The 72,089-nt window shown below is 46.4% G+C and overlaps 1 protein-coding gene across 2 annotated transcripts; it reads right to left on the minus strand.

Annotated features, from left to right (window-relative positions):
- Positions 1-23,905: 23,905 nt before the first annotated feature.
- On the minus strand, positions 23,906-33,481 carry PDP1 (pyruvate dehydrogenase phosphatase catalytic subunit 1). 2 transcript variants are annotated; one of them, XM_066578341.1, is made up of 2 exons: positions 33,344-33,481; positions 23,906-25,990 (listed from the first exon to the last, which is right to left on the minus strand). In XM_066578341.1, the coding sequence occupies exon 2, from the start codon at positions 25,944-25,946 to the stop codon at positions 24,345-24,347; it is 1,602 nt and encodes a 533-aa protein (XP_066434438.1). In that variant the 5' UTR covers positions 25,947-25,990; positions 33,344-33,481; the 3' UTR covers positions 23,906-24,344. The 2 variants fall into 2 exon arrangements, with proteins under 2 accessions (XP_066434438.1, XP_066434437.1); XM_066578340.1 differs by having other exon boundaries at positions 33,166-33,446.
- Positions 33,482-72,089: the final 38,608 nt, after the last annotated feature.

Here is a 72,089-nt window from a genome sequence, read left to right on the forward strand (position 1 = left end):
ACATAATTCAATGTCAAAGACAGCGCTAAGAGCCGACACTTTTGTACTTTAATAGTATTAGGCCTTAACCTGTTATCAATACCCGTCAACTATGATATTAGAGTAAATAGGACCTTTATTGATATCCATCTCATCTAGAGATGAGCGAATATACTCGTTTCGAGTACTTCCGTACTCGGGTGAAAAGATTCGGGGGGCGCCAGGGGGGCGGGGGGAGCCCTCTCTCCCTCTCCCTCCCCCCCCACTGCCCGCTGCAAACCCCCACTCACCCACGGCGCCCCCCGAATCTTTTCACCCGAGTACGGAAGTACTCGAAAATCGCAGCGCTCGGGCGAAAAAGGGGCGTGGCCGAGTAGGTTTGCTCATCTCTAATCTCATCATTAAAATTAAAGTAATTCTAAGTAAATCAAAAGTCTAAGATACATTTTAGAGGTCAATTCCTTTCTATTAGAGAGTAGAGTAGAAATTACTTTATATGATAAACCCTTCTGTTTCAATACCTGCCTTTCAAATTCCAAGCAGTCAGGTGTAGGAGCCTTATTGCCAGGTGAAACAAAAGGACTCTGATGGAGCAGATCTCTCCTCACTGGAAGAGCCCAAGGGTCTGTTTGGTCTTCTTGCCTGAGAATGATGTCCCAAACACTTCTGGCCCAAAATAAGGCTATCACAGAGGTGTAACTTGAAGCTTCTGGGCCCCAATGCAAAATCTGTAACAGGGCCCCCAACTATCATGCTTTATTTATAGTACTAGACTACTTATATGGAGAAGAGAGACCAGGGACAGAGCATCCAACCACACGGGCGATTGCGAGGATTTAGGAAAAAGAACCTGTTGAAGTTGGAATTTCTTCTTGTTGCAAATAAATCTAGAGTGAGGTTTCTCCAAAGACTGGAGATTTGGTTGAAAATATCCACTCCCCTTGCCTGATTCGATGAGATTAATCTGCCTAGATATCTTTTGACCCCTTCAAGTGAACTGCTAAAATGTAAAAGTTGTTGAGCAATACTCATCAAATTCTGAAACCTGATATTCCAGTTTGTTTAAATCCACAACTGCAGTTGCATTGTCTGAAAATATTTTTACATGCCTCCCTGCAAATATTTGTATAGACTGGGTCATTGCCAATAGATTGGCTCTCAATTCCCTTGCATTTTGGGACTCCTTCTGCCATGATGGATCCCACTGATCCTGAATATGATGACCCTCCAGCTGGGCACTCCATCCCGAGGAGCTTACATCTGTAGTTATAAGAGGATCTTTCTTTAGCCAATGCACCCTTTCCCTAGATGTGCAGGCAACGTCCAATGACTGATTTTCTTACTGAACTAGTCCAGAGAAGAAGCTGAACAATCCTAAGGATCCAAAATTTGAAGCTTGAGTTGTCTGGAATGTAATTGCGCCCAGGTCACAGCAGGAATGCAAGAAGTCAGTAGACCCAGAACAGACATGGCCTGTCCACTAATTTTACACATCCCTGCTTTATTAACTGAACTTTCTCCTGAGGTAGAAGGTATACATGTAACCTGGAATCCAGGAGAAATTCCAAAAAACCTGCATCTCCTGTTTGGGACAAGGGAAGACTTTTCTCAGTTTATGTTCCAACCTATGTTGGACATTATTGATAAAACCCTCTGAATCTGAGATTTCAGAATCTCTACTGAAGGACTAACCAGGAATAAAGTCATCCAGGTATGGGATGATGACTATATCCCGTTCTCTTACATGAGCCATCATTTCCGCAAGCAATTTTTCAAAAAGATTTGGGGTCTGAGGTATCCCAAATGGTAAGGCCTTGAATCAAAGATGCAATATCGATTGCATGGTCACTACTGCCATTCTGAAGTATTTCTATGCTGTGCAATGTATTAACCTTTTGCAATCCAATTTTGGATCCAGGGTTTCCTAGGGGAGCTTTCTCTTTCTGTCATTATACAATGGCGCCATCTGCTGGCTAGAGCCAGTACTGCAGTATGTGACATGCCAGAGAGGCCCCCGACAACAGAGCAGCCGGCAATATACAGTAATATACATCAGAGCTTCACAGGCTTCAATCAGAATGTAGGAAGATGTTAGACAGTTACCTCTGGAAATAGAAGTCTTTTCTCTCCTAGACAAAAATGTTTTAAGAGATCCGACAGTTTTGTGGAATCTGACTTTAGATCCAAGAGGTGAAATCTTTCTGGAGAAGCGAGGAAGTCCAGACTGTAGCTTTCTTTTATCCAAGAACTTGCTGAAATCTTTTTCCGGGCCTGAAAATAGAAGGAGACAACCCCCGACCTGGCACCTGGTTTCTGTGTTGGTTTCTATTGGCAGAGTCAGTCTACTTATTGAACATGAAACCCTTGTTTTTATTACTTCCAGATTTTCAGGATTTATTAACTTTTTAAACTCTATTTCCATCCCTCCTCCCCCAAGACAGGGCCTCTGCTGTCTAGGAAAACCAGGTGTTGGGAAACCTTTCTTTTGATCTGAAACTTTTCCCCAAGATATTATCCATTGCTTGTCCTAATAAATACTCACTCTGGTAAGGAAATGCACATAACTTAGCTTTTGAAGTTAAATCCCCGTTCTAGCATATAAGCCATAAATCTCAATGCATCAGCATCTGAAATAAAATTAGTCATCTTGGTCATACGGTATTCCAGGATCTGCTCCCTACGGATTCGATCAGTACTCTGAGACTCTAGCTGACCTAACCGTATTTTAAGCGATTGGACTCCAGCAGTGGCTGTAATACAGGACTTAAAATACGTTGTAGCTGCTCTTCTTTCTAAAGGATCCTTTAAACATCCTCGATCTTCAAATGGAAGGGATAATTTCTTTGAAATTTGTGCTACTGATACCTCAATTTTCGGGGCCTTACCCCACTCTGGCACCTCCTCCTCATCAAAGGGGTACTTCCTTTTTTACAGCCCTAGAAACATAGAATCTTCTATGAGAATGCTTCCACTCTCTACTAATGAAGGATTTTTTTTTTACTTGCCTGAAGTGGAAAAACCTTACAGCGTTTTTGCCTAAGGCTATCAAACATCTGATCCTGAACTAAACGAGACTCACTGGTTTCTTCCAAACTCATTGTAGACCTTGTTGCTTTAGGCCTTATAGCCACAGCCGGGTCGGATTCAGACTGCGAAATATTGCAGCAGAATCAGATCTGGCGCCCCCCAGAGACCCTATACTTACGTGTCTGGATCCGCTGCGAGTTTCTTCGCTGGCGAGCATGCGCAGTGTAGCACATGACGCTCCGGCGCTGGGCTGTGATGTGGATTCCCGCGATACTTCTGCAGTACTCACTGCGGAAGTATCGTGGGACGGACAGCTTCCATTGACTGCAATGGAAGCCGTCCGTACGATTTTCCACACAAGATAGAACATGCTGCAATTCTCCCTCGCAAGAGGAAAATCGCAGTTGATTTCCGCTCGTGGGCAGGGAAGAATCATTTAACATTACATGTCTATGAACGGACACTGCTGCGGAATTCAGCAATAATCCGTCTGTGGGCACTGGGCCTAAAGCAGAAGATCTGTATCCTCAGACTGAAAGAGTGGTTTACCAGCTGATTCATATTCAGAAGCTTCTCCCTCCTTAATAACGTCTGATCCTCTGCAATCAGAAACATGTATATGAGATTTAAGGCAAGGAGATTTAACCCCTGAGGTACTAGGAAGAGACCTTTTATAAACTTGCATGGCGCTATGCACTTCTACTTTTACAATCTCCTTAATATTTTGAATTAACGATTGAGATTCATCAGTGACTTTTATCCAAACAAGGCTTAAGTACAAGCAGGAGTTACACAAAGCACATTCTCTAATTCTAGATTTGCTCAAAGCCTTCTTTGGAATTTCCTTAGTACCCTATAACAAAACCAAAAAATTTCAAAGAACATAGGGAACTTAGGTAAAACGTTTCCTGGGAAACATCCACTTTTACCCCATTGGATTACCATGCTGGTTTCCTTGGCTGGATCCAGGTGTTCAAAGCGCTGTTGACCGTCCCCATTGTTCTGTATGGTGCTGGGTATAGGTCTAAATGTGTGTTCTAATACACCAACATACCAACTGGGACCTTCCTGAGGAAATGTGCTTTTTGTATCCCATGTTTCTCCTTCTTGCCTGCCAGACACCATTGATGCCTCCAGGAAAGGACTGCTGCCCAAATTCATACCCCTGGAAGCAGTGTCAGTATTGGGCCTCCCACCAGCGCTGCTTTCCAGAAGTGAAGTGGGTCACATGACCAGAACCTCCAGTCTGCCACTACACTGGAGCCACAGCCTTAAGAGGCGAGAGAACAGGCAGCTTGCAGAACGGAAGCTTCCGGGCAGTACAATAACATGGTGTCACCCAGTAACAGGACAACCCCCCCCCCCCCCCCCATCCTTGGTGATACTGCGACTCTCTGGAGCCAACAGGTCCTTGGAGGTAAGGAAGGGGGCCAGTATCCACCACTGGGGAGAGCTAGTCTTATCAGCGGATCCTTGTGGGGACTTAAGGTGCATTTAGACACAAAGATGATTGCTCAAAAGATGGCTTTTAGCGATCATTTTGCATAATTTACTAATTGGTACTAATGCCTCTTAGTACCGATTAGTAGCGTATGAGCCGCCGGAAGCTGAATTTTTCAGAGGACCACCTGCTGTTCTCTGAATACATTCCCTTTGTTCTGCCATGGGGCTGACAGCTGAGACAATGTTATCAGTGCTCCCCGGGCAAAACACAGTGTGTGGTCCGTCTTATCAGCTGTTCTGCCGAATGATGGATTTCAAGCCGAACTGAAATCCATCGTTCAACAGAAAAATGAAAGATGGGCACATTTACACGCAACGATTATCGCTCAAAAGATAGCTTTTGAGTGACTTTTGAGCAATAATCGTTGTGTCTAAATGGGCCTTTAGGCTGAACCAGGAACCTTCACCAAAGAAATCTTTTATATGGAGAGGAAGGCCCTGCGGTACCAGTAAGTGATTCGGAAGCTGTTCTATGGGAACAGCCAAGAGAAAACTACCTATCCCGTGGACAGGAAATAGGATCTGAGGATATGGGGGTGTTCCTGCATTTAAAGCGAACTGGGAGGCATCCGTTTCCTGTCTGGGTGGGAGGCGGTCTCTCACAGGTGATGTCATGGACGTAAGGGAAAATCTTTTTCCTTTCAGTGCGGATTTTGATGCTGATCTGCAGTAGATTCCGCCCCTTCACTTGAAGGGCTGAAATCTGCTGTGAATCCCACCAAAATTCCATACTAAATGGTTTGGATTTTGGTGCAGATTTGCTGCGGAAAATCTGCAGCTAATCTGCCACGTGTGAACATACTGTACGGGTGTGCTTGCCCCTTCCTGCGCAGCTTAATGCAGCGAATAAACAAGTTTCCATTTCAACTGGGAAGAGAAGATTGCTATCTGCAGGTACACCATCAGTAAGAAAGCAGCTAAGACTGCAACAAAAAAAATAGACTTGCTTAGACCAAGCAGCACCCCCAGTGGACTACTGAAAAGTGGAGAAAGGTCTTAAGTACTGTTGAATCATAATGTGTCATTTTTGGTACATAGCACTGTTTTTTTGTAAACTGTCAAGCAGGTGAAAAGTTGATTCCTGAGTGTGCGACACCAACTGTCAAACATTGGGGAGGAAGCATGGGTATTAGTGTATCTTGACGCCACCAGAAGCTAGGAGTTTGACAGGGCTTGGATGAGGAACACCCCGTCACACCCCTAGCTTCTGATTGGCTCAAGAGTTGAAAGCCCTGCTACCTTGCTTTTCTATAACAAGCGGCCGCTGCTCAGCTCTAGTGCTCTGACTGTGCTCTGCCCTCCTGCTGAGGTCTGTGGCCGGTGCCTACCAGTGACAATTCCTTGTGGCGTCAAGATACACTAATACCGGAAGCGTGATGGTCTGGGACTCTCTTGCTGCATCCAGAGTTGGCAACTTGCATAGGGTGATAGAAAGGGCTACCACAGCATTCTGATACACCATGCAATACCCTCTGGTGTGCGCCTGGTTGGGCAGGGATTCATACTACAGCAAGACAATGATCCAAAGCATACTTCCAGGCTATGTTAGAACTGGAATGGGGTATAGCAAAGAATAGAATGGCCTGCACAGTCTCCAAACTTAAACCCCATTGAACCGTTTGGGATGAACAGGACAGAAGGGTGAAAGCAAAGCAGCCTAGAAGTGCAGCACATTTGTGGGAACTTGTGCAATGTTGGGAAGAAATTTCTGAACAACATCTGAATGCAATTGTAGAAAGAATGTCTCGATGGTGTAAAGCGGCTATATCAGCTACTTTGCAGAGTCAAAACTCTAAAATTTAATTTGGTGAAACAAAAAGTTAATCCATTATTTTTATTAAATGTAACTTGTTTGTTCTATGTTGTCATTTCAAAGTATATTTGAAACATAAAACTGTGTGAATACCAAGAAAAACTGGAAAAATTGAGGTATTCTAAAACTTTTCACCAGTAGTGTACAGACCATCAACACATTTTTAAAGGAAACCTGTTAGCAGTTTTGCAGCCCTTATACCATTAAAACAACATGGTAATGCACAGATTAATCCGGTGGACAGCCTGGGCAAAATATACCTTTAAAATTTAGGTTGTTAAATTTCCTGCACCGCATGCAAATTCCACCTGCACACCTTCCCAAATACTGCTTTTCTCTGCTACAGTGATGTGGCACCACAGATTGTAGGACTGAAATTGTCAAATTAGTGGCGCATAAGCAGTTAAGTCTGTTGAGTCTGCCTATAACAGGGACAGAAGAAATGTAAGGCTGGGGTCACACGGGACAGAATGTCAGTGGAATTCTCGCGGAATAGCCGCACCGGAAAACTGCGAGAATTCCGCTGGAAAAGCGCAGCTTTAAAAACTGTTTTGGAACGGTTTTGTCATCGGCATTCCACTGCGGCTTTCTCTCCCCATAGAGAGGAGAGAGGCCGCTGCGGAAAAGAGAAAAGAATTGATATACTACGGAATTGAATTCCATGCCGCATGCCAGTTTTCGTGCGACTTGGCCACAACAGATTGGCCGCAGCGTGGGTATGAGATTTTTGCAAAATGTTGTCTACTTTGCTGGCTAATCCAGGAATTAGGAGCCAGGGACAGCATTGCCGTGGGACTTTCTGCACAGAAATTCCACCTGCAATTTTTATCCCGGGATAAAGCAGCACAGTGGACGAGATTTGCAGAAATTTTGTCCACACGCTGTGGGCATGCCGCACTGAAATGGACATGCCGTGCGGAAATCAAAGCTGCAGTTTGTTGATTATATCACCGTTTTCACTGCGGCCATCTCTCCTCTCTATGGGGAAGAGGTGGCCGCAGCGGAATCAGCCCCTTGAATACCCGCGCCAAACTGGTTTTGGCGCAGGACTTCAAGCTGCGGAAATCTTGTCAAATTTCCGTGTGGTCCTGCTGTGGACATTCTGCAGGATTTCTGTCCCGTGTGACCGCAGCCTACATGCACCAGTTCCAGGGCTCATGATGCATCCGTGAGAGTTTGATCACCACAATAATGACATGGAGGCTGTTTCCACGTCACTGTAAGAGAAAGGTATAATAGCTACGACAACCCCCATACCTCAGCAGCCATTGCCCCTGTCCCCCCTTTTTTTGACCCGTAGATAGCATGTAGCCCGAGACACTGCCTGTGCTACTGAAGCATCAATAAAATGAGTTCACTCCACAAATCATTCTTGCTACGTCCTGTCCGTCTCTTATTGGATCTTTTATTATGTAGAGAGCAAAAATGAGCATTATGATTTTGTAAAGGCCATAATGGAGGGCATTATTACTAATTGGAGGCACAAAATGGGCGCAATTACTGCCAGTGAGATTGCTATTACTGTCTAGGACAATATAGGTGCTGTCTGTGTGGCAATACTTTTTTGTGGTAATTACTTATATTATTTTTGAAGCACAGTATTTGCGGCCACCATGCCACATAGAAGGTACAGGAATAGGGTCACATGGGGCAGCAACAGACACAGAACTGGAGGAAGCAGCAGGATGGAGAGTTTATGTAGGTTGGTGGGGTGCTGGAAAAGCAAGGAGCCAATGCTGCCTGTTTCAAACTTTGTAGACAGGTCTTAGCTGGGAGAAGTCATCATGGTGGTCAGTTTCACCTGTGTAGAATTGCTTTCTACCACTATATGGTCACTGTATAGTGAGAATCTTGGTCTTTGTATAGCCATTATGATTAGGATGCAATTATGCGTCTGTAAACACACGTTCCCTATGTTGGGGGCTCACTCGGGATGTTTCGACCTGCTGAACCCCTGGCTTTGCTTCTTTACAAGGGATTCGAATAAGGGAGAAACAGACATGTCTTTCTTATAGAGCGAGCTGACAAAAGGCATCAGATGGTCAAACACCTCAACAGCTGTTTCACACATTCTTGGCTTCAGGCTGGAAAATACTGTTTGCCATTATATGAAGGAAAGATAAGTAAGCTTGCTGCCTTGGTAATCATCGTGAATGTGCAGCATATTACTGATAAACCTATTACCATCAGAGATAAGAACATAAAGCCTCCACCAATATCACATCAAGTGCTTGTTCCTAAAGAGCCTTTATTTCATTAACGAGCTGCATGAACCATGAAATCTCTTCATTTATGCCATCAGGTGGGAGCCGGCCAGGTGGCAACCAGACAGGCATTTCACCTTGGCCAGCGCTTGAGTGTGTGACCCCTGATCTCTCCCTCAGCTCTGTGATGTATAATGGTGTTCCTCTATCCCAAGGAAGAGGCCAGGGGTCACAGACCCAGCAGTGGGTGGCCACTGGCGGACTGACTAGGCCGTGTGCTGGGCAGTGGAGCAGAAGGACTTGTGATGTCACTAGAGGGCGGAGCTCAGCAGTGAACAATGAAGATCCCGTGATGTCACTAGTGGGCGGAGCTCAGCAGTGAAAATGAAGGATCTGCTATGTCACTAGTGGGCGAAGCTCAGCAGTGAACAATGAAGGAACTGCGATGTCACTAGTGGACGGAGCTAAACAGTGAACAATGAAGGACCTGTGATGTCACTAAAGGGCGGAGCTCGGCCGTGAACAAGGACCTGTGATGTCACTAGTGGTCAGAGCTCTGCTGTGAACAATGAAGAACCTGTGATGTCACTAAAGGGCGGAGCTCAGCCGTGAACAATGAAGAACCTGTGATGTCACTAAAGGGCGGAGCTCAGCCGTGAACAATGAAGGACCTGTGATGTCACTAGTGGGCGGAGCTCAGCAAGGAACAATGAAGGTCCTCTAATGATGGTAATGTCCCTGTAATGTCTTCTAATATCACACAGTGACAATAGGGCCATGCTGGGCCCTGTAGTTACCCCCTCATAATCGCCACCTGTTATTTTCTGCAACAACATCAGAGCTACAAAGTCTGTGCCGCAGATGCAAAGGCGGACTGTACAGTTAGAGTACAAGCTACCACGCTCTCCCCGGGCATTGTACCGGGAGTACAGCGCCACCCTCTGCTCTTACTTTGTTGTGCACCAAGCCTTCAGCAAGGAGTTGGCAGGAAGTAAAGAACAATGCTCTAGGGGCAGCTGAGGAAGCACAAGGGACAACTCCTTGAACGTATAAAAGGGCCGCGTTTTTCTGGGGTGTAGAATGGTGCATTGCCGTGTATGGTAACAGGTTTTTTTTTGCCTGCGCATGACAGCGTATCTCACGCACGCTGTCATGCACTTAATTCTGGGTTTCGTCTTTTTTACTTTCCCTCTATTGTCTCCAAGCAACATTGCGTAAAATCGACACACATACACAATGTAATTACCTATTAACAGTGTTTTCGTATGCACCCATAGAGAACAACAGGGCTCTATCGCGCTTAATATGTCGTAAAATAGAACGTGCTGCATTCTTTTATACGCAATGAATATACATAAGTAGGAGTGGAACAGCAAAAACAATGTATTCGAGTTGCCAAGATTTACCGCTTATTATACACGTGTAATACTCAATTCAAATACACTTGTGTGAGCCCGGCCTGAGGGCTTATTCAGACACGCGTATGCGTATATACGTTCACCAGTACGGAACATATATTCGCATGAATGAATTTTTGACAAGCTCAAGTCCCGACCATAAGATGCATTTTTAAGGCCATTCCTCCCGGGTGCTGCAGCGCAAATGTAGAAAAACACGCAGAAGCGATGGCAAGCAATGATCGGAATAAACCTTCAGAATGGCAATAAAATGCCTAATTACGGCGAGCGGTCTTCTTTTCCCAGCGCTGTATACAGGGTAATTCCCTTCCCCTAAATTGTATTAAGCTTCCATAGAAGTCAACGGGAGATAGCCGCGTATCACGTCGCAAGATAGGTCTTGCCCTATTTGGTCACTTTCTGTAAAAAAATAAAATCCGAAAAAATTGAGCAAGTCCTATTTTTTTCTCGCATTTATATTTTGCGCGGAAAAAACACATTCCGCTTAATGACGCTATTGAAATAATGAAAGTGGTCGCAATATACGTGCAACTTTTTAATGCGCGGAAATGCCTGTGCAAATACATTCGTGTGGAATAGCCCTTAGTGTGCGTATACAAGGATCAGCTGCGTGCGACATCGATGCTCCCCGCAGGAATGACATGATACGGCAATACTTCTCACAGCGCAGCGAGCAGCGCCTTCTGTTGCACGGAACCTTTTTCTTCTTTCTAATCTTGGAGTTTATGATGTAATCTGCAAAAAGAAAACTTAACTCTCACTAATGTCCATTATATTGTGCTCATAGTTTGTCCCTGACTTTATAACGCAGAAGTGCTTTTCTTCAGCCTTGGATTCAGATCTTGAATAGATTTGCATTTTGCACAATCATCACTTTAATCCCTGCACAATATTTCGCGCAAAACACAGTTTTAGATGTAAAATTATGCCGGACATTCTTGAGCAATGCTGAAATCAAAGCACTAGGATTTGCCCTGCAATGCTGATCAGTCCCTCAGCGAGTAGAAGTAGGCCGCAGCCAAGAGCCGGAGGAGCACAGGAAGCCAGATCATAGCAAGAAGGGTGGGGCGCAGCTCCGCAGTGGAAAACTACTGTCAGAACTGGCACACGGCGCACAATGCTGCAGCTTAATACAAGTTGCTCTATAAATTAAGCTCAGGGATTTCAAGTGTGTCGATTTACATAATGCTGAGCTGGAAGACGGGGAAGCTATACTGTTAGGAAGTGCTAGGAAGATAGAACAATGCCTCTGCAGCGCCACCAATTGGAAGACAGCATGCCTGCAAGTCAGTGGCAGACTTTTTAACCCCTTAACATCCTGTAGTGAGCTGCTTAAAACAACTTATGTCCTCTGGATGGCGTGGGATCAGAAGCCCTGGCCGTTTTGCAGCGGGAGCCAGCTGTTACTGATAGCTGACCTCCCAAACAGGAAAGATAACCGCAATCCCCGCTGTTAACCCACTGCATGCCACGATCTATGAAGATTGCAGCACAGAGGGCCAATGGGTTGCCATGGCAGCAGGACGCCAGATACTGGTGTCATTGCCTATTATCTCTATTGTAAGCGATACGGCATTGCAGTACAGAAGTCCTGCAATGCATTATCATAGCGTTCATAGCGGTTATGGTTCGAGTCCCCTACAAAAGGACATGGAAAAAAATGTAAATAAAAATAGTGTAAAGTAATAGAAAAAAAAATAAACAAAATAAAAAAACTGGGCACTTTTCCCTATTTGTATAAAAAGAAAAGTAAAAAACAAACAAAAAAAAACCAAAACACAAAACTACATATTTGGTATCCTAGTATCCGTAAGGACCTGTACAATATATTGAACACACTATTTATCTTACACAACAAACAGTATGGCTGCCTGGAGACGAGCGGGTCGGATCCGGCAGCGAGAATTCTCGCCACGGGACCCGACCAGAGAGCCTGCAGAGACGAGCGCGTACTCACCCGCGCTTGGCGGCCCCGGCTCTTTCATGTGCCGGCTGCCGATGCATGCGCAGACCGGAGCCGGCGGCCGGGTGACGTTTCTGTGCGAGGCTCTGCGAGCCCCGCACAAAAATAGGACATGCCGCGGTTTGTTTGCCGCGCGAGACTTCGCGCGGCCAAACCGCGGCCGTCTGCATAGGAGTGCATATTGTAATGCACTCCTATGCAGGCTTTCAGTGGCAGAAATCCTGCCGCGTGATTTCGGCCCGTGTGCAGGCAGCCTATAACCTCTCACATCAAAAAAAAAAAAAAAAAACTACACACCCCCACCTAAAAAATGGAAGCAAAATAGTTATTTTGTTTGTTTTGCCTCCCAAAAAACACCATAAAAGTGATCAAAGAAGCTGTATGTATCGCAAAAAGGTACCATTAAAAATTACAGCTCATCACGCAAAAAACAAGTCCTCACAGAGCTCAGTCCATTGAAAAATAAAAAAGTTATGGGACTTTGATTGCAAAGATGTTCAAAAACAATTTTTAAAGGGGTTTTTTTTTGTGCTAAAGTGAAAAAAAAAAAAAAAAAGTTATGGCTTTTGAAAAGAGGAGATGAAAGTTCCCCAAAAATTGTTGCGTCCTTATGGTCAAAATAGGCCACAGCCTTAAGGGGTTAAACAAGCCTTGTAAGAGAGACGGAGAACATAAGCTAAAGTCAGAAACAGCCGTCTGCGTACAGTTTATTCCCCTAGGGCTTAAACAGATGAACGTGTCTGCGCAGGTACTTGCGCCCGTGAAACTCACACCTGTAAACAGTGACAAAGCAAACCCTTTGCTTTAAATAGCCATTCTATTCCATGTAAGGAAGTATCTCATGCATCAAAATAATGCACTATGCACTGGCACGCATGTATCAGCCTCTTTCTTGCCCTCTTCCAGACTTTGCTCATGCACAAACACGCTTTGTTGTGGCAATTTTTTTTTTCATCTGTGGAGGCCCACACAAATACGAACCCCATTTTTTTGGGTCATACACATGAGTGATGTTTTTCTGCATGGCACTGCAACGCGGTGCCAGAAAGAAATCGCGGCATGTTCCGTCTTTCTAATCGATCTCGCATTGCGGCCCCATTAAAAGCAATGGGAGAAACTCAGCGATCCTCTGCCGTGACAGCCACACTGGGGGATTTCACATGGTAGGGAACGCGATATGGGGGCGGGATTCACACCTCCATATCGCGCTCACCCGTGTAACGTTAGCCTTAGGCATACTAAGGAGGGGCAAATATTCCAAAACAGTCTGTGTATGGTTCATCTTTTCCTTCTGGAGAGATTTCTGGCTTTGGCTTCTGTTCCCAGTCATTGTTACAAAGCTTGTTAAAAAGTCTGACATTCACTTGCAGGAATGCTGACTTCCAACGGGGGGCACTGCAGAGGCATGTTTCCATCTTCATATTTGTATTTCTGTAAGTCAGCGTTTCCCAACTCCAGTCCCCCAGGCACCCCAACAGGTCATGTCCTCAGGATATCCTATAGTAAAGACCCATGGCAATGTCGGACAATAATTACATCTCAATACTGAGGAAACCCTGGAAACATGAGCTGTAGGGGTCCCTGCTGGATGTAGCGCAGGCATCGCCCGATATCAGATCATTGGAAGTAGATGAAAGTGAAGTCATTCAGCAACAAATAGCTATTTTACTAAAAGAACCAAGTGGGATGTTGTAGATCAGGCGTAGGTGAAGAACAAAACTGCAGGACTTGTGAAACGTTCCAGAGCAGCAGCTAAAGTTTTCAGAGGGTGCAACATAAGCCAGGGACTGTATACTTCCATATATACACGATAGACTACACTCAGAATATTCCATCCTGGGTGAAAGGTTCCCAAGGGCCCATTTACATGGGTGTATTTTCTGCCTAAATATAGGACCCAATGTAGTAAAGTAAACTGGCGCAATATGTGATTTCTATGTGGCCCGGTGTTGGGTGTAAACAAGAACAACCCTGCATATTCCATTTTGGGCCTTATTCAAAATTGCCTATGAAAAATCTATGGGAACATAAAAAAAACCGCAGTGAACACGTTCGATATGTGTGCGCTGTACTTGTTACACATGTTGGCAGAAGACCGTGAAGAGAATGACACCAACTGGGCCTTCTTGCGTGCATGAAGAAGGGATGACACGTGGAGGTCTGTCTGTTCCAGAGACCGAACCTGCATACGCCCATGGGAATTAGTCCTAAATACTGGTCACTAGTACCTGGTATGTGGCCAAGTCAGAGCTCGGCCTCAGGACAGGCAGACCCATGCTGGACTTTACAGGGTATGGAGACTTCCAAATCGGAGCACAAAGTTCCTTGCAGGCGTTCGTTAGGCCGCTCTCACACAAGGCTTTTTGCGGCGTTTTGAAACGCTGTAAACCATCGCCCTTGATTTCAATGGGGCTTCTCAGATGAGCGTTCGAATGCGGCGTTTCTAATGCCGTGATTTTTTTATGCATCTACTCTATTTTCATGCATTTCAGCACCTTGACATGCGCACTACAATTTTTTTTTTTTCTCCTACACTCTTACCTTATCCGCGGCCCGTCCGTAATGTAAATTGCGGACAGGCCATGGCTTAGATGGCTCACATTGACTTTAATGGAAGCAGTCTGTGCGGGAATTACAGGAAAATAGAGAATACTGCGATTTTTTTTCCGTGAGCGGAAACCGCAGTTGATTCCTGCTCATTTGCATGAAGAATGTGTTGTGCATTGCATGCTATGGAGGGTTATTGCTGCGAGATCTGGAGGCGGTCGCTCGCTCTGGATTCCGCAGCAAAAATCCACCCTTGTACATTGTGCCCAAGCCTGCTGCTGTGCCATTTGTATTTAGTCTGTATGTTTTTTTACTTCCATATACCATCCATGTTTATTTTTCTTGTGGACATGACGAGGAGGGGGGGGGGGGGGGCGGTGTTATAACACACTGAAACATGCCCACTTCTCCCTATCTCTTGCTAGAGAAACAGACAGCAAATGGACAATGCTTAGATGTCAGTTTGCTTTTTTTGTATCCTCCATTGATTTGAATACAGGAGTCTCATCCGCAAATCGCATCAGAAGATGAAATACTGCAAGTTTTTTCCCCTTAGGCTGGGTTCACACAGGGCGGATTTGCTGCAGTTTTTCCGTTGCGGTTTTGCCGCAGAAGAAATGCTTCTGCGGCAAAACAGTTTCAAAGGTTAATTTTGGCTTGCGGATTTTCTTGGGGAAAAATCCGCAAGCGTTTTTTTGTGCGGATTTTGCTGCATCCATAGAAGTCTATGGACAAAAACCGCTGCAGAAAAGACAGAAGAATGGACATGCTGCATCTTTGAAAACCGCGCCGCAGTTGCATTTTCGCATTGCGGCTGTGCGGAAAAAAAAATGCCCCGTGAGAACAGCTTTTTTGCAAATCTCATTTGTGCTGCATTGCACTGCAAACGCAGCGGTTTTGCTGCAGTGCGGATATGCAACGGCAATCCGCGGCAAAACCGCAGCAAAGCCGCCCTGTGTGAACCCAAGCTTAGGATTCATGTGTCTTCATTAAAAAAATAAATAAAAACACAACACTGATTGGTGTCTTGCTACATTGATTAATATGAGGCAGAGTTTGTTTCTCCCCCCCCGCCTTCCTTCACACATACTGAAAAACGCTGTGCTAGAGGCCTAACCAACCCCTCTAGTCTACATAGGTTATAGAAGAATATCCTTGCCCGTATCCCTCCACCAGAAAAAAAAAAACAGCTGGATAAACTAAGACTAAGCTATTGAAAGAGGATGCGTCCACGGTGCAATAGTGCCGGACTAGGATTATTACATTTTCCATGTAGTGTTTGTCAGAAACAATAGTTTGTCCACTACTATACATACTACATTCATAAATAGAGGGGGGGGGGGGGGGGGAGGTTCACTTAATGAATGTAACAAACAGGGAGGGCCGTGGAAAAGTAGCCCACCTCTGATCCTGCACCACACCTAGGCCGGTTGCACACGGCCATGACAGGCTCCGCCGTGGAATTCCGCGGCAGAGCCCGTCACAGCGCCCCCCCAGAGACCCCATACTTACCTGCGGATCGGGCGTCGCACGAATTGGAATTCCGCATCGTGAGCATTGAGCTATTAGGTTCAATAAAACCTATTAGCTGCGGGCAACGCGGCGGAAATCTGTCCGTGGGAAGGAGCCCTTATAAAAGTGGTCTTGTCTTTGTTGCTCATAGCAGCCAATCACAGCACTGCTTTCATGTTACATCAGCTGTGTATAAGTGAAAGCTGCCCTGTGATTGGTTGCTATAGGCAACCAAGATGATCTTTTAGACAGCTTCCATAAGAGTGTGGTGCTGGCCCATTTTCCATATTCATTAAATTAATCTTTACTGTATTATTTGCTCTTGTATCAATGTACCGTATACAATAAACCAAACTATTGTTTATGGCAAACACTATGTGGAAAGTGTACTACCTTGCATCATTACAGTCCAGCCCTATATCTCACTGCGGACACATACTTTCTCACTGGCTAGGTTTATCTGGCGCAGGGATACGTACGAGCGACGCAGCCTCATTCTATATGCTGTGCAAGTTATAGTTCCCAGTAACACTCCCGAGTGCAGCGCGCCCTACATAACCTATAGCCGTTGGGCCATTCTGAACAAGTCATGACACAGATGATACACAAGCGAAGGAACAAGATGTTTTTGACTAAAATAGCCTCTTGAGCAGTCTGAACACGCATTTCTGGCATTTTAAGGCCTATAGAGAAGCCTGGGAAAAATGCCAGGAATGGGGAAAAAAGCCATAATGCGAGCATGCAGTGCTATGGAGAACAAACACTGACAGCACAAACCAGTACGCTGCATCCGTAGACTTTAAACAGCAACGGGAAGAACTTTTTTTTTTTTTTTTCGGGTGATGCGAGTCAGTAAAAAAAAAGCAGCTTATGAAACCAATGATTTACAACGGTTTCCTTCTCATCGGCGATGTTTTCGCTCATGCGATGTTGAGCGAACAAAAAGATCGTGGCATGTTCTATCTTCCTGCGATTTTTTTATCTCCCACATTTCCCTATGGAGCCTCCCTTTTATCGCGACTCAACAAACTTGCGTTGCGATTTTAACATTAGAAAGTCCAATTGATTGCCCCGTGTGAAACTAGCCTAAAGCCAGCATAAGGGAACAGCCACATAAATGAGTTTCTGCGTTAGGCCAGATTCACACGAGCGTATTCGTATTTTCTCCATACATGTGTAGAGTTTTTGTGGAATGAACTACTGTGTGTGCATCCACCTAGTTTACTGTACTTTTTCAGCGTGCAAGGGCCCACACAGGCATCATAAAATTAGGCACCAATTGAAACGGCTAATTATTCTAATGAGTTCCAGATGTGGTTTTTTTTCGTGTAACGTTTCACCATTTCCTAGCATTTTTTGCGCACATCCCATACGGGGACTTTAGCTGGGCAGGAAAATAGAGCATGCAGCAATTTTTGTGTGTGACACCGAAACACACACACACACACACACACACACACACACACACACACACACACACACACACACACACACAAAAACATTGCGTGCATGCATTAAATACGCCACTGTGAAGCCAGCCTTATATGTGGCTTTATCATAAAACGTACTGAAAAACAATTGACAAGCTGCAGATTCACATCGCCACCGGTCAATTCCCCCGTCTATAGGTGAGATTTGTTTAAACCTCCTTCACATTGACGCGGCTGTAGATGCTGTGGATTTTCTGCATGCAATTTTGGTATGAAAAATCCACTATAATCAGCGCCCACAGCCGAAGGGTTAATCGGCAAAGCTTCATCCCGTTTAACGAATCACCAAATTCAGGAACGGCGCAACACTGAATAACAGTCCGAGAGCCCCAGATATGTCAGCAAGTATTTAATAATACAAGCAGTTATATACCAAACAGCACTCCGCATTATTCTGTCAGCGTATACACGACAGGGGAATTAGAGAAAAGCAACATATTAGGTTAAATAATGTAACAGCTCCGATACTAAATATATAAAAAGTGCTATTCAACCGGCAAAGAGCTCTAAACTAGTGATGTGTATGCAAAATACCCCTTAACACCAGGGAGTTAACGAACCCCGATAAGTACGGCCCCTGTAGTGGTCCAGGCGCCACACAATGGGCATCTATATAGCTGAAGACACGGGGTTTAAGGTTATATTTACAGAACGTGCTCATACTTGGTGCACCAAGACATTCTGCAGTAGACAACCAGCAAGGTCAGACTGTGTAGGAGATAGATGGTAACAGCAACTTGGCATTCCATTTATAGGTTTACAGGAGGAACGACTGAGGAACAGGACAATGCATAGTTTTGAGAGATGTTCGAGAATTTGGCAGCAGTGATAACAATACATACTACTGTGGTTTGTCCGCTGTCAGAGGGGTCACTAGTGCAGGGAATCGTTACTCAAGGGCAGGGGAGCAAGGAGAACCTAGATGGGTGCTGAGCTCTACCTGTCCTAGCAGAGCAGGTTCTGCGTTTAGCAGCCAATGATTGTCCACTACATAAAATAAGCAGTTAGAAACGACTAAAGATATTCAGCCATTTATACTGCTGTATACACTTTTTTTCTCCAATTCTCAGACAACCCCTTTAAACTGGCTGTCTGCAACAGTGGAAGCTTCTGGTCAGGGCCCACAATGAGCCAGAGCCATGCCAAGTACAGCTCTACTCCGGAGGGTCACTGGCATCCACTGATTCCAGAATCACCATCACCTCCCATTGTGAGGAACCTACTGTTGGAAACTCCCTTTAACTTAACTGATACAACACTCAGAAGAAAGTGGCTGAAGGCTGGGGAAGGCACAAAACAACCTAATGGCATCATCACTGGTCAGAGGTTCCTCGGCTCCATTGCAGTCAATTTGGAGCTAGGAAAATGCTGCCGCTGTCACATGCCATTCATTGTGCGCGTAACTGCTTGGCCAATCGCAAGCTTCAGCTGCAACTCTGCCATGAACGGCACATGCCTGTGACTGGGCAATGGATAGCAATATCCTGGTTCAGGGGCAGCAGTGATGGACAAGGGGGTGGGGCACACACCCCATCTGACTGGCTATTATGGCTTAGTCTGTGTTATTGCACCCTCCCATGCTCTCCAACACTCCCTTGAAGTGTCAGAAAACCCCTTTAACTAAAACTTGCTCATGGATTTTTGAGGAAATGTATGCAAATACAGAAAGATTTCCGCTAGTTTTTGTATACTTGAAGTACATTTTCTTTGAACACAACCTTACGTTTAGACATATTCTACACAACAGACTGAACATTGAAAATACATTGTATTATTTACCTTGTGCTGCTAAGATACAGTCAGTCATTACTGGAAACCCTCGATAAGCTTGTAATAGACATCCTTATATAGCAAAATATGACTTTCGCACAGTATACCAGATATACCGTACTGTGCCTGTGGTAAAAAAAAAATTACACATGCACCCGAGAATGCAAGCTCTGTTACTGCAATGAATACAGGGATATTTCAGCTGTGGAGCCTACACACTTAGGCTGGGTTTTCACATGCCGGATTCCCGGCGGAAATCTCGCGGTTTGGCCACAGCGAAAAGCCGCGAGATTTCCGCCAGGAGAAGCGCTGCTTCAAAACCCGCGGGTGTTGAAGCGGCCTGGCCACTCGCTCTTCTGCTGCAGCCGGTGCTCCCATAGAGGAGAGCGCGGCTGCAGCCGAAGAAGAAAAAATATGAACATGCTGCGGCCGGCGAATCTGCGCCGGCTTTGTCGCGGCGGATTCGCCGTCCCGTGTGGACGAGATTTCTGAGAAATCTCATCCACATGGCTGGCTAAGCACAGGATTAGCAGCCGCAGGCGGATTTGCCGCTGCGAAATTCCGGACGGAATTTCTGCGGCAAATCGGCCCCGTGTGAACCCAGCCTAATGCTCCTTCAGCTCAGTATACATGTGCAGCAATGACTTCTCACTGGTGATTCAGTAATCTGCCCTTACTATAATAGAAATAGACTCCATGCACAGACTTCCTCCTGAGCCTGATTGGCTAACAAGTCTATCAGAAGAGTTAGCACTGTAGGGCGAGTAGACAGCAGCAGCCTGAACAAATGACCAGACAGGAGCAGGTCTCAGACTACCTCAGACTACCTCAGACTCCAATAGACTCTCTAAACTAGTCACAGTTCACAGCTCTGGCCTAATGGAGCAGAACTAAAAGCAGCCAAGAGCTAAGGAAAATAACTAGAAGTAGGACCTACTCACATTTTTTCAGCTCTTGATCTGAAAGTCACTTTACATCTTTTCATTACTATTACACAAATGTGCGCGGAGATTAAAATATGTACAACATAAGTATTTAAAACAAACAAAAAAAGAGTGGATTGTCCATCCCAAGAAATACCAAATGGTTAAAGCTAAACCAAGGCTATAGATGGTACCATCATAAAAACACAGAATGACTCCCTTAGGCCTCCTTCCCACGAACGGATTTACGCCGCGTAAATCCGCGGCAAAAATCCGCTGCGTTGCCCCCTGCTATTAGGTTCTATTGAACCTAATAGCACAATGCTCACGATGCGTAATTCCACCGCGGAATTACGCACCGTGAAATCTCCCGTTCTCACCCGCGGCATGCTCTATTTGCTGCGGGTGTACGCGCTGACGGCTTCCATTGCAGTCAATGGAAGCCGTCCGTTCACGCTATCTCTTGCTGCAACCAGCGGAAGATAGCGTGAAAAAACGCTTCCCCGCCTACCGCCGCGCGTCATATGACGCGGCCGGCGCGTCACGTGACATGGGTGGCCGCGTCATGTGACGCGGTGGGCGTGTCACATGACGCGACGGCGTTGGGCGGGGAAGCGTCTTCACGCTATCTTCCGCTGGTAAGTATGGGGTCTCTGGGGGGCGCCGTGACGGGCTTCACTGCGGAATATTACGCGGCGGAGCCCGTCACGCTCGTGGGAAGGAGGCCTAAGACAATCTCGGTTATCAGTGCTGTTTAGCTGCCTTTTGGAAAGTTGTGCAACAACTAATAGGGCTGCCATGACAGTATCCAAAGGCCAAATACATTTAGTAACAGATACAGGGTAGCAAAATCTGTTTTGGGGATAGACTGAATTAATCAGAGCGAACATTTCAAGTATACACATACAAATCTATACAAATACAGCTATTGGAAACGCACCGAGATGAATATGAAGCAGCGCCCTAATTTGGCATATTGGCAGGTGGTGGGGAAAAGCACTGACTAACCAACAACTTTACTGCAGAAGCAATTCCCTTGAGGAAGTACTACGAATACTAATGTGCATAAAAAAAAAACTAAACTTCTAGGAAATGACAGACAGCGAGTTTAGTTAGATTTTGTGAGTCATTACTTTTGATTAAGGGCTCATGTCCACGGGCAAAATGTGATTTAAAATCCGCAGCGGATCTCCCGCGCGCGGATCCGCACCCCATAGGGATGCATTGACCACCCGCGGGTAGATAAATACCCGCGGATCGTCAATAAAAGGCATTTTAAAAAAAATGGAGCATGAAAAAATCTGGACCATGCTCCATTTTCGTGCGGGTCTCCCGCGGGGTCGGCTCCCGCGGGCTTCTATTGAAGCCTATGGAAGCCGTCCGGATCCGCGGGAGACCTAAAATAGGAATTTAAAGCATTTACTCACCGCAGCGGACCGCGAAGCTCTTCTCTTCCTCACGGCCGCATCTCCCTTGCTTCGGCTCGGCGGATGTGCCCGGCGCATGCGCGCGGCACGTCGACGACGTGCCGGCGACGTGCCGCCGGCGTCAGGAATTCATCCGCCGGCCGAAAATGAAGATCCGGCCGTGAGGAAGAGCAGAGCTTCGCCGCCCGCTACGGACAGGTAAATGCTTTTAAATTGCTATTTTCAGCGCTCATGTCCGCGGGGCAGGAGGGACCCGCTGCAGATTCTCCATGGAGAATCTGCAGCGGATCTGATTTTCCCCGTGGACATGAGGCCTAAGGGTCACAGGTTTTCCTCTTTCGTAAGTGAGGGATCTACAATCCAACCCTTCTGGTAAGAGAGTGGTAGATCAGCAACATGTCAATACTGGGAGAGCCGCAATATTGGATAGCACATGCCATAATAATGAAGAGAACATACGGAACCGTTCACACGGGACGGAATATTCTGCAACAGCGTTGCGTAATACGCCCTCCTACAGAATATTCTGCAGCCAAAAATCTGTAATGCCAACGTGCGGATTTTGATGTGGAGTTGAAAATGGCAGAATTCTGCCAACAATTCCGCAATTGGCAGTGCGAAATTCCAGGGCAATGAATTTAGTAAGCAGCCCATACGCTCACAGGCAGCCACTAATCTGAGTGATTTTCTATACTGCGTCATAGCGATACGGTTTTATACTTCCTTTAGAATACGGTTATTTCTGGGAAGTCCCAGCAATGCCAGAGTATATAAAGACCTGATTGACTCACTAAAGGTTTTGAGTTCTGACTAGATTTTGAAGCGGGGGCCACAAAATCCAGCAGCACAGAACCCCACGTGAAGCTTACAGGTGAAGCGGACAATTTGGGGAAAATAGCAATAAACCAGATCATAAAAAAAAAAACTTATGCAGGGAAGAAAGGACATGAACTGGAAGGGTAAATACAAGGACAGATTTGCGCACAGAAACTGCTGTGAAATACAGTAGCAGATAAGTGGTTGTGATTTGAACCAACAACCTATATGCGGCACAGATTTCCACATCGATGTCAATAGGAAAGTCAAAAACCGCAATTAGAGCGAGTCTGTCAGTTCTTATGGGCCCCATTAGCTAGTCTTAAGGGCTCACGAAAGCAGACAGGCTGAATCCAGCGATAAGGGTCTCATACTCACCTTCTCTTAGCTTCGCCTGCTGTCCAAGACTCGCTGAAAACACCCTGTGGACTACTTGTGCGCATGCCTTGTAGCCCTCCCATTCTATGCATGTGCACAAGTAGTTCACAGGGTGCATTCAGAAGGGGCTTTGACCGCATGGGAACAGCCTGCCAGCTCCTATAAACCCGTAAGATTAGTTTATGGGGCTCACAAGAGATGACAGACTCGCTTTAAAGGTTTTGTTGTGGATTTTGCTACAGATAATCTGTGCAGTAAAATCCATAGTCGTCGAGTCCAAACTCAATGGCTTTTTTTCCGCTCTTTGGAAAAAAAGCACCCGAAAATAAATCAGCAAACCTGCAACAAATTTGGTGTCGATTTTGATCTATCTGCATTTACCCTAAGAGTTGGATGGCCGACAACTACTGTGCAGGAACATTTCCTTTCCCATAGGTTGCATGTTCTTATGAAGAAACGTGGCATACATGTAAGCTGTACAAGGGTAACCTGATTTTGTATTAGTGCGCAAGACTTGTCAAAAGGGGTTTACCAAACCGTATCATCCCTTTTCGTACTCATTTATGGTGCCATTAACACTACCAGTAGTGATTGGTCACAATGGTCACGTGACAGTCTGTGGTTTAAAAAAAAAAAACTGTCAGAGGGAGTCTGGACTTGAGGGCTTATTCAGACATGCGTATATCGGCCGGGTTTTTACACCTGGCCAATATACGATGTCCCTCTCTGCAGGGGGAGGATGTGGGACGGGAGCAGTGCACTGAGCTTCCGCCCCTCACCACTATTTGCAACTTAGCTCTGCCCCACCGCTCCCACTGCAAACAGTGGCGAGGGGGCAGGAGCTCAGTGCACTGCTCCCGTCCCGCCTCCTCCCCCTGCAGAGAGGGACAACGTATATCGGCCGGGCGTGAAAACCCAGCCAATATACGCAAGTCTGAATAAGCCCTGAAGCTGGAAACAGCCTACAATTCAAACTGTAAATTTAGTAAGGGGTCGGATTTGAAGAAGGGGGGCAGATTTTACAGTAAACCCATCAGCTAGTCTCCTATCCTTGCTTTATAAAGTGCATATGGATTGCAAAAATGTACCATATCAGCAGTCTCCAGACCAAGGTTGGTAAATAAGAGCAAGTGTGTTATAGGGGGACCATGCTTCTTTATTTAACAAAGTAGCCCCTTAAGATACATACGGTTCTAAAGTAACGGTGCCGATTCACCCTAGAGGAGACAGAAGGAAGAACATTACATAAGTAACCATCTTCATATGGCATTTCCATACGCTTAGTAGATGTATTCTATTGGAAGATGGTGCCTAATGCAATTGTGGAGTGTCACATCCACCTAACAGAAAGTATAATACAGGATTAATATTCCCAAGGTGGATTGTAGGCTATGAAGCTAGACTACTGAAGAGCTTTAAACCATAACCCATGCAGTGTTGTCTCGTACAAAAGTTACACCAAGAAGCTTCATGCCGCTGAATGAAAATAAACTATGCAAAAAAAAAAAAAAAAAAAGTTAGTTCGTAAAACTTCAAAGCCTAGATAACTTTGGTAAATTGGTTTAAATAGTGTTTTACTGCTGTTGATTTTGACAGGCTCCAACAACACGAGAATTAAACTGCACCACTATGATTGTAATATCATCTCTGTACATCCGTGCCAGTTCTTCTGGAAGACTAAGCATCTTTGAAAGTCGCTCGTGGTCAACAGTGCCAAATTCATTGTTGCCAACCGCATGCCTTATAAGATGGGTGGCTGCATTTTGATCTTCAAAAACGGAAGAAATCCTGGCCCTTCTTTCCATAAGAAGACCCTGCATCTGTCCCAATGTAACTTTATAACCTCCTACTGCTATAGGTTGTTGATGATGAACACCAGTCAGATACTCTCCAACAATTCGCACCACATCTTGCCTATGCATAGTCTCCCAAAGCCCATCTGTAGCCAATATGAGGAACTTATCTTTCGGTCTTAATCTGTGATATATCACTTCAGGCTCAGCAGATAAGTAAGGTGGAGTATGGTAATTGGGAGGGATGAATTTAGTGTATTCATTGTCATTCAGTTGATCGGGTCCTGACTCGACCACATGTTTCTGAAGATCGATGCTCCACTTAAATTTAACATCACCGAAAGCTCTGAAGGGCATGAGCAGCCCAAGGAGTCTGTCTTGCTTCACCACGCTCTTCTCTTCCTTTGGATGTTCTGATCTAAGCCTTTGAATCTCAGACTCGTTTTGAGCGTTATGATCATGGGACATGGTGACAGCAGACCAAGATCCATCTTCTTCCTGAACACCAAGCAATGCACGACTATCTCCCGTGTTAGCCACGTGCAAGTCTACACCATCCACGTGAGCCACACATGCTGTGGCTCCTGAAAAGGCTACTCTTAAGACCCAGTAGTTCAGAAAAGAGTTAGGATCTCCAACTTGAGCTTCCAACGAGAGGTCATTGTCAAGTCTCTTAAAAGAATTGATCAGAGCCTCCTTAACATCAGTCGTCTCCCCTGTATTGAGATCGATCAACTCTTGCCAGTAGGTCCGTAAACTGTTAAAGTACAACTTGGATGCTTCTTTACTAAAGTAATCGTTTGGATGCTTGTGCCACTGCAAAATGGGTAACAGAGCTCTGCCACTTTCTACTGCATGTTCAATCTCAAGTAGAGTCTCCTGAGGTAGCAATGAGACTGCAATATAATAGAACAGTCTTTCACTAACCGCTTGAGCACAAGCGCAACCAGCATGGCCGTCAAACACCCCCAAGAGCATGCCTCGGGTCTGTAAACATGTGGCCGCACTTCTTCTGTCTTCGATTGGGGCATTGGCGGGCAGCTGATTGCTGTCAAAACCCAGGATTGAACTGATATTCTTCCCATCAAATTCTGGAACTTTGAAACTATATTCATTGGCTTTCAAGATACTGTTGACCTGCGGAGGGGTTAAGTAAAACCTCTGTGGAGTAGTCACATATTGTCGCAGTTGAAAACAATGGTCCCTGGGTCGTCGAAAGGCTGAAGCAAATGTCCCATCCGCTCCACAGCGAAGGGGCTTCAGAGCCTGGTAACTGGACCGACAGCACAGCGGTTTGTGGTGACAGTAACACACTGAGGTGCATATCCTGCCGAGTTCACAACTCCTTATGAGAGGAAAGAGAAGCTGCGTGGGAACAGACATTGCATCAAGGAGTAAGGATGGAGAACAGCTTCTTCCTGGGAAACCTGCCGAGAGGAAAGGGATATTATTCATAAAAGTTCCGCACATGAAGAAGTAGACAATGAAGAACTACATTTTCAAAAAGACAAATTTTGCAAAAATATTTTTGCTATAAAATCCTCATATTTTGGGTTTAAGGGCTCATGTCCACGGGCAAAAGAAGAATTAAAATCCGCAGCAGATTTTAACTCTTCTCCTGCCCGCGGATCCGCACCCCATAGGGATACATTGACCACCCGCGGGGTAGATAAATACCCGCGGATGGTCAATAAAAGTGATTTTTTTAAAAATGGAGCATGAAAAAATCCGGACCATGCTCCATTTTCGTGCGGGTCTCCCGCGGGGACGGCTCCCGCGGGCTTCTATTGAAGCCTATGGAAGCCGTCCGGATCCGCGGGAGACCTAAAATAGGAATTTAAAAGAATTTACTCATCCGGAGCGGGCCGGGAAGGTCTTCTCTTCCTCACGGCCGGATCTTTCTTGCTTCGGCTCGACGGCTGTGCCCGGCGAGACGAGTTCATCCGCCGGCCGAAAAAGAGGATCCGGCCGTGAGGAAGAGAAGACTTTCCCCGCCCGCTCCGGATGAGTAAATTCTTTTAAATTCCTATTTTCAGCGCTCATGTCCGCGGGGCAGGAGGGACCCGCTGCAGATTCTCCATGGAGAATCCGTAGCGGGCCTGATTTTCCCCGTGGACATGAGGCCTAAGGGATGGTTTCATCTTAGCAGAGATGCCAATATCCTCTGTACACAGCAGCTGGGAGTGCAGAAACAGCCGAATGCCGTTTCTGTAAACATTTCTGCAGCTTCTGAAACAATGTAGCAAAGCAGGCTTGGCGGTTTTTGTGAATCCCGACCACCGCATACAGCAGGGCCAGAGATGGTCAGACTATTCCTGAAAAACATGTGGTTCCCACCTGTGGAACCTAGCAGTTATATGGCACATACCCCTTTAAAATCTCTTCAAATAAAGATTTTCGTAACATGCGAAGATCAGTGTGAGGACCTTAGATTCAGGTCAAAAACTGGATCTGACAATCTAGAAGCATTAAAGGGGTTGTACAGAATTAGAAAACACAATTTTACTTTCTTCCCAAAACACCACACCTGTCTAGAGGTTGAGTGTGGTACTGCAGCTCACCTCCACTGCAGTAAATGCAGCTGAGCAACAATACTACACGACCTGTGGACGGATGCGGAGCAATTTTTGGAATAAATTGGTCATGTATTTCTACCTCCAGACAAACCACAATGCAACAGTATCTTGCAAAAAAGCAAACTCCCTAGAGTTGAAAAATGGCATTTTACGTACCCAATAGCTATGCACTGTGCAAAATTTGTCTTTTTTTAAATTTTAGATCAATATACTTCAAACTGAGAACCTGGTATTCGTAAAAAATCAGAATATCACATAGGCCTTAAACGAATAGTCTGAATAGTACTGAACAGCGATACGGCATAGCTACGAGACTTTAGGCTAGCTTCATGCAGCCGAGAATCTCATGCAAGATTTGTGCGCTGCGTGATGCACAAATATGAACCAATGGGGTTATACACAAGCAATTTTTTTTTCCCCACATCGCAAAAAATAAAATAAATTTTTAAAAAATTGTGGCGTGTCCTTGCATCACCCATCGTTTTCAATGGGGCAGGCATAGCATTGCACTGCGTCCTAGGTGCACAAAAGTGCGACGTGAGGTTTCCTATGGAAACACCCCACGGTCTTCCGCTATGGCGGCTGATCACTTCTTCCCCGAAGTGTTGCAAGACATTTTTGATACGAAAACGCCGCGTGTCCGCTGGGAAATGGCAAATTGGCAGACGCAATAATCGGGCCGAGTTTGACGGTCTGATATCACACTCGTCCGTGTGAATTTAGCCTTACGGCAAGTGTACACTACGACAGAAGTCAATTTGGTTTACCTGAACGGGCTTGGTCTTTTCTGGAAGTCCACAGCAACAAGTCTGCAGAGTGTCAACATGGCCTTACTGTACATCTAACTTCATAAGCCTTGGAGGGGAAGACCATCATGTCAAACTCCAGTCTTAATAGGATACCTGCAGATGCGCCTTATGTATGACGAGGTGCCACAACATCCGTGTCTGCTGAAGCAGATTCCTGGTATAAATGTACCGCAGTTTCTAGAATAACTTTCATCTACTGTTCTTCACACAGGAGTGGTAGTCAATCACTGACTGGAGGCGGAGCACATCGGAGATCCCTGGCCCCGCCTCCATTCAGAGTAAACAGGCAGCCATTCATCTGTGAATGACTGCCTGTTTACGGACATGTTTATAGTCTGCAAATATTGAATAAGCAGCGAACAAATTATCGTTTGTCATTCAGTAATTGGTCGTGTTTACACCGATCAATTAGCATTCAGTTTGCAGAGTCCAACGATTACGTGAACTTTAATTGTTCCATGTAAAAGGGCCAAATAGATTTTAGTTCTGCGTTCATGATTGTTTTTTTTTTTTCTTTGGGGGGGGGGGGGGGGGGGGGGGTCAAAACCAGGGCCCCTTCACACGAGTGTATGGGCAAAAACAATGTAAATTTGTGCGCGTATTGGCACATAATACTGTACTTTTGCGCACGCGGGGCCAGTTTACACGCAGCAACACACCATTTCCATGGATTAAAAGGGATCAAGATATATTGTTTCCCAATGTTTCCAGAAGAACTCATTTCAGTTCCAGTCGGCTTCCATTTTTGTATACGGGTGGGGGGGAGCAGGAGTGACTTGTAGGACTTCTTCCAATGACGAATGAGAAGCGCGCGATTTTCATTCGTGGTTGGCTCCCGTTTAAACTGAACAATTACAGTTCCGCTTCGCTCATCTGAACGACTTTTTGAGCGATAACCGTTCCGTGTAAACGCAGCTTTAGAGATTACAGGAATAACTTTATATGCAAGAGGAAAAGAAAAAACACAGGAAGCAAACAGGCGATGCAGACTTCTATAGAGAAGGCGGACAGAAATGCGTAGAGGACATTTACAGGACGACATAACGTGGCAGAAGCGCACAGATTACATGTCACATGTAAAACCTTGAGAGCCCTCTGAAACACAACACCGACGCCGGATACAAGGCTGAGGGTATTTTTAGAGCCTCTGTAACCAGAGATGCCCGGGCACTACAAGAGGGCTGCAACAAGTAGTCACACGACTAATCAGCAACGCATCCACCAATATATGAGCTGTGGCCTAGTAGCAATCTATAATCCTAGAAATACAGACCCATCCCTGAAGGAGAACACATGGATGTGATGCGGCCACGCAGAAACCGGATGCGCTTCTCCCCTGATGTGTGTGTCACCAAACTAGATTTTCTATCCTGCCCAACAGTAATACTAGTGGCCATTAGGGTCGTAATTCTGGTACAAAACAGGGTTATTACGAATATTTCTTTCGATTTGAAACTCTCATAACTAAAGGCCTTTTTACACGCAACGAATATCGCTCAAAATTCGTTAAAACGATGGCTGTTGAGCGATAGTTGTGTGTACATGCTACCATTGTGCAATTTTAATGTTTTTTAGGCGAGCATAAAATACATCGCTGTGTTCTCCACAAATGAAGCTGATATAGTACTGATGGGACATTAGTGTCTATTAGCACTTTATGCAAATAGATCACTAAACTCTCAATCGTTTAAAACATTAGCTTTGCGTGTAAATGCGCCTTAACAGTTAAGGCCCGTTTACACACAAAAAAATCTTTCAAACGATTGAAAGTTTTAGCGATCTTTTTGCATGAAGTGTTAATGGACACTAATGTCCATTAACACTTTATCATCTTTATTTGCATGTAAAAGGGCCTTCAGGAGCTGTTTGCAGAGCCCAGTGTGTGACTAATGACATGCCCTGCTGTGCAAATAGCTGCATTGTTTTCGGCAGGGTTTCCAGCAGAATACAATGTAATCTCCCAACCTCCGCAGAGGCCACAGCATGCGGTCTGTTGAGAGATACTTTATCTCTGCAGTGAATGGTGGATTTTAAGTTAACCTGAAAAAAAAAAAAAAAGAAAAATCAAAGTTCAGACGAAAGGTTCATGATGGCAGCGTTTACACGCAGGGATTGTTGCCCATTTTCAGTCGTTTGAACGCATTTTGAGCGATAATCGTTTTGTGTAAATGAGCCTTAAATGACACTCAAATCCTAAAATGTTTGATATAGAGGAGAACAGAAACTCAAAACGTTTTGTTGCACAACATCGAAAATGTTTTCCATATAAGAGGTGTCAGCGTGACCCCCTTTGTTACACAACGAGCTGGTAGTCAACTTCCTGCCATACACGTTGTAGTGGATCACAACTGACTGATGCAACCGCTTCTGTGATGTGTCCTCACAGATCATGGTGGATGGTAAGAGGCCATGTAGGCTCAAACACCCCCTGGAGAGGAAAGTCACAAGATGCAAGACGCAGGGAATGTAGAGGCCAAGAAAGAAATTCACCATCTGCACGGCCGATCCATCTGTATGGCAGCCTGTTGAGCTCACTTCTGAGAAATTGTGAAAATGATGGGGAGGGGGTCCGATCCTGTAGGAAGATGCATCCTGGGACTTCCTGTTCCGCTGCGGCAGAAGCCATATCTGTAGCGTCCAGGGCTGAAATCCCTGGGATTATGTCCTCATGGAGAAAGAAGGGGCCGTACACGTTGCTGTAGGTAATAGCGCACAACCCATTGACCTTGGGGGTCTTGTTGCCCGGAAGGCGGCTTCATCACTGAACACTGAAGACTCCATGACAGCATCTCTTTCCATTAGTTTGTATACTCTAACAGATAGAACGTTGTCCGTGTCGTTGTCCGGTTTCAGGGCCGGTAATTATAAATCGGTAGGGATAACATCACAAGCATTTGCGCAGAATCTCCCACGCAGTCGGCTGCGGGACGTCCAATTCTCCGCTCGCTCTGATAGTGGATCTCTGAGGACTTCGTGTGACTTCCCAGGACGCGCTCCACTGTTTCCACTCTTACTGGTGGATTTGCCAGATGATTTTCGCTACAGATGCAACTTTTTTCCCTTAAAATTGGCGCACCACTTACGCCCGCTGGTGGATCTTCACCAAACTTTGTACGAAAATGAGGTTGCACACCAATAACAGACTGGTGGACGTGTAAATCAGCGACACAAAACGCTCTCCTGTCTTCGCTGGCAGCTATTTTGTCTCATAACCCTCATAGCAACGACTACAGCAGAATAAAACATGTTGGGCCTCTTTTAGCCAAACTGTTGTCCATAACAACCAATCACAGCGCAGCTTTCATGTTACCTCAGCAGCTTGAGAAATGAAAGCTGCGCTGTGATTGGTTGCTATGACAAGGACAGACTTATGGTAGGCAGTTTGGCTAAATGAAAGTCTTTGAGTTTCTCTTTCCATTGTATATATCACATTTCTGTATCTGAGGGTCGTTAAATATGAGATACAAGGAGTTCATATCAGTAAGCCCATGTGTAATAACCCTGTAGATACCAGTGCCACACCCGAGCCCGTACGTATGTGGTCAGATGTAAGACTAGATATTCAGAGGACCACAGCACTTCCTTCCCCACACTAGAGGCTTTGTGTTCCGCAGAGACTGTGCTTCCGACATATCAACCGAGACTGAGGTAACGGCAGTAATCTGAACCGAACCAAAAGCAAGTAGGAATGGAGGTCGGCCATACTGTCAGAAGTGTGACTCAAGAGAATGGGGCCGGCTGCAGTTCCCTGTACAGACATGAAGCAGAGGGCGCCACTGTGCAGGGTAAACCTTACGGCCACTTCCACACAGATGACGCGATATCACATCTGTGTTCTATGCGATATCGCTACGTCTTCTCGTGGCAATATTGTGATTTTGTAGCGCTCTTTGGCCAGGATTTTCAGGGGAGGGCGGGGGGGGGGGGGGGGGCTTGAAATATAGGCCCTACCCTGAAAATAAGCCCTGAAGGCATAAACAAAAAACATACAATACTGTACATCACCTAAGAGGCGCTGTCAGCTCCCCGCATGTCTCCCCTGAAGCTCCGGCGTGAATGGTTGTAATTGGTTCATCGAGCACCAGGGCTCAGCCAATCAGAGGCAGCGCTTCCTGGAGGCGGGGATTTGTAAACTCCTGACCAGGAAGCTCTGCCAGAGAACTTCAAACAAATGCCGGGGAGCTTTGGGAGACGCTCCTAGATGATGCAGTTTTTTTTTAATGCAGCTAGGGCTTATTTTAGGGCTTTTACTGTAGGATTTCCCACTGTAAAAGTCCCAGTGCACGAAAACCACATTTGTGTGATGCAACAAGGAAGGCCCTTTAAAAAAAAACAAAAAAAACGCGGCTGCATGCTGCAATTTTGTATTCTTGTAATGTTGCAGGCTACAAAACGTCACTCATGTGGCAGAACCCAGAGGAAAGCATGGCCTCCACACACATGCGATAAGTAGCGCCGTTGCATCGCGAGACAATCACGTGATTTTGTCGCCCATGTTGAAGCAGCCTAAGACACACAGCGATACAGCGGTCCGAGCGCTGCCACACGGGCGTGTTGGCATTGTGCATGGCACACGTGAGGCCGACAGCTCATTGATTTCTACCTGATCACTTTTTCCACGCGTGTATTACTCATGCGTGAAAAAAAATCCCAGCATGCACTATCCCAGCCCACATATACTCTAGGGTAGCGTATGGCGGCACGCCTATCATTGCGTACTTGGCCGGACTCACCTGAACGGGTCAGATTCCACATAACGGATTTCCGCAGTGATCCTTCGCAGGAAGTACTTGCGAATGCGAGTTTTTTCCCCGTGCGGATGTACGCGATGCACAGTATCATCCGCTGGGGAAGAAGGATCGCTCGCCTTCAGCCAGCATTTTCTTTGAAGTTGTGATTGTTGCCGCCGCTCATTCGCAATGCTATTTGCGTGACGGAACACTGGCATCCATTGCGCTGTGCGGAATCCGCGCCAAAAATAGAGCAAACTGCGATTTTTCTTCCACTCGCTGAATGCGCAATTCGTACCGGTGAGTGAGCGAGAAATCGAAGATACAAGCCTTACAACGCGGACGGCGGTCACGGATTCCGTTCGTGTTCCCCTTCCCCCCCCAGTCGCCCATCTGAAGACATATCCGCAGCGTCCTCCGCATTCCGGTTACATAACCCCGGCGCTCACAGCCCGTATCTGCATAGAGGAAGGAGGAGGATACGTACCGGTCCGCCCGCGCCCGGGACATACACACATTCTCCTGTCACAACAAGCTGCGAACATCCACAACCTGCAACCGCCCGGCGGCCAGCACAGAGCAGCGCAGGAGAGAGCCCGTCCCACACAGGACTGCACGACAGACAAGACTAGCAGCAGAGACAGACAGTACGGGGAGAGCTGTACCTGCGGCCCCTAGTCTCCCGCCATCCGCGGCGGCACTACAAGCGGATACACGGAGCTCCGGGACCGGCCGCCCTTCCGCCGAGCAGCGCTAATCTCCTCCCTGACGTCAGGCACAGCGCCCGGCCTCCTGCCGCCCAAGACTCCTCGCCACACCCTCCTCCCAGCCAATAGCGGCGCTTCTTTTTCGCGACCTGTTTGCTGATTGGCTGTTCTGACCGCAGCGCTCCCGCCCTTCTCTCGGCGGCTCTTTGAAGTGAGGTTGCCAAGTACGCGGATAATGGGCGCTGATGGACGGCAGCGGCTTGTGCGCTGGGCAGGCGGGGCTGAGCGGTACAACGCCTGGCAGAGCATGCCAACGCCGGGGGAATAGTAATACAGCCGTCTTCTGTTACTGCTCGGGACTGACGGCGCCTGTATGCGGCGGTGTACTGCGCCACAGAAGAGGAGGGCGCCATAATAGCAATCATATAGCTAAAACGTAAAATCTGGTCCGATCTGAGTGAATTTTTGCATGAGGGTTCTTCAGCACCAGGAGATCAAATAAAAATCAGAAACTCACCGACTTCACCTGTAATTTCTGTTGCCAATAGCAACCAATCACAGCGCAGCTTTCATTTCTTCTATTGCTGAGGTAAAAGGAAAGCTGCGCTGTGATTGGTTGTTATATATTATACTGCTGACGTAACATGAAAGCTGCGCTGTGATTGGTTGTTATATCTTATACTGCTGAGGTAAAATAAAAGCTGCGCTGTGATTGGTTGTTATATATTATACTGCTGAGGTAAAATAAAAGCTGCGCTGTGATTGGTTGTTATATATCATACTGCTGAGGTAAAATAAAAGCTGCGCTGTGATTGGTTGTTATATCTTATACTGCTGAGGTAAAATAAAAGCTGGGCTGTGATTGGTTGTTATATCTTATACTGCTGAGGTAAAATAAAAGCTGTGCTGTGATTGGTTGTTATATCTTATACTGCTGAGGTAAAATAAAAGCTGTGCTGTGATTGGTTGTTATATCTTATACTGCTGAGGTAAAATAAAAGCTGCGCTGTGATTGGTTGCTATACAGTGGGGGGGGGGGGGAAGTATTTAGTCAGATACCAATTGTACAAGTTCTCCCACTTAGGGCTTATTCAAACGACCGTATATTGGCCGGGTTTTCACGCCCAGCCGATATACGGTGTCTCTCTCTGCAGGGGGAGGAGGCTGAAAGAGCCAGGAGCAGTGCTCTGAGCTCCCGCCCCCCTCTGCCCCATTTGTAATGAGAGGAGATGGGGCTAGGCTAAGTTCCAGGAAGCTCTGCCCCATCCCGCCTCCCCTCATTGTAAATAGTGGAGAGGGGGCGGGAGCTCAGTGCTCTTCCAGCCTCCTCCCCCTGCAGAGAGAGACGCCGTATATCTGCTGGGCGTGAATACGCGGTCGATATACGGTCGTCTAAATAAGCCCTTAAAAAGATGAGAGCGGCCTGTAATTGAGAAAACACATCCAGAAAATCACATTGTCTGAATTTATTTGCAAATTATAGTGGAAAATAAGTATTTGGTCGCCTACAAACAAGCAGGATTTCTGGGTCTCACAGACCTGTAACTTCTTCTTTAAGAGGCTCCTCTGTCCTCCACTGATTACCTGTAGTAATGGCACCTGTTTGAACTTGTTATCAGTATATAAGACACCTGTCCACAACCTCAAACAGTCACACTCCAAACTCCACTATGGTGAAGACCAAAGAGCTGTCGAAGGACAGCAGAAACAAAAGTGTAGCCCTGCACCAGACTGGGAAGACTGAATCTGCAATAGGCAAGCAGCTTGGTGTGAAGCAATCAACTGTGGGAGCAATAATTAGAGAATGGAAGAGATACAAGACCACTGATAATCTCCCTCGATCTGGGGCTCCACGCAAGATCTCACCCCGTGGGGTCAAAATGATCACAAGAACGGTGAAAAAAATTCCCAGAAGCACACGGGGGAACCTAGTGAATGACCTGCTGAGAGCTGGGACCAACGCAACAAAGGCTACCATCAGTAACACACTACGCCGCCAGGGACTTAGATCCTGCAGTGCCAGATGTGTCCCCCTGCTTAAGCCAGTACATGTCCGGGGCCGACTGAAGTTCGCTAGAGAGCATTTGGATGATCCAGAAGAGTATTGGGAGAATGTCATATGGTCAGATGAAACTAAAGTAGAACTGTTTGGCAGAAACACAAATCGTCGTGTTTGGAGGAGAAAGAATGCTGAGTTGCATCCAAAGAACATCATACCTACTGTGAAGCATGGGGGTGGCAACATCATGCTTTGGGGCTATTACCAGGACGACTGATCCGTATACATGAAAGAATGAATGAGGCCATGTATTGTGAGATTTTGAGTGCAAACCTCCTTCCATCAGCAAGGGCACTGAAGATGAAACATGGCTAGGTCTTTCAGCATGACAATGATCCCAAGCACACCGCCAGGGCAACGAAGGAGTGGCTGCGTAAGAAGCATTTCAAGGTCCAGGAGTGGCCTAGCCAGTCTCCAGATCTCAACCCTATAGAAAACCTTTGGATGGAGTTGAAAGTCCGTGTTGCCCAGCGACAGCCCCAAGACATCACTGCTCTTGAGGAGATCTCCATGGAGGAATGGGCCAACATACCAGCCACAGTGTTTGGCAACCTTGTGAGGACTTACAGAAAATGTTTGACCTCTGTCATTGCCAATAAAGGATATATAACAAAGTATTGAGAAGAACTTTAGTTATTGATCAAATACTTATTTTCCACCATAATTTGCAAATAAATTTGTTAAAAATCAGACAATGTGCTTTTCTTGATGTGTTTTCTCATGTTGTCTCTCATAGTTGAGGTTTACCTATGATGTCAATTACAGGCCTCTCTCATCAAAGACATGTTCATTTGCTCGCAGCAAACAAACGCACCAATTGAAATGGCTAATTAGTTCCAGATGTGTTCTTTGTCCAGCGCAATTCCGCAGTGTTTCACACATCTCCTCGTGTATTTGCGCACTCTCCATTGACTTCTATGGGGACCTTTGATGAGCAAATAGGTAGAAAAATAGAACATGTTTCATTTATTTTGCGCCACCGACATGCACACGCATAATACGGAAATGTGAATGTGCCCAATGAAATCAATGGGTTCTATTCTCTGCATTACATTTCCCTATTAATACTATCAGATAATACATCTTCTACCCTGATACGTTTGTTGGCTTTTTATAACGGGTTGTCACATAAACCCCTCTGAACACTCTTCAATAAAACATTTTCTAAAACGTGGAAACATTTCTATGGTTGCTGCTGGCAACTAGCAGCTTATATTTAACTTTATTAAAGCAGGCCCCTGATGGAACCAATCTGGCTGAAAGGCGTAAAATTAGTTCCATCCAGTATTATCCTCCTCCCTTTATCCAGCGCCTACATTAATGGATGGTTTTGTGGTTGAGTAGTAGCCTACGTATGCCTAGTCCATTTGCTCTCATACAGATGACTGAGGAGATAGAAGTGGCCTTTAACCCCTTAATGCTACAGGACTCAAGTTTACATCCTGACTGTGGGGTACGTAACGCAAGAGGACGTAAACTTACGTACTGTGTATGGCGCCGGCTCAGAAGCGGAGTCCACGCCATCCCAAAGCGAGAGCCAGCTGTTATTGGTAGCCAGCCTTCCACTGCAACAGTGGGGATGATCGATAAGAATAGAGATCCCCATTGTTAACCCTCTACATGCTGCAATTTATTTAGATTGCGGCACGTAAAGGGTTCACTGAGGGAGCTCGCTCCTTTTGTGACGTCATCGGCCCTCCAAAATGTTATTGTGCAAAAGTGGAAAAACCTAAAAAAATGAACAATTTTGGTATGGCCGTAATTGTACTAACCGACAGAAAAAAGGTCTCATGTCATTTATGCTGCAAAATTAACACTGTAAAAAAAACAATGGCAGAATTGATGTTTTCTCTCAAAGTAAATTACCCAAAAACGGTACCAATTAAAGCTACAGTTTTACACACGAAAAAACAAGCCCTCATGCGGCCATGTCGATGGAAAAATAAAAAAGGTATGGCTTTTGAAAAGTGGAGATGAAAATCCCCAAAAGTTTGTTGCATCCCTTGTCCCAAGATAGGCCTCGCCCTTAAGGGGTTAAGTGCGGGCATATAAGGTTGCTTTATTACTCAGTTGTTGCAAAAGAATGCATTATTACTGAGTTGCAGCACTATTATAATGTGGTGGGCCCTAAAAGCAGCACTTATTGTGTGGGGCCTTACAGGGGGGGGGGGGGGGCGCAAAAAGGTGGATACTTTAACTGTGAGGGCATCATGGCTATCACTATGACTATCTGGAGTACTATAGATGGGAAGATTGTATGTAGAGATGTGGAAAATGAAGATTGCTGGAAAATTGAGGAGCCAAAGATGTCCGTGTGTCATTCTGCAGAGACAATTTATGAACCAGAGAAGTCATCATGGCGGTCTGCGCCAGATGGAAAGGAAAAGGGGAGAAAAAGGAAAAAGAACAACTCTTGTCAAAGGGGACATCACCCGTTATCACCGGAGGTAACAGTACTATATTCATTTATATCATCTGCAGAGCATTTTTGCAGATCTGCTATATGGTCACTGTATGCTGGTACTATTGGGCTTTGACTAGTTTTCTGCAATACCATTTCAGTGCTATTATGTGGTCATGGTCTGGAGTTTTATTTGGCCTTCATATAGTGTTATGATGGTCTTTATTCAGTAACATTATGGTGGTATTAGTCAGTCACTGGTTATGGTGGTAGTATGCGCTCATGACGTATCCCTCGTTTCAGAAGTTGGGAAATATGCTTTCTCTACTTCGCAGAAAATCTGCTGTGGGGAGTTATGCACCTTGTATGGGCTTCTCCCTCCAACTGCCAAACTGGCTGCGGCAGACCCCTGCCTATCAGTGTTTGCCCCATTTATTGCCGGTTTTGGCCCACCTACAACATGAAACTACTTTGTAATTTTTTTCCAGGACCACTTTGGGTTTCCAGTCTGCCCCTGAACCCTATATTATACTTCACGCTATCGGCAGCCTTAATTCCAGGATATACTTATGTTTTCAGTCTTCTGTACTTTCCCTACTCATCAGTCACAAGCTCGCTTCTATGTTTATCATCAGTCTTATTTAGCTCATCCATAAATCATGTGTTGTCAGAGCAGCAGGAGGAACAATGGTTACCTTCTGCACACACCAGCATTGCCTCCAAGCGATTGTATATTGTGATAACATACAGAACGGTCTACAACAAGCTGCTGTATAACTAGTTCTGCTGGGATCTAGCTGGAGGAGACAGCGAAGACCTTGATGTGTAAATATCTGGGGATCGGCTATTCTGGATCAGGTTTATCAGTTGTTTTATTCCACTTGTTAGACTAGGAATTCAATGCACAATGTCAAAATAAAGAATGCATTGTACAGTAGGTGTTCTGAGAAATCCGGCAATGGCCAGGGTGTATGAAATCTGGCTAATCCCGCCTGCAGCACTGATTAGTCTACAGTTACAAACTGGATTCTTTATTTCCTTCATTCGGGTAATAAAAAGGACTTGGCCCAGTAAATTCTACTGGTTTGTTCTACCCAGTGCACCATGCCACCATCTACCAGGAGCATTGAAAATGTATCCATTATTTAGCCAGTTTGTAATAATGTGCTGACTTAAAGGGGTATGGAAAACTTTGGAAAAACTCCACTTTGGAAAACTTCTTTTTGCACCAGCAGCGTCTTGCAGACGAGTTGATCACTGGGGTAACCACTTATTGGAAGATGATGCATTAAATGGTCCCCATAGAAATCAATGGGTGTATGTGTAATGTACAGACACATTCAAAGTAGGGGCTCTTTTTTCTAGCTCTAATTTTTATACAGGGGGCAGTCAAAAAGATTGATCCAGCGCTATATCTCAATACTGGTGTCCTATATGTAAATAACAATAGCGTACTTGAATAGGTAAGCATGGATGCGCTACACAATGGTATGGTGCACAGGTCCCTGGGGGCACTAGAACGTGGATTTCAATTTTGTGTTGTGCCCGCTGTAAGAGATAGAGAGTAAAGCCAATTGCTTAGTTGAAGAGTCGAGCAGAGCTCCTCTTTTTGCGTCTCTCCAAGTGCCGATGGACCGCTGTTATGACGGAGGTAAGCAAAGCATACTCAGGAGTTCAGTCACGGAAATTTCCGTGACAAATCTGCTGCATTACGAGCCTGGACACATATTGCGCAGGTCTGGTAGTCAGCTTCTAAAGCTGGCCATACACATTAGATGTACTGTATTGGTTGAAACCACCACTTTCAGCAGGAGCAGCCGACCATCTGTGGTACATGGCGGTCTACCAACTCTCCTCAGATGGACAATGTTAGGGGTGATAAGGATTGCGCGGTTGGATTTTATCTTGCCTGATACTTTTGTTCTCAAAGAGATAAACTGCCACCAGGGGAAGCAGTTTACTCCCCTCTCTCCATTCAGAACACATGCATGTATATGGTGGAGGGGGGGGGGGGGGGGGGGGTTGTGTTGAGAGAGATAGCTATTGGCCAAACAAGCAACTTAGAAACCAGCAATGATGCACTATGTAAAAAAGAATAGTCCCCCTCTAAGGACCTTCTCTGTTACCAGAGCGGAGAGCTACGGCGAAGAACAGTTCTCCCATTAGAGGACCCAGCTCTTCCATGCTTTACACAAACACCACACTGATTTCCACGATCACCATATCATGCTTTATTATTTCTGTGCTGTTACTTCAGTAAGAATAAATGTTAGTAGGGATAAGTGAGTCACATAGCAGTTTTTTCATAACTACCTGCATTTTCTTACAGCGTGTATCCCAAATTTCTGCCTGAAGAAACTATAACTCATCTTGAAAAAAGTCGAGAGCTCATATTGTAAGAGGGGTGAGTGGTATCCTGCTCCCCTCTTACCAATAACAGCAGCTCAGCCACACTGATAAGCGGGTGCTATAGCCGCGCTAAGCTCCATCCTCTGCCAGACAGGGCAGGGGGAAGTGGAGGAGAGAGGCAGAGCTGTGCACCAGAATCAGGTCATAACAGTGGATTCAAGCAATGGAAGCACCAGAAGCTGACTACTAGTCAGCACTAATAAGAGAAGCCCTGCTCCTGGCCCCAAACATATGGGAAAATTCTTGTCACCCTGCTAGCACCATATAAAAGTATGTGCTGCACCACAGATAAGTAGCAGCAGGAGAGCAGGGACTAAAGTAACGTTAGAGAAACTGTACTGAGGAACAGCAGTCTGCCAGCTACAAGAGAAGACTGCGAGATGGATACGTGAGGCTGACTGCCAGATTAGATAGGAAACCTGCAATTTGGTCTTCATAGCTGCTACTGGAGAAAGAAAGGAGGATCTTACAGCCCTGATCTGGAGAGGGCCAACCAGCACCACTGAGGAAACTAGGCAACGAACAGCTAACAGTCCTTCTAACTCCCGCTAGACAACGCTGGAGTCAGTAGAACAAACCGTAAGTGAGTGCAGCCTCATCTCTGACACTGGGTGTGTATATAAGTGGGCTTGTACTCAGTTAGTCAGCAGGCTCACTGCAGGGGGCAGCAACTAACCTGAGAGAATCAGACTGCTATCAAGTGGCTAATGTTTGAACCCATTCTAATTTTCGGACTGAGGTATTTTGCAAGAGGAAACCGTGCATTATATCTCTTAACCTGTATTTGTCAGTACCGAAATGACTCAAGTGTTACTGAGGTATTACTGCTTTTACGGATTGCTCACAAGGTATTACTATTCCTACTGTTTAGATTGTACAATCATTATCATTTTTATTGTTTATCTTCAGTTCTGTATTCCTAAATAAATATGATATATTATGGTTACTCCTTCTGCTGCATCGTATCCTGAATTCTATACGTCCACCTGCAACAACATAACTATAGAGAAGGGGAAATGAATGATGATAATAATAATCTGTATCTGTACTTTTACATGTTCATTTCCATTTTATACCATATTGTTCACTGCCATAGAAGACCCCAAGAACTGGGGAGGCTTGTTGCTCGCTGCCAGCGTGAACTGGCTGCATGTGAGCAGTCTTTCTCCTTTACAGTCTGTAGGAGACAGAGACACATAAGCCAAGTCCACGTATTACTTTCTTATTATTATGCCCTGTAAAGCATCATGTAGGACAGATGTCACTGGTGCTTATTTCAAGCACTGCGTGTCGTGTGTGTCTGACAAGTAATAGCCGTGCGGTGTCTGTTAATGTTAATTTAATAACTGCAGTCTCAATGAAGTAAACTTCTAATTTACTGCATCTAAATCTACTTCTGGCAAATAAATTGACATTTTGCAGTCAGCGAACCCAACCTGTTGTCATCCATCCAAGCAGAAATGGAAAAACACCAGATTATGCAATACACGGTATAATTTTGTATAGCTACTAGTTGTAAGAAGATTTACTTAAAGCGATTGTGGATTTTTTAGGTTTAGAAAAACATGGCTGCCTTTTTCCAAAAACAATGCCGCACCTGCCCACAAGTTGTGTGTGGTAGTGCAGCTCAGCGCCATTCACTTAAATAGAGCTGAGCTGCAATAGCAGACACAACCCTTGGACAGGTGTGGTGCTGTTTCTGGAAGATAGCATCCATGGGTTTTCTAATCATGTGCAATGCATTTAAAATTTATGTACAACTGGCCTTGTTGGAATCGGAAATCACCTAGGAAGAGGTCAGCCAGGTAATAACTTCAGCCCTGAGAAACAAAACCCCAGGTCCGGATGCATTTCCGGATGAGTTCTAAAAGTTGTTAACTAAGGTGACCAGACGTCCTGATTTAGGCGGAACAGTCCCGCTTTGGTCCCAAGGGTCGCTAAGTGGGACAGCCTTTTGTCTTGCTTTCAAGGGCATATGTGTCACTTTTGTCCCACTTTCAGGACATCTGGTCACCATGAAGGTGATTACCAGACTGGGTGCTGCAGCTCCCCGGCTGGTAATCACTCAATGGTGCTGCTACGGGTCCATGGCAAAGTGTGCACCCTGGATCCTGCTCCCCTGATCTCTCCTCCTTGGTTCCTCTGGAGTATTAGCTGATGTATAGCTCCTGTATATAGTGATCTGGAACATGCTGGTGTAGTGTCCCAGAACACCATCCTGGTCCCCTCCATAAATATCATACATCTGTTGTCCTATGTAGATCCACTGTGCAAACCTTGTCTTGTCATATCCAGTGTGTGTGTTGCACAGCTGCAGTGCTTGAGAGGTTAACTTTAATAAAATCACTGCCTGCATGTAAATGTATCAGTGGGTTGCTGTGTCAGGCTCTCTGGCACAGTAACGGATCATGGTCTGGAATCCTTGCCTTGATTTTGTTTATTTTATTTTTTTAATTTATGTAAATGAGACAGGATATAAAAGTTTAGTTTGTTGTATTTTAGCATCAGAGATCTTCAGTAGTCCCAAGAGCGTCCCATTCTCTATTATCAAGAGTGATACACTCATTCTCTAATAAAATGCAAGCTACAGAAATCTGATATAAACTGCAAAGAAATGGCATGGCCGGATTTGCATTGTGGAATCTGAGGTCAGCGTCTGCCCCTGGGTTCTGCGTCCGCCCCTGAGTTCCGTAGCAGATACCTGACATTACATGCTATGCAAAAGCGTTTTTCCTGCCCACGAGTCGAAATCAATTGCGATCTATCGCCCGCGGTCGAAAAGTCGCAGCATGTTATATTTTAGTGTGGGCTACGCACGGACGGCTTCCATTGAAGTCAATGGAAGCAATCAGACCTGCGGCCCCTCCGCAATGAACATTACAGAAGGGTCGCGGGACCTGCGTCATCGCCTAGCGATGTGCGGGAAAATCTGTACTGTGCATGTCCGCCGGCTCGCCGGCTGGACCATCTGCAGTACAGAAGGCTGCCTATACACAAAGACGACTGACAGGTATGCGGGGGTCACCGGCCAGGTACAGGGCTGGATTCCGCTGCCGGATCCCGCATCCCGAATCCGACCCGTTTGCTTGCAGGCGTCCTTTAAGTGACACCCTGATCAATGCAAGTTACACTTCAGGGCTGGTTCTCACAGGCTTATATGGGTTTGGTTGTGTAAATACGCTGCGTATTTACACAACAACAAAAATTGCATTTGTCGGCGTATTTTGCCTGCGGTTTTTGTGTCACAAATAAACTGCCTATTTGCTTATGCAAAAAAAAATACGCAGAAGGGTCCATTGATTTGCTGTGAAAAAACATCGCATGAAAAAAATATGCAAATGTGAACAAGCCCATTGAAGTCTATGGGTTCTATTCACTGCAAACTATGCACACAGAAATATGTGGCGCAAATACGCCCGTATGAATGAGCCCTTAGTCTGAGTTGTGCTTTGTATGCCACGAGGGTGATTCACTAAACACACTTCCATTAACAAAGTAGTTATCAGTTAAAACATATTCATTTATAAGTAATACAATCAGTATTTTGTATTGAATATTAGTAGACCCGCATATAAATATGCTGTTATGAGAATCGAATACGGCAATCCTATTCTCGTCTATCCTCATTGTGTAAAGGTATATTTGTATGCATTATTGCCCGCTACATGGCGATATTTATACACTACATGGCAGTATTTTTGAGCCATATATCAGCCCAGATGTATTCTTTCTGCTACCATGCATATTTGCCAGCAAAACTGTAAAGCGATGTACTCTGCTGTTGCATGTTATACTGACATCTAGTGGCCAATGTGAAATCTGCAGTAATGATGATGAATCTGCAATTAGTTTGCATGAGATTCATTACAAAAAACAAAAGTACCTGCACTTTCATGCTGGAGCGCTCGTGCTTCGGTGGATTTTCAGCTCCTCACGGCAGCTGAAAACAGTCCCATATAGCTGTATATAAGGGCTATATGGTGCTGTCTTCAGCTGCCAGAAGAAGCCTAAAATGGCCAATGGAGCGCGAGCACTCCGGCGTGTAAGTGCAGGTATTCCTTAAAGTGCACAATTACTATATTATCCTGCTGACATAATCACAAGGCAGCTGCTTTAGAAAGATAATAGATGGGGACACTGTGGATTGACAATCATCAAGTTGAATAGAGCTGAGCTCCAATACCACACCGAACCCATGGTGAAGAGTGGCACGATTTCTGGAAAAGCTGCCATACTTTTCTAACCTTGTACAAGCTTGCAGAGATATAACTACACATACCGTAAGTCTAGGTGCATGCTATCCATGTGTGTGAGCAGGGGCTTAGCTACAGATTTATTGGCCCAGTTGCATAGATTCAGTTAGGGCCCCCACACACCATACTACGACTGACACCAGATTACCATTCTGTGACTGTTTGTTAGATGTATACTGTACAGGGACTAGATAACTGTTACGTCTAGTTCTTACATGAACTAGAGAACTAGGACAGGACTCATGGACAGACATAACTCAACAACTGATAAACACCCAAAACACCTAGCATACCTGCACACATAAACAGATGGAATTGCTACAGTACATACAAGGTATTGTTCGTATTTTGGCCAATATACTTAGGCCTCATGTCCACGGGGAGAATCAGATCCGCTGTGGATTTGTAACGCGGATTTGGGCTGCGGATGCACTGTAATTGTCTTTTATTTTTCATGCAGGCGATCAATTGATCTATGTGCTCTATGAGCTCCCGCACGCGTGATCCGCACTAAAATGGAGCATGTCCATTTTTTTTCATGCTCCAGAAATTTTTTAATTACCATCCGCGGGTATTTATCTACCTGCAGGTGGTCAATGCATTCCTATGGGGTGCGGATCCGCGTGCAGGAAAAACGCTGCGGATTTTAATTCTTATTTTCCCCGTGGACATGAGGCCTAAATCCCACGAGCCCGCAACAAGGTTCCTCGTCTCGTGGGTCCCTACTATGACAAGACAACTTACCCCTTATATCATGCCTGCAAACCAGGTGATCTTCCCAATAGGGACGGCCCCACACTGGAACTTAAGGGCCTGGCTTGCTCTAGATGGAAAATGATCCAAGCAGAACAGGACACAGTTCACAACAAAACACAAGGGAATGCATAACACATTTTTACAGGTTTGCAGTCAGTGTGTATGTGCGATGTCACGGGCTGTTGTCACGTTCACCCAGGACGTGCTGGATCCGTAACCCGCAGATCTCGCACATAAACACACAAACTGTGTCAAAACAATAATAAACCAAAACATGGGAACTCTTTCCCTATCTAAATAACCTCAAGGACGGGGGCCTGCCTACATGCAGGCAATTCACCCTGACAAGGACGTACCTGATCTCGGTCCTCAGTCAACCCTATGTGGGACAGGGGAATAACATCAAAAACACAAAAAAAAAAGAAACACAAACTTGGCTTTGTGATGCAGCAGGCAAATTATAGGTCCAGGACAAAGCTCTGACTGAGACCACAGACAGAGCTAGACTGAAGATTCAATGGCAATTCAGTCCAGCATCAGCCAGACTAAATAGCCTTAGGTGAGGCTAAGCATGTCTCACCTAATACCACACCCACCACTGCCAGAAGATGAAGAACCACCTGCAAAACCTGCACCAGACTATCAGCATGGCAGCAATCTCAGAATCGCCACAACACTGCTGCAGAACTCCGCTATTGTGTTGTGCTGTCTGCAACAGGTATGTACCTTGCCTTTCAATGCAGAAGTGCTCTTAGGAGCCATCTGTCATGATTGTCTTGGTGACTCCTGTCACTGCAAAAGGAGATCCATTAGTTATGTCTGTTGGGAATACCTCAGGGTTCCCTTCTCTATATTGGAACATCTCCTGAGGTGCATGGACTGATTGGTGGACAGGCAAGTTTCCCCTTGGTTGACACATCCATAATAATGTAAGTATATAAAATCCAGCTGCACCCCATCATGGGTGCCAGTTATTTTGCTGATGTCAGCTGCGCTGAGCTCTGTCTGTCTGGTTATTGATGTGTGCATGCATGCAGTTTGCCCCTCTGTTAGTTGTTTGTGTCCTATCTTGTCTGTTCCTTACTCCGTCAGATGGGTAATGTCGGGTCTGAGTGTATCCCCTCTGTCTGTAGGTGTGCGGACACCTGAATGTATCCTATCAGTCCGTTGGTGTAGGCATCTGAATTCCATATTTGTGGTGTTTGGTGTGGCTGCGGTGTCCTGTCTGTTATGCACCGGTGTCTATTGTCCCCAACTGTCATCTAAGTTTAGACTTGCTCCTGTAGGTACATGATGTGGAGCTGAACTTGTCAGTACGATCACCTTGCTCTTAAGCAGGGACCACCAAGCCTAATATGTTGGTGAGGGAAAGCACTCCCATTAGGATATATTTAAAGAAACGAAGAATGGCTGCTTTACTGTGAAAAAATCTTAAAGCCTTTATTTTCAAGGGTTCCACATAAAGTTCGGCACAAGGGACGCGTTTCGATTCACAGATGAATCTTGATCACCCACAGGTGATTTTTTCATGGTAAAGCAGCCATTCTTCTTTTCTTTAAATATATCCTTATGGGATACCGATGAGGACTGAACGGCAAGACTGCTTACCTGAGGATCTAGCCTGTGGAATATAAAGGTGCCTGACGGAGTGAGGTGGTGAGCATTTTTTTCTTTTTTTTACTGTTTACACACTCCCATTAGGGCTCGTCCACATGAGCGTACTTGGGTGTGTAATATGCAGTGAATAGAACCCAATGATTTCAATAGGTTTGTTCACGAGTGTATTTTTCTACTTGATGTGCGATTGCGTGAAAAAATACGTGGCATGACATATCTTGGTGTGCGTTTGCTATGGGTATCTATAAAATATGCTCCGATACACATTAGTTAATCATCTAAGTGTCTATTATCTTGGATTTGCGCAAAGAATTGGATTTGCCACTGCTAAAATGACTATTTAATGAGTATGAGGATTTGTGGTTGTATTACATTGTTTGGTCCCAGCATATCCTATTACCATCTGTGTTGGAAGTCCAAAGAATATCTAACTGGTATCTCTAATAGACTGGTGCTAATTGAGATTCCTCCCTGATGAACCTGTATCATATACAAAGGAAATGCATCAAACCTACTTCATCATTGTTACTATATTGGACTGAATGCAGCTTATATGCTTAATATGTTGGCTGGGATAAGACTTCTAGCGCTACAGTTCTTATATGGGACTGGATGCGGTATGCTACATATTTTGCTATTTTTGAAGACAGAAAACACTCTTTTTTTCTTCAAAGATTTCCTTTTCTGCTGCTGCATTCCAAGAGCCAAAGCATTTGAAATTTTTGCATCAATGGAGCTATATGTATGGGAACATACAACCTTTTGATTGCTTTTTATTCCATTGTTTTCTGGCAATTATTAGCAACAAAATTAGCAATTATGGCATGTTTTTTTTATTTTTAAGGGTGTTCACCGTGCAGTATAAATAATATGTTAACCCCTTAGTGACCAAGCCTGTTTGCGCCTTAATGACCAAGCCAAATTTTGGAAATGTGATGTGTCACTTTAACATAGAATAACTCCGTAAAGGTTTTGCATATCCAAGTTATTCTGACATTGTTTTTTAACCACCTATTGTACTTCATTTAGGTGGTAAAAATAGATCAATAGAATTTGTGTATATTTAGTAATAGCACCTGAATTAGAAAAATCTTAAAATTTTTTATTTTTTTTCACATTTTCAATTGCAATATCTCAAATATGTGAAAACATACTGTACACATTTTTGATAAAGATATATATTTCCATTATTCAGGACACACATTTGAAAAGCTTTAGTTTTTTTACTAGAGATGAGCGAGCGTACACGGATAAGCACTACTCGCTCAAGTAATTGGCTTTGTCCGAGTATCGCTGTGCTCGGGGCTAAAGATTCGGGTGCCGCTGCGGCTGACAGGTGAGTCGCAGCGGGGAGCAGGGGAGAGCGGGCGGGAGAGAAGGAGAGAAAGATCTTACCTCCGTTCCTCCCCGCTCTCCCCTGCAGCTCCCCGCTCCGTGCCGGTACCCGAATCTTTAGCCCCGAGCACAGCGATACTCGGATAAAGCACATTACTCGAGCGAGTAGTGCTTATCCGAGTACGCTCGCTCATCTCTATTTTTTAACCATTTAGGAGATGTACAAATTTAACATTGATTATCAACATTTTGAGGAACATTTTGTTTTCCGGCACCAAGCCAAGATTGCAAAGGCTCATAGGTGTCACAATGATAGATATCCCCACAAATGACCCAATTTTAAAAACTACACCACTTAATGTATTCCCTGAGGGGTGTCAGGAGTATTTTGACCCCAGCTTTTTTTTCAGGAATTAACGCAATTTAAAGGGGAAAAAATAAAATGTCATATTTTGCAAGAATGTCATTTTAAAGGCAGGTTTTTCTATAGTGCACATGAAAATGAGGATTTACACCTCAAAATGGATCCGATTTTCTTTTTTTTTTTTGGCAATTGTGTCATTTTAAAAAGAGGGTTTTTTGTACAGTGCACATATGAATGAAGACTCACACCCCAAAATAGATACCCCTGTTTATCCCGTGTTTAGAAACATACCCTTTGTAGCCCCAATCTACTTACATGATGTGCAGTGCACAAGTTAAATGTACTAACTTTTTTCTCTGGGCCATTATGAACTCAGCGATACCACATATATGATTTATTTTTATTTTTTTACATAGTAAAGGGGGAAAGGTGGTATTTTTACATTTTTATTTAATTTTTTTTCTCCTTAAACATTTTATTTTTGTCCCACTAGGGGACATGATTATCAGCATCTTTTATCATTCTTCTAATACACTACTATGCTTGCATAGGCTATTAAACAGCCTATGAAGCTCAGCCAGAAGCTGAGCCTAATAGACTACAGTTTGGAATCAGGGTCGCCCTTATCAGGGCAGATGCTCTGATTAGATAGTGTGAAACACTAGGGTGATTTTAGGTCCCCACAAATATTTTTCTGCTTTTTAATTATATGTATTAAAAGTTAAGTTTTAAGATACCCTCTGTCGGTTTGTATTTTATGTATATGACCCTTGAACTCATCCATAAACTAGGCTGTTTGGTAAGAATTCATTCACATAACTCGGCAGCATCGGAGCCCAACTTCTCTGTACCTCTCTCATGCTAGAGACACAGAGGACGAGTCGGCTCTGATGCTCTTGTGCTATGTGAGCAGCAGGACTTGACAGGAAGTTCTCTGGATGGATAGAGGAGTTATAGTATAGGGCACACAGACGACATGACAGTGAGGCAAGAGGGTGGGGTCACAATTGCTACCCATGTGACTCGCTATGCCGTTGTGTGCGTGTTGTGCTGGAGAGGCTCAGGCGCAACTCGCATTCAACAGCAAATGAAAGTAAGTGCATGTGTTATGCTAAGGCAGCACATTGACATGCGTTGGCATGTCCTACTTCTCATTTGTGGAGCAGACAGGAGTAGAACATGCCATGAGTTGGGTTTTTTTTAACAATAGTTTTTATTGAAAGTTTTTCAGTATACAGAAGAATAGCAGTAAGGAAAGTTCTGCTGGCATATTACTGATAAGCTATCAAATAGCAATATCTGATCTGGCTCTACAGATAATACCAAGGTTTTGGTGTTCCAGTATGACCAGATGTTTCTCTGCCTTTCATTTCTGCATTTCTTGTAGCAGCAATTCACTGGTAGCAATGGCCTGGCCAGAGCCAAAATGAAGGACAAGAAGGTAGGAGGAGGGGATATTTCAGGGAGGGAGGGGGTTCTTCTTTCTCAGGGTAACCAGCCAAAGGGTGGGGGAGCTGTAAGGCTGTATTTTGGGTATTACATTTATAGAGAGGTTGTTGGGCCAACCCCCATTGCAGGATGAGCATAATCTATCCATGAGGTAGAACATGCCATGAGTTTTTTTCAATGTGCATGTCCTCATGGGCCTATAATTGGGCCATATGTTGTCTGTGGATTAACACGAACAGCCCACAGTGGTCTCATACTGTTGCTGAGGTTCTGAGCTTGGACAAGGCTAGCAATTGGTTAAATAGCACAACACTTATAAACATATCAAAGTACTGTAATTTCATCAACAGCTATTTTTACACTGATGAAATAGGAAAGACATTGAAGCAAAAATAAAGCTCTGAAAAGTCATGTACAGATATTAAACAGGAGATACATTAACCCTTTCCAATCCACTGTCTGACCTCTGAAGACATTATGATTTAAGGCTGTACAGCTCTGATGTTGGAAGACATCTCTCGGAGCCTATCCAACGTGTCACCTCATGCAGTACTGGCTTTAGCCAGCAGATAGCACCGTTGTATAACGGCAGGAAAAGAGTAAGTCCCCTAGGAAAACCAAGATAGAACTAGGGTTAAGACATGACTCTTCAGTCCCAAAACTAAGGCACACCAAGATACTCCCTGGATCGCTATTATGGTGCCTGTACTCAGAACGTTTTACGTTTTCATGCAGCAAACTACATATGACGTTATCGCAAATTGCTGCAGTTCTTTCAATGTGGACAGCATCAGAATACCACAACCAATAAAAAGTACCGTATATACCGGCGTATAAGACAATTTTTGAACCCCGAAAAATCTGCTCTGAAGTCGGGGGTCGTCTTATACGCCGGTAATACAAAAAAAAAAAACTGTCAAAAAAAAAAAAAATCAGTACTCGCCTCCCCCGGCGTTCTGTCACGCTCCGGCAGGCTGTTGCTGCCTCCTGGTCCCCGGCAGAGCATTGCTTTCCGGACGCAGGGCTTGAAATCCCCGCCTCCAGAAAGCTAATACTGTGATTGGCTAACTCACACAGCGTCAGCCAATCACAGCCATTCAATGACATCATTGAATGGCTGTGATTGGCTGAAGGCGCACGTGTGTTAGCAATCACACCCATTCAATTATGTCATTGAATAGTGTGATTGGCTGAAGCCACGTGTGTTTTAGCCAATCACAGCCATTCAATGATGCCATTGAATGGCTGTAACTGGCTGACGGCGTGTGTATTAGCTTTCTGGAGGCGGGGGATTTCAAGCCCCGCATTCAGAAAGCAATGCTCTGCCGGGGACCAGGAGGGAGCGACAGCCTGCAGCTGCGCCGCAGAACGCTGGGGGAGGTGAGTAATGATTTTTTTTTTCTCCACTGTATTACCGGCGTATAAGGTGAAAGTTGGGGGGTCGTCTTATACGCCCCGTCGCCTTATACGCCGGTATATACGGTAATAAACTTTCCAAATCACTGAAAATCCCTAAGTTTGGCTTCCCAGGCTATGATGACTACATGCATTCAAAACCTGGTCCAACCCTGGCTGCATGATCTTGCTGATTATGTAGCCATTGGCTACCAAAGGTGGATGAGGTTTCGAACATATGGTATCTTCAATGTGGAAACCCAGCCTTAACATAAAAGTAAAGAGGTTTTCTGGGATTTTAATATGCTCTGGATAGGTCATCAATAGTTGTTCAGTGGAGATCCACCACTTTATATCACTGCAGATCAGCTAAATTCAATAGGAGCTACACCTGCAATACCAACCTGGGCTGCTGCACTCCTAACAGAGCCGTCTGCTTCCAGCTCAATCTGCCATTAAAGCAGGCCTGATATTGGATGATCAATGGGGCTCTCAAGCATTGGATCCCCACCCCAAAGTTTTACATGAGACTGGAGTGAGCAATATCACTTGGCACCCTTGCTTTGTGCCGTTTTTCCCCAGGTGTACAAAGTGTGCATCGAGTTGTTACAGGAGCAGGGCCACCATCTTGGAAGACATAAGAAAGTGGCAGATCTGAGGGACAACTACATAAACTGAGTGCCAGGTAACATTATGCTCCCCCCTTCCTAGTCCTGGGACAAATTTTGACCCTAACAATGCCCGAGGACTGCATAATTCTCAACGGGCTGCCCGTGTCAGGACTCGGGGTCCGGGAAACTGGAGATCCTTGAAAATACCCGCAACCCCTGTCCCTTCCTACTTGCCCCCCTGGGCTAAGCCCCAGGGCGACAACTGGGCGACGGTCCCTACACTCACTAAGGAAGGGGGACACGGGGACTAACGAACAGACAGACACTGGAACAAACAACAGCAAGGAGAGTCAGACAATCTGGGTCAGCAACAAGAGGGTACGCGGTACAAGAGGGTCAGGCAAAGGCAACGTCAGGTCCAAAGGCAGAGGGTCAGTAACAGGAGTCAGGAGTCAGAACTATGCAGTACGCTGGTGTAGCAGGAAATCCAAAACTAACACTGGCACTGGATTGCAGACACCAGCAGGTTTAAATGCTGTCAGAGCTCCCGCCCAAGCAGCTGATTGGGGCAGGGAGCCTGACAGCAGCTGAGTGCACCCAGCAGCACTGGGGAACCCGCCCCCAGCCCTGCAGGAGGCAGGACAGGAGACACATGTTTGGTTGCCAAGGTACCTAGGACGCGACGCGGGGCAACACCCACCGTGTCCCTGGCAACCCGGCGGCGAGGCGGAGCTCGGCGGCCAGGGGAGGTGACGAGGACCGGGGCCCCCTGCGCCGCACAGCAGTCGCACGTGTGACAGGACCGGCGGTGCGGGCACGACGGACCCGCGAACCGCCAGTCCTTACAGTACCCCCCCTTCTACGGGGGGCCACTGGACCCCCATGGCCTGGAGCAGGCTTGAGGGGAAAGGCGCTGTGGAACCGTCGAACCAACAGTGGTGCATGTACGTCCCGGGCAGGAATCCATGTACGGTCCTCAGGGCCAAAACCCTTCCAATGTACCAGATACTGTAAAGTACCTCTCACACGCCGAGCATCAATCAAACGCTCTACCTCATACTCCAGTTCCCCCTGTACAAGAGTAGGAGAGGGCGGGCTCTGGGCGGGCAGAACTGGGGTTACATATTTCTTCAGCAGCCCCTTGTGGAAGACGTCATGAATCTTCCACGACTGCGGAAGAGATAGTTTGTATGCAACAGGATTGACCACATGGGAGATGGTGAACGGACCAACAAAGCGGGGAGCCAGCTTTAGGGATGGAACCTTGAGTCTCAAATTTTTTGAGGCCAGTAATACCTGCTCCCCACCACGAATGGTGCAGAGATCGTGCGTCTTTTATTAGCTTGACCAAGAAGTTTATCCTGGGAACCCTGAAGGTTCTTACGAACCTGGGCCCAAACTGTGCACAGTTCATTAATGGCAGAGTCCGCAGACGGCGTGTCAGTAACTGAGGGAGAAAAAGAAAATCGAGGATGGAAACCATAATTACAAAAGAACGGCGACACATGAGAAGACGAATTTACATGGTTGTTAATGGCAAACTCGGCGAGAGGTAGGAAGTTAACCCACAGATGTTGATTGTCAGACGCGAACAGTCGCAGGTATTGGATTAATTCTTGATTCATCCTCTCAGTTTGCCCATTAGACTCGGGATGAAAAGCAGACGAAAAGGACAAACCAATATTCAATTTCCTGCAGAAAGCTCGCCAGAAGCGAGCGACAAACTGTACACCTCTATCTGAGACCACGTCCTCAGGAACCCCATGCAACCGCACCACCTCCTTGATAAACATGTCAGATAGCAGTTTGGCATTTGGTAACTTGCTCAGAGGAACGAAATGTGCCATTTTGGAGAACCGATCTACAATGACCCAAATGACCGTATTCCCCTGTGACGGCGGCAAATCTGTGATGAAGTCCATGGACAGATGTGTCCAGGACCTGGACGGAATGGGCAAGGGAAGAAGAGGCCCCTCAGGACGTCTCCTGACACTCTTTCCCCTGGCGCACACCGGACAAGCAGTGACAAAAGCCTGAACATCCCTACTCATATGAGGCCACCAATAAGTTCTGGAAAGTAATTCCTGGGTTCCCCGGATACCGGGGTGACGAGCAAGGACTGAGGCATGCGTCTCTTCTAACACCTTCAACCTTAATGGTAAAGGAACAAAGAGTTTGCCTTCTGGAAGTGCTTCAGGGGCTGATTGCTGTGCATCCTGAATTAGCGGTGAGAGGTCAGAAGAGACAGCTGCGAGAACCACACCAGGGGAAAGGATAGTCTCAGGTTCCGACTCAGGAGGTTCCGGAATACCAAAACTCCCAGATAGGGCATCTGCCTTCACATTCTTGGAACCGGGTCGGTAAGTAACCAGGAAATTAAAACGGGAAAAGAAAAGAGCCCAACGAGCTTGTCGAGCATTCAACCTTTTAGCAGACTCTAAATATACAAGGTTCTTATGGTCTGTGAGTACCATGATCTGATGGCGTGCTCCCTCCAAAAAATGCCTCCACTCCTCGAACGCCCATTTTATAGCAAGTAACTCACGATTGCCTATATCATAATTCTGTTCGGTTGGGGAAAATTTTCTAGAAAAGTAAGCGCACGGTCTAAGATTTGTGAGTGTAGACGGCCCCTGAGAAAGTACCGCCCCTACTCCAAACCCAGAGGCATCCACCTCCACCACAAACGGGCACGACAGGTCTGGTTGGACAAGAACGGGTGCGGAGGAAAAGGCAGCTTTCAGGGTAGCGAAGGCCGCCAGCGCATCTGGAGACCAGGTACTCACATCTGCCCCTTTCCTGGTGAGATCCGTTAAGGGTTTAGCCACTACAGAAAAGTTCTTGATGAGCTTCCGATAATAATTAGCGAAGCCCAAGAAGCGCTGGAGGGCCTTTAGAGTGATGGGTTGGGCCCACTCAGTGATGGCTTTCACCTTCCCCGGATCCATCTGGATATCCCATGGAGTAATGATATACCCTAAAAAGGATATCTTCTGCACCCCAAAAACACATTTTTCAAGCTTAGCAAACAGCTGGTTAGCCCTGAGTCGAGTCAGGACCGTTTGAACATGTACCTGGTGTGTCTCCCAGTCGGGGGAAAAAAATCAGAATATCATCTAGATACACTACGACGAACACCCCCATGATGTCCTGAAAAACTGAGTTCATGAAACCTTGAAATACAGCAGGAGCGTTACACAACCCAAAAGGCATGACCAGGTACTCAAAGTGACCGAGGGGCGTATTGAATGCCGTCTTCCACTCATCCCCCTCCTGAATACGAATGAGGTTGTAAGCTCCCCTTAGGTCGAGTTTAGAGAACCACTGGGCACCGGTGACCTGGTTGAGGAGGTCTGGGATGAGCGGAAGGGCGTACTGGTTCCTGACAGTGATTTTGTTTAGCTCCCTGTAATCAATACAGGGTCTGAGACCCCCATCCTTTTTCTCCACAAAGAAGAAACCAGCCCCTACTGGAGACTCGTAGGGCCGGATGTGCCCCCGGGACAAACTATCCTGGATATAGTCCTTCATAGATTCTCTCTCCAGAACCGTAACATTATAGATGCGACCTTTAGGAAGTTTGGCCCCCGGAATCAACTCTATCTTACAATCCCATTCTCTATGGGGAGGCAAGGCTTCTGATAGCTGTTTGGAAAAGACGTCCGAAAACTCGGAGAGGTAGTCAGGTAGTTCAACTCCTTCACAGGTGGAGACATCCACCCCCACTGGGCGCACGTGGCTGTCACAGCGAGAACCCCACTTGACCAGTTCCAACGTATCCCAGTTAATAACTGGGTTGTGTTCCCTTAGCCAGGGTAGCCCCAGCACAACATCCACAGACAGGTTCTTCATAACCAAAAATGTACAGGACTCCGTATGTAAGGCCCCAATAGTGAACTGTAACTCCGGGGTAACCAGATTTACAAGACCAGCCTGCAAGGGAGTAGAGTCGACACCAGAGACCAGAATAGGGGGGTCTACATGGAAAAAATACTCAGACAGTTTAGCAACAAATACAAAATTAACAAAATTAGCAGCAGCTCCAGAATGCAGAAACGCTTGCCCAGCACGGTAGAAAGACTGGAATTCTAAGGTGCAGGGAAACAACATTTTAGACTTTACAGGGAGTACCTTAGCTCAGTCCTCCCGACAACTGCCTAGGAGCGGAAGTTTTCCTGCCGCGGCTTTTTCTCACAGGTCACAATGCAATGACCCGGCTCCCCACAGTAGAGACAGAGGTTCATTCCGAGACGATATTCCCGACGTTGCTTCGGGGTCATGGTTCCCAGCTCCATGGGTTCTGTGGAGGGAGGGGTTAAGGTCGGAACCACCGAAGGTGTAGACGTACGGACAGGGCTGGTCCGAGTCGAGCGTCTGGCCCTCAAGCGTCGGTCAGCCCGGATGGCCAGAGACATGGCTTGCTCCAAAGTTCTAGGCTCCGGGTGTGCCACCAAGAGGTCCTTGAGGCCCTCCGACAGACCGGTCAAAAACAGATCCTTTAAGGCCGCGTCATTCCACCCAGACTCCGTGCAGTGTTGGCGAAATTGTGAACAATAGTCCCCAGCCACCTTCCGCCCCTGTCGCAAGGCCAGGAGTTTAGAGACTGCGAAGGCCGCATGGTCAGGTTCGTCATACAGCTGGCCCAAAGCAGCAAAGAAGGCGTCTAGTGACTGTCGGGTGGGGGAGTCAGCTGGTAAGAAGAATGCCCAATTTTGGGGTTCTCCCCTCAGGCGAGTTATCACGAAACCCACTTTCTGGTATTCTGTGCCAGAGGTGTGGGGTCGGAGGTCAAAATAAAGCTTGCAGCCTTCTCTGAACACAAAAAACTGACTTCTCTCCCCGGAAAAGAAGTCAGGAGGTGTAGCTCGGGGTTCAGAAACCGTACCAGGAGTGGCAGGGAGCTGCATCATATTAGAAGCCCCTCGCTGCTCCTGATGTTGCAGGCGAGCAGTCAGGTCCTGGACCAGGTCCGTCAGAATCTGTACCTGGTTGGCTAAGGCCGCCACAGCCTCCATAGTGGATTTCAAGGTTGCTGGTCGGATGTAGGGATCCGACTTCCGTTCGGCCAGTGTTACTGTCAGGACTCGGGGTCCGGGAAACTGGAGATCCCTGAAAATACCCGCAACCCCTGTCCCTTCCTACTTGCCCCCCTGGGCTAAGCCCCAGGGCGACAACTGGGCGACGGTCCCTACACTCACTAAGGAAGGGGGACACGGGGACTAACGAACAGACAGACACTGGAACAAACAACAGCAAGGAGAGTCAGACAATCTGGGTCAGCAACAAGAGGGTACGCGGTACAAGAGGGTCAGGCAAAGGCAACGTCAGGTCCAAAGGCAGAGGGTCAGTAACAGGAGTCAGGAGTCAGAACTATGCAGTACGCTGGTGTAGCAGGAAATCCAAAACTAACACTGGCACTGGATTGCAGACACCAGCAGGTTTAAATGCTGTCAGAGCTCCCGCCCAAGCAGCTGATTGGGGCGGGGAGCCTGACAGCAGCTGAGTGCACCCAGCAGCACTGGGGAACCCGCCCCCAGCCCTGCAGGAGGCAGGACAAGAGACACATGTTTGGTTGCCAAGGTACCTAGGACGCGACGTGGGGCAACACCCACCGCGTCCCTGGCAACCCGGCGGCGAGGCGGAGCTCGGCGGCCAGGGGAGGTGACGAGGACCGGGGCCCCCCTGCGCCGCACGTATGACAGGACCGGCGGTGCGGGCACGACGGACCCGCGAACCGCCAGTCCTTACAGCCCGACCATGATCGAGCTGGTGATGACGTCATAGGCTTGTTCCATCGGGCAAATAAGAATTGTGTGATTCTCGGCCCATGTAAAAGGGGCATAACTGCTGTCTTTAATCCCTTTTCATCAAGCTGCTCAAGTGCTGTCATAGAGGCATTGCTACTTGCAGCGCGTACAATGACTGGAATGCTGGGGCACAGTCTGCAAAGACCAAGAGACCTGGTCTCTTCCTTGTGAATGACACTATGGTCTGGCTGAGGTTCAGCAGGGGCAATATGGATGGCTGGAGGAGTAGATGGTTGGCCTCCATCTGCACTCTGCTAGGAGTCTGGCAGTAGTGGGGCAGGAATACAAAGCAGTAGAGTGGGACAAATCTTGTCATCTGACGATGAAGGGATTTTAGTCACCCCACTACTCCCTTAAATCATGCAACTAGGAGAAGTTAAGGTGCATTTAGATGGAATGATTATTCCAAAAATTGTTGAAACGAACAAAAGTGAATGATAATTGTTCAGTTTAAACGTGAGCCATGACGAGAATCGCGAGAGCCGCGACGAGAATCGTGCGCTTCTTGTTCAGTTTCAGCAGGCATAAAAGTCATCGTGGGCTTGTTGGCTACTTCTTGCATTTAATCACTGATTGTTCAGTCTTTTTTACATAGAAATGTAAAGCACTGAACAAGAAGTTCACGATTCTCAGCGACGATCTGCCTGTCTAAACAGGCTGCACAAGTGTTAATGAGCTGGTGATGATGTCACCAGCTTGTTCACTCAGGCAAACGAGCATCGTGCAGTTCTTGTTTTGTGTAAAAGGGCCCTTAGTGTCTACTGCCATGCTGCCAGAAGTTAAGCCTATTGGAGGACTGGGGTGGTGGTGAGAGTTTTGATAACATGTCCATTACCCTCCAGCTGGAAGACCAGTAGCCGCAAGTAGTGGAGGAGAGTGGTCTGGGGGCATCATGGGAGGTTATTGTTACTGTGCAGCATCCGAGTAGCGGGCCCCAGCCCAGGAGACAGTGAGGGGGTAGATTAGTTCACTTGTCACGGTGGCTCTACTGTCTCCCACCCAGAGGGTAACTGGGGACACGTCCAAGGGGCAAGGGCAGACTATTTTAAATAGGAAAACCCACTGGTGGTTAACCTTAGTCCTTTTGTCACGGGTGACGCCACCGTACCGTCCTCCGCGGTGATCTCTCTAGGAAACAAGTAAGAGTATGCATACAAGGGGTAAAGTTTAAAGGCCAAACCAGGGACAGTGAGAGAAGCCGTTTAGTGTAAATCAACTGGTAACACTTGCAACAATTACAGTCCACTTTACCTCCACCGGCAGTACAGGAGTGCAGAGGAATATGTAATGTGACAGGGAGGAAAATACGGCAGAACAGAGTGACTTATACAGGCATAGTTATCTTTGGTTCTTTGGTCCTGGACACCGTGTTTTGAATAACTCCACCAACACTCTACTGGTCCACTCTCACAGGATTTTGTAGGATTGCACTTCACACCGCACAACGGGAAAACTCGCACTGATTGTGGCATTCTTCATATACTCCACTCCACACAGGGAAAGAAGAAGGGGTTCACGGCATTAGCAGTCTATCCGTTCAGCCTCTTCTGTCTCTTCTAGTACTCAGACTGAAGGTGTCTGAGTACAGGCCCAAACTCTCTCTTTACTTCTTGTTCCTCAAACAACACCAATAGCTGCAGCAGCTCCTGTCACTCTTTCTTATCCACCTTGCACCCACATATACACTACCGTTCAAAAGTTTGGGGTCACCCAAACAATTTTGTGTTTTCCATGAAAAGTCACACTTATTCACCACCATGCGTTGTGAAATGAATAGAAAATAGAGTCAAGACATTGACAAGGTTAGAAATAATGATTTGTATTTGAAATAACATTGTTTTTACATCAAACTTTGCTTTCGTCAAAGAATCCTCCTTTTGCAGCAATTACAGCATTGCACACCTTTGACATTCTAGCTGTTAATTTGTTGAGGTAAGCTTGTGAAATTGCACCCCACGCTTCTAGAAGCATCTCCCACAAGTTGGATTGGTTGGATGGGCACTTCTGGCGTACCATACGGTCAAGCTGCTCCCACAACAGCTCAATGGGGTTCAGATCTGGTGACTGTGCTGGCCACTCCATTACCGATAGAATACCAGCTGCCTGCTTCTGCTGTAAATAGTTCTTGCACAATTTGGAGGTGTGTTTAGGGTCATTGTCCTGTTGTAGGATGAAATTGGTTCCAATCAAGCGCTGTCCACTGGGTATGGCATGGCGTTGCAAAATGGAGTGATAGCCTTCCTTATTCAGAATCCCTTTTACCCTGTACAAATCTCCCACCTTACCAGCACCAAAGCAACCCCAGACCATCACATTACCTCCACCATGCTTAACAGATGGCGTCAGGCATTCTTCCAGCATCTTTTCATTTGTTCTGCGTCTCACAAACGTTCTTCTTTGTGATCCAAACACCTCAAACTTGGATTCATCCGTCCACAACACTTTTTTCCAGTCTTCCTCTGTCCAATGTCTGTGTTCTTTTGCCCATCTTAATCTTTTTCTTTTATTGGCCAGTCTCAGATATGGCTTTTTTTTTTGCCACTCTGCCCTGAAGCCCAAAATCCCGCAGCCGCCTCTTCACTGTAGATGTTGACACTGGTGTTTTGCGGGTACTATTTAATGAAGATGCCAGTTGGGTACCTGTGAGGCGTCTGTTTCTCAAACTAGAGACTCTAATGTGCTTATCTTCTTGCTTAGTTGTGCAACGCGGCCTCCCACTTCTTTTTCTACTCTGGTTAGAGCCTGTTTGTGCTGTCCTCTGAAGGGAGTAGTACACACCGTTGTAGGAAATCTTCAATTTCTTAGCAATTTCTCGCATGGAATAGCCTTCATTTCTAAGAACAAGAATAGACTGTCGAGTTTCAGATGAAAGTTCTCTTTTTCTGGCCATTTTGAGCGTTTAATTGACCCCACAAATGTGATGCTCCAGAAACTCAATCTGCTCACAGGAAGGTCAGTTTTGTAGCTTCTGTAACGAGCTAGACTGTTTTCAGATGTGTGAACATGATTGCACAAGGGTTTTCTAATCATCAATTACAATTAGCCTTCTGAGCCAATGAGCAAACACATTGTACCATTAGAACACTGGAGTGATAGTTGCTGGAAATGGGCCTCTATTCACCTTTGTAGATTTTGCACAAAAAACCAGGCATTTGCAGCTAGAATAGTCATTTACCACATTAGCAATCTATAGAGTGCATTTGTTTAAAGTTAGGACTAGTTTAAAGTTATCTTCATTGAAAAGTACAGTGCTTTTCCTTCAAAAATAAGGACATTTCAATGTGACCCCAAACTTTTGAACGGTAGTGTATATAACAAGGTCACATGACAAACAGATACGTATCCAGACATCTCCCAGACAGTAACCCATTCAGTGCTGCAAAGGTGCAATACACATCATATTCATACACATAGAAGACAATGGAAATACACATAAGCACAAGACTACATAAATTTTTCAGAAACTTCCAGAATGTATGCACAACTTCTGTACATTACAACAGCACTTATTGGGGTCACTGTAAATGGCACCAGTATGGGAGAAAAATGGCCATCTTTGTTATTTCTGTAGACTTATTACTGTCAAGAACACTCATTATTCACTTTAATACCCACCATATTCTATGAAATTAGACAATTTGTCCTGTGCAGTTGTCAGTTTACTAGAGAAACTATGACGTTGAGAACTCCTCATGTAGAAGAAGAAGAGAAGCAACTTTATACAAATGTCACATATTTCACCATATAGTACAGAGTGCCCACGATATATTTGCTTTATTCCCAAATATTTCACAGCTGTTCATCATCTGGTCTCTGTAGAAATGCATATTTTAAAAGTTCACCACTAGATGGCAGTAGCAGGCAAGACTGTTTAGGCCCCAGCAGTAAGTTCAACACTGGATACCTGATCCAACACTCTGACTCTCAGTATTCTCTCTGTGCTGCTGGAGCAGGAGGAAGAGCTTGTAATTCACTATTATACATTCCCTGTCCACTAGAGGGCACTCCACACTCAGCAATATACTATAAAGGCATAAAAGTTATTAGATTCTAATACATGAGGGCAGCACAGTGGCTCAGTGGTTAGCACTGTTGCTTTGCAGTGCTGGTGTCCCAGGCTCCAATCAGACTAAGGACAACATCTGCATAGAGTTTGTATGTTCTCCCTATGTTTCTGTGGATTTTTTCCAGTTTCCTAATAGGTGAATTTACAACTTGTGAGTCCCAATGGGAAAAAAAAACTCATAATGTAAAGTATGCACTATATAAAAAAATTATTACGAAACGTCAAGGAGAGAACAATACCGGGATATACGTGTGCAGGGCTTGTTTATGTGCACATACCTTTCACACCTGTCCACTAGTGATTGTCCCAATGTTGGAATATCTAACGTGCAATTCCTGCCCCATTTTACACCTAACCCCCTCAAAACTGATACCATACAGCCAGCACCATTTTTTCCCTTTGTCAACAATCCCAGAAAATGGCCATTACTTACTGAGCGAGGAGTGCATGTAGATGCATCCTCCTCTCACCATGCAGGTAGCTGACTACCAAATGGAGGAGCCAATAGCACCTGTGCAGGACACCGATAAAACACCCACTCACACTGCCTCCTGATAATGAGGGGGGTGGATGCTTGGTGTAAACTCCCACACATAGTGGATACAGGGGGCCAGACCATTCTGATATATGTAGTTCACCATGCAGACCAGAAACCTATTAATGACGCCATGATAATTCGGCGGGTTGCCCTGCACTTCCATCAGTGAACCACATTGGTACTGCCACCCTGGGCTCCCCCTGGAGTCTTAATGCCACACTGCATGTGAATGATAGATAATAAATGCAAGGCATTGGTTGGATGTTGGCCATGGTGAGAGGAGGATGCATCTATATGCACTCCTCACCCAGTAAGTAACGGCCATTTTCTGGGATTGTTTTTAATTTTTTATTTCCCCTTCTGTGATGCTTTTTTCCCTTTGTCCTCTACCAACATTCATCTTTTGCACCAGATTTCTTGATTTTCATTGCCCTCTTTACACATTACTACAGATACATTCATCATAGGCTTCCTTGTGCTCTGTAATGGATATATACCATATGTTACAATGATCTTGTGGATGCTACTGCAGCAACTGCAGAAGGTAGAAAACAACGTGGCCATAGAATGCTGATAGGTTACCATGGCAGGTCTTCCTGCTTAATAGATTGCCAATTGGTTATACACTGGCAAAATAATGCTTTGGAATACTAAATATGCCAAATATTATAGAATATACTATTATTCCCCTAGTGGGCCAAAAAAGAAAGTTAAATTAAGATCAATAAATTTAAAGTCCCAGCCTTCAAAAAATTTTTTATTTTTTAAACAGTAAAGATATTAGATAAGCCCTACCCCAAAAATAAACCAGCGTTTGATGAACCAAGCACAGCATCACATTGAATGGATGTGATTGGTTTATCAAGCACTGGCTCTGATTGGTTGAGTTGCGGCGCTCGAGAACAAATCGGAGCAATCGTTTGCTGGAGGCAGGGTTTTCAAACCCCATTACCATGAAGCTATGCTTTGTCAGCATTAAGGGCTACACAGAAGACCAGCGGGAGAGACACGAACCGCACTTGCTAGGTGAGTATAAGACATCCTCTGAAAATAAGACCTGTGACTCTTTTGGGGCAAAAACTAATATGACTTGGTCTTATTTTCAGGAGAAATACAGCATGGTATTGCCACTATCAAATGACCCGTAGATTTAATCATTATTGAAATCACATCACAAATGGAATTTAAAATGCAAAAAATAGTTTTTTTTTTCTGTTTCTCTAACCAAAAAATTAACTAAAGTTAGGCTGCTTTCACATCTGCGACAGGGGTTCCATTTTCCTACTCTGTTCAGGCAGCAAGAAAGGGGAATCCCATGCCCAACGGGTCTGTTTTTGAAAAGCGCCGAACGGACCCATTGACTATAATGGGGTCTGTTCGGTTTCTGCTCAGCTGCCCGGCATCTTACCAGAAGAAAAAACTCTGCATGCAGCACTATTTCTTCCGGTATTTTGTGCCAGATCTGTGATGGAACCTCCAAACGGTGGTCCCAGCGCAGAGGTGAATCCGACCTGAACCAATTAATTATACAAGCCCTAAAAACATGTCAAGTCGTCCTGCAAAAAAAAAAAAAGAAAAAGCTGTTATATAGATTTGCCAACTAAAAAATTAAAGTCATGTCTCTTGGAATGAGTTAATGAAAAATGTACTCATTGCTGAAAGACCCCAAAATAGACGGGTCTTTAAGGGGTTAACATTCCTGATCAAACCTACCCCAAAATTTATGGCTGCTTGGGGCGGCATCACTCATAGGGTGGCTGAGCTCAGCGTGTTAAAAGTTTATATAGAAAATCAACTGAATGTACATTTTGCATCCAATGTATATTGTTACACATCAGACAGGATTGTTTGTACGCACCTTTGTACCACAGATACAAGCACTATATAACCATAAACCCTGTGGACACAAGCTACACTGCAAATCTAGTAAAAATGTCAGCCATAGGGTATCTGAGGCTGACGGGTGTGTAGTCTAGGACTGCAGACCTTAATCTTGTCCCTCCTTGAAACCCAACACCACAGAATTAAACTTGCTGTCCAAAAAAAAAATTGCTACAATGTTGTTGGGTTGGTTTTTCCAGCTCTTTATAGGCGATCCACACCCTTCGCTCAGAGCATAACTGGTAATTCCTTCGTCCAACCTTTTGACCTTAAACATAAAGTTAAGAAAGTAGAAAACACCAAATGTGCTACTGTGAAGTGAAAGTGGCCACATTAACTGGGCATAAAACACAAGTTTACTATGCAAGCCGAATGTTTCAGAGGGGACAATACAGCAGAGAGTCAACATTGGGAGATCAAAGTACATGGTATCTTGACCGGGACCTAAAGTCAATGTTAGAAAGTATTTGGCTTGTTAAACTTTGCTAGTTCATGTGACTTTTCTTTACATGTACTATATCTTTTTAAAGCATGAAAAATTGTTCAGTTTCACATTATCCGATAGTTTACTGTACTTTAGACTTTTAAGGTAGTATTAATGACGTTTGTTCCATATTTATGTTGAAATAATGTAAACTCTGTTTCAAACATTCCCTCCAATGTACCTGTAAGATTTAGAAATCCCATTTTTCTAAGCAAATGCTGATCTAATGGGAAGGCGGTGAATGTAAAGGGCATCAACCGGATTAACCGCGGTAAGTGACCAGGTACTGGTGTATGGACACGGGAAGCGAGGGGTGTGATAGGTGTTAGAAGGAGTGAATGCCCCTGTCATGCCCCGAGATGCCGATTGGGAGACAAGATACAGCAGTAACGTCCATATCCCGACACAGTGACAGCGCTGCGAGGCGGACAGGGACAGTAAGCGGCTACAACTCATCAGGCTAACAGCGGCAGCAGTGCTCAGAGTGCTGGTTGGACCCTCCCCCGCCACTACTGCCGGGGTCCACTGTCAGCGTCCATGTCGGCTGCAGCATCCCTGCTGCTGTCCCATCAGGGCTGAAGTCCCCTGCTGCCGGATCCGCTGTAAGTCTCCTTGGCAGCCGCAGCATCCCTGTTGCTGTTGCATCAGTGCGGGAGTCCCCTGCTGCCGCACCTGCTGTGAGCCTCCATGCCGCCCGACTATCCGGCATCCCTCGCCAATGCTGGCCGTCTCCGGCTACGCACACTTTCATCATCGTTCCCATGGCCCGCGGAGTGATACACAGCCGGGGCTCACCCGCAGGTGCTACAGCCCCTGGCACCACTGCTGGGTTCGCGGAAGCTGAAGACCAGGAGGATAATGGAGCCCATAGCCCACTGAACCCGCTGCCGATGCCGTGGCTCTGGGGATGGTGGCTGTCCACCACAGGAAAGGTGTGTCTGCAGCAGCCAATCGCCACCTTTGCCTGTGACATAGCCACTCCCTGCAACTCACTAGGCCTCCACCCATACTTGTGGTGGAGACAAGATACACCAGTACCAAGTGGCCGTAAGCTCACTTCTTTTTTACACTTGGTTGTATATGAGCATCAAATTGCATTCCTTAGGCCTTATGTCCACAGGCGGGTCGGAATCCTGCGCAAAATTCAGCCTACCTGCGTCCAGTGACCCCTGCGTACCTGTATTTTCCCGGCAGCAGCGTTCGTGCGAACCTCTTCACTTCCAGGTATGCTGTACTGTGCATGGTCTTCACGCCTCGACATCAGACATGTGCAGTTTTGTTTTGTTTTCAAACTCCTACTTTCTTGCAGAATCCGCGGCATGTCCACAGTGTCAGCTGCTGGTGTGCTGCAGATCAGACAGCTTCCATTGACTTCAATGGAAGCCACCCAGGGGCGTAACTATAGAGGATGCAGGGGATGCGGTTGCACCCAGGCCCAGGAGCCTTGAGGGGCCCATAAGGCCTCTCTTCTCCATATAGGGAGCCCAGTACTATGAATAAAGCATTACAGTTGGGGGCCCTGTTACAGGTTTTGCACTGGGGCCCAGGAGCTTCAAGTTACGCCTCTGAAGCCACCTGTGCGGGAACCACACTGAAATGCAGCATGCTATGATTTGTGTTCCAAACCCAAAGGTCTGCAAAACAAATCCGCATGCTTTAATTCATTTGCGGACGCCCATGTTTCCCTATGGGTGGCTTGATTTGCGGATGTCTCCCCCCCGCTCCCTGCCACAACTCACCTGTCATTCGCGCCGGTCCCCAAATCTTTAGAGACAAGCGGGGAGATACTCGGCTAAGGCACTACTCTCTCGAGTGATGTGCCTTAGCGAGTATACTCGCTCATCTCTAGTCATTATCCATGAACATTTGGACATGAAGAAGCTATCTGCAAAGTCGGTCCCCAAATGTTTGACAACAGATCAGAAAAGCATGCGAGTGAAAACTTCCCGGTCCATTTGTCAGCGTTTCCAGACTGATAAGTACTTCCTGGATCGACTGGTCACTATGGATGAGACCTGGATTTATTTGTATGACCCTGAAACCAAGGAGCAGTCAAAAGAGTGGGGGCACAGTGGTTCTCCTCGCCCAAAGAAGTTCAGGGTACAAAAATCAGCCACTAAGGTGATGGCTTCTGTGTTCTGGGATAAGAAGGGCATGCTGCCAATGGACTACCTTCAAAATTGTTCCACCATCAATGCAAGGTATTACATTGAACTTTTGGACCAATTGAAGGCAGCTCTGAAGGCCAAAAGGCGCGGCAAGCTGTCCAAAGGAATCTTGTTCCTCCAAGACAACGCCTCCACTCACACTGCACAAGCGACCACGGCAAAACTGGTGGAGCTAGGCTTCCAGCTGGTTGACCACCCACCTTATTCACCAGATCTAGCTCCCTCCGACTATCATCTTTTTCCAAACCAGTCCCCCAAAATTGTGTTCCCAGTGTTAATAATATAGGATTTTCCACATAGTGTGACTTTACGAACTACTGCAGGAAAGGAATGTAGCAATGGCATTACATAGAAAGCACTAGTCCAAATCATGCACTGAGAACAACCAGTCACCTTTACAATACCTACAATTAATATGTTCTCAGTTGATACAGTATCTAAATACCCCCTACATAATTTAGTGGTAACAGCTCACAGTCTCACTCTCCTGCTACGAATGCTCCATGCTGTTAGGGCCCATTCACACATTTTTGTCCGCATTCAGTCCGTATTTTTTACCCAGACCCTGAATCCATTGAATTAAATTGGTGTATTCAGATATGCAGGCAAGAAACTCGCAAGATATCGCACTCATTCTGGTAAGAAGTGATCCTCCGGGGTGGCTTTTAGGTGTGTTTGAGGATCAGCAAGTGTCGCCCATTGTTTTCATGTGCACATTGCATGGCGTGTAGAGATGAGCGAACGTACTTGTCCGAGCTTGATACTCGTTCGAGTATTAGCGTGTTCGAGATGCTCGTTACTCGAGACGAGTACCACGCGATGTTCGAGTTACTTTCACTTTCATCTTTGAGACGTTAGCGCGCTTTTCTGGCCAATAGAAAGACAGGGAAGGCATTACAACTTCCCCCTGCGACGTTCAAGCCCTATACCACCCCCCTGCAGTGAGTGGCTGGCAAGATCAGGTGTCACCCGAGTATATAAATCGGCCCATCCCACGGCTCGCCACAGATGCATTCTGACAGAGATCAGGGACAGTGCTGCTGGTGCCGGAGCTGCTATAGGGAGAGCGTTAGGAGTGATTTTAGGCTTCAAGAACCCCAACGGTCCTTCTTAGGGCCACAACTAACCGTGTGCAGTAGTGTGGAGGCTGCTTTTTGCAGTGTTGCACTTTTTTTTTTTTTGTATATCGGCCGTGCAGAGCATTGCGTCCTGCAGTAATTTTACATTGTCCAGGGCCAGTAGTGGTGAGGCAGGGACAGAAGACATATTTAGTGTATATAGGCAGTGGGCCTTTCCAAAAACATTTGGGAAAAAAAATCTATTTGGGCTGCCTGTGACCGTCCTCAGTGTACTGGGTCTCTGCTGGGGGTAGTTGTCCTAATTCATACGCAGCCAGCTAAGTGTTACAGCAGGCTTGCGCAAAATTCTTTCCTGCCTCTGTGTTGCCTCTTACATCACCGCTGTATTCCTGTCCACAAGTGTACTGGGTCTCTGCTGGGGGTAGTTGTCCTAATTCATACGCAGGCAGCTAAGTGTTACAGCTGGCTTGCGCAAAATTCTTTCCTGCCTCTGTGTTGCCTCTTACATCACCGCTGTATTCCTGTCCACAAGTGTACTGGGTCTCGGCTGGGGGTAGTTGTCCTAATTCATACGCAGCCAACTAAGTGTTACAGCAGGCTTGCGCAAAATTCTTTCCTGCCTCTGTGTTGCCTCTTACATCACCGCTGTATTCCTGTCCACAAGTGTACTGGGTCTCTGCTGGGGGTAGTTGTCCTAATTCATACGCAGCTAGCTAAGTGTTACAGCAGGCTTGCGCAAAATTCTTTCCTGCCTCTGTGTTGCCTCTTACATCACCGCTGTATTCCTGTCCACAAGTGTACTGGGTCTCTGCTGGGGGTAGTTGTCCTAATTCATACGCAGCCAGCTAAGTGTTACAGCAGGCTTGCGCAAAATTCTTTCCTGCCTCTGTATTGCCTCTTACATCACCGCTGTATTCCTGTCCACAAGTGTACTGGGTCTCTGCTGGGGGTAGTCGTCCTAATTCATACGCAGCCAGCTAAGTGTTACAGCAGGCTTGCGCAAAATTCTTTCCTGCCTCTGTGTTGCCTCTTACATCACCGCTGTATTCCTGTCCACAAGTGTACTGGGTCTCTGCTGGGGGTAGTTGTCCTAATTCATACGCAGCCAGCTAAGTGTTACAGCAGGCTTGCGCAAAATTCCTTCCTGCCTCTGTGTTGCCTCTTACATCACCGCTGTATTCCTGTCCACAAGTGTACTGGGTCTCTGCTGGGGGTAGTTGTCCTAATTCATACGCAGGCAGCTAAGTGTTACAGCTGGCTTGCGCAAAATTCTTTCCTGCCTCTGTGTTGCCTTTTACATCACCGCTGTATTTCTGTCCACAAGTGTACTGGGTCTCTGCTGGGGGTAGTTGTCCTAATTCATACGCAGCCAGCTAAGTGTTACAGCAGGCTTGCGCAAAATTCTTTCCTGCCTCTGCTGTGCGTTCCGTAAGCGAAGTAAGCCTCCAACCACAGGCCAATCAGCGGCACATTTAATTACAGCGTTCTGTTTCTGCACTACTGGTAATACAGCATGCTGAGGGGTAGGGGTAGGCCTAGAGGACGTGGACGCGGGCGAGGACGCGGAGGCCCAAGTCAGGGTGTGGGCACAGGCCGAGCCAGTGCAGTGGCCAGGGGTAGAGGCAGGGCCAGACCGAATAATCCACCAACTGTTTCCCAAAGCACCGCATCGCGCCATGCCACCCTGCAGAGGCCAAGGTGCTCTAAGGTGTGGCAGTTTTTCACAGAGACGCCTGACGACCGACGAACAGTGGTGTCCAAGCTTTGTCGCGCCAAGATCAGCTGGTGAGCCACCACCACCAGCATGCGCAGGCATATGATGGCCAAGCACCCCACAAGGTGGGACGAAGGCCGTTCACCGCCTCCGGTTTGCACCACTGCCTCTCCCCCTGTGCCCCAACCTGCCACTGAGATCCAACCCCCCTCTGAGGACACAGGCACGAGTGCCTACCGGCCTGCACCCACACCCTCACCTCCGCTGTCCTCGGCCCCATCCAGCAATGTCTCTCAGCACAGCGTCCAGACGTCGGTAGCGCAACTGTTTGAGCGCAAGCGCAAGTACACCGCCACGCACCCGCACGCTCAAGCGTTAAACGTGCACATAGCCAAATTGATCAGCCTGGAGATGCTGCCGTATAGGCTTGTGGAAACGGAGGCTTTCAAAAGCATGATGGCGGCGGCGGCCCCGCGCTACTCGGTTCCCAGTCGCCACTACTTTTCCCGATGTGCCGTCCCAGCCCTGCACGACCACGTCTCCCGCAACATTGTACGCGCCCTCACCAACGCGGTTACTGCCTAGGTCCACTTAACAACGGACACGTAGACAAGCACAGGCGGGCAGGGCCACTATATCTCCCTGACGGCACATTGGGTGAATTTAGTGGAGGCTGGGACAGAGTCAGAGCCTGGGACCGCTCACGTCCTACCCACCCCCAGAATTGCGGGCCGCAGCTCGGCGCTGGTATCTGCGGCGATGTATGCTTCCTCCACTAAACCACCCTCCTCCTCCTCCTCCTACGCAACCTCTGTCTCGCAATCAAGATGTGTCAGCAGCAGCACGTCGCCAGCAGTCAGTGTCGCGCGGCACGCAGCACAGCGGTGGGCAAGCGTCAGCAGGCCGTGCTGAAACTACTCAGCTTAGGAGAGAAGAGGCACACGGCCCACGAACTGCTGCAGGGTCTGACAGAGCAGACCGACCGCTGGCTTGCGCCGCTGAGCCTCCAACCGGGCATGGTCGTGTGTGACAACGGCCGTAACCTGGTGGCGGCTCTGCAGCTCGGCAGCCTCACGCACGTGCCATGCCTGGCCCATGTCTTTAATTTGGTGGTTCAGCGCTTTCTGAAAAGCTACCCACGCTTGTCAGACCTGCTCGGAAAGGTGCGCCGGCTCTGCGCACATTTCCGCAAGTCCCACACGGACGCTGCCACCCTGCGCACCCTTCAACATCGGTTTCATCTGCCAGTGCACCGACTGTTGTGCGACGTGCCCACACGGTGGAACTCTACGCTCCACATGTTGGCCAGGCTCTATGAGCAGCGTAGAGCTATAGTGGAATACCAACTCCAACATGGGCGGCGCAGTGGGAGTCAGCCTCCTCAATTCTTTACAGAAGAGTGGGCCTGGTTGGCAGACATCTGCCAGGTCCTTGGAAACTTTGAGGAGTCTACCCAGATGGTGAGCGGCGATGCTGCAATCATTAGCGTCACCATTCCTCTGCTATGCCTCTTGAGAAGTTCCCTGCAAAGCATAAAGGCAGATGCTTTGCGCTCGGAAACAGAGGCGGGGGAAGATAGTATGTCGCTGGATCGTCAGAGCACCCTCCTGTCTATATCTCAGCGCGTTGAGGAGGAGGAGGAGCATGAGGAGGATGAGGAGGAGGGGGAAGAGACAGCTTGGCCCACTGCTGAGGGTACCCATGCCGCTTGCCTGTCATCCTTTCAGCGTGTATGGCCTGAGGAGGAGGAGGATCCTGAAAGTGATCTTCCTAGTGAGGACAGCCATGTGTTGCGTACAGGTACCCTGGCACACATGGCTGACTTCATGTTAGGATGCCTTTCTCGTGACCCTCGCGTTACACGCATTCTGGCCACTACGGATTACTGGGTGTACACACTGCTCGACCCACGCTATAAGGAGAACCTTCCCACTGTCATACCCGAAGAGGAAAGAGGTTAGAGAGTGATGCTATACCACAGGACCCTGGCGGACAAACTGATGGTAAAATTCCCATCCGACAGCGCTAGTGGCCGAAGGCGCAGTTCCGAGGGCCAGGTAGCAGGGGAGGCGCAGAGATCAGGCAGCATGTACAGCACAGGCAGGGGAACACTCTCTAAGGCCTTTGACAGCTTTTGGCTCCCCAGCAAGACTGTGTCACCGCTCCCCAGTCAAGGCTGAGTCGGCGGGAGCACTGTAAAAGGATGGTGAGGGAGTACGTAGCCGATCGCACGACCGTCCTCCGTGACGCCTCTGCCCCCTACAACTACTGGGTGTCGAAGCTGGACACGTGGCCTGAACTCGCGCTGTATGCCCTGG

This window comes from Eleutherodactylus coqui, chromosome 9, assembly GCF_035609145.1.
Source record: "Eleutherodactylus coqui strain aEleCoq1 chromosome 9, aEleCoq1.hap1, whole genome shotgun sequence".
Lineage (NCBI taxonomy): Eukaryota > Metazoa > Chordata > Amphibia > Anura > Eleutherodactylidae > Eleutherodactylus > Eleutherodactylus coqui.

Bases quoted from the DNA above. Each gene is read 5' to 3' on its own strand.
- PDP1 (XM_066578340.1), bottom strand. From the start codon at position 33,223: ATGTTCGCAGCTTGTTGTGACAGGAGAATGTGTGTATGTCCCGGGCGC. The intron at 25,991-33,165 runs GTACGTATCCTC...TCCTCTCGGCAG, and splicing joins TCCCGGGCGCGGGCGGACCG to GTTTCCCAGGAAGAAGCTGT.